The sequence below is a fragment of the Sphaeramia orbicularis genome, chromosome 13 (assembly GCF_902148855.1).
Source record: "Sphaeramia orbicularis chromosome 13, fSphaOr1.1, whole genome shotgun sequence".
NCBI lineage: Eukaryota > Metazoa > Chordata > Actinopteri > Kurtiformes > Apogonidae > Sphaeramia > Sphaeramia orbicularis.
The window spans coordinates 15,346,341-15,418,429 of NC_043969.1; the positions used below are offsets into that span (position 1 = coordinate 15,346,341).

Sequence of the window (72,089 nt, forward strand, 5' to 3'; positions counted from 1 at the left end):
CAGCTGAAGATCTGGATCACATTCATCCCTGCCTTTATTCAATTTGGTCTCATCACAGGGGCGCGTCCCATGCTTTTCTCTCCACATGGCAATAAGTCATACCCTCGCCTTTTGCCCTCGACGTGTTGCCCATCTGTGTCCCCTGGGGGCCGGGGGCTCTGAGGACCACGCAACTCAGAGGGATTCAGACAAGGTCTTGAGAAAATGCAGGCTGCCTGCCACTGAGCCCCTTATGGTACTTCTTCACGCTTCTCACCTTGGACTTGACCCTCCCTCAGCTACACACACACACACACACACACACACACACATACACTTCTTCTTACCCTCCGACTTTAAGATTTACTGTTAAGAGCAGAGGCTGTCAGGAGGGCTGAACCGTGCACTTTCTAATTCAAACAAATGCTGCACTGGGGTCACGGAATTATCATGGAGCCACAAGGTGTTTCAGATGACTCGCAAGTGTTGAGTGTTAAGCTGATAGAGAGAGAGAGCGAGAGAGAGAGAGAGAGAGAAAGAGAGAGACGGACAGGCACACACAGTTCTATGTGCTGTTAGGTAACAATGCGGAAAGCCTGAGAGCTCACAGCATGTAAATAAATAAACAAATAAAGCGATAAATAAGCAAATACACAGATAAACCTTCATACTCTCAGCTAGTTATCACCAGTCTCTATCAGAGCAGGTAGTTGTAGATCTTATGCTGTAGTGGGGGAACTTCTCATTTCGCAGAAGAGTGGTCAACGTTTCTGTCATAGCTTTAATCAGTGTCCCACATGCTTTGGCTTTTTGGTTGGGGTTAAGAGGTAGAAGGTAGGATGATACGATATCCACTGAGGTAAAGTAAATAAATATTCAGGAGCTTCTCAGGTGCATTCTGGCAAGACCTGAGACAAATTGATTTGACGGTGACAGTTCTTTAAACGGTCTGTTTAAGCTTATTTTAATGCCAGATTTCAGAGCTTTACCATCCCTGGAGTAGAAGGAGATATTTAACCCATAAAGACCCAAACATCCACGGCCGACCAAAACCATCTGCTGATGTAAACCGTTTAATACCTGTTGATCCACTAATCCTATCAGTACATGTAAATAATTGGTGTAAAATACAGTTTGTCATCTTTTCATGGTCATTAGATATGGCCCATTTGGATGTTCAGAGGCTCCGTAGTGAACAGGGAAACACCGTCATCTTCTACAACATTGATTCACCAGTAAAACCCATAGAGTTGGATCAATGACAGTGGATGGAAACACTTGATTTGTGTACAGTTAATGATAGATTTGACTGAAAAAGTCACTTTTTATTCAGTTTTCTCTGTTTTTGATATAATAACCCTCAACTTTAATCTAAGCATCTACATGATCAGAAAATTAAATACAGGAAAATATATGATTTGCACGGAAAACAACAAAAAATACAGTGGGTAATATGGAATAAATAGTGATAAATCATATAAGAAAGGAAACTTCATGTGGGAACTGCCATGACAATAGCACTGGGTGGGTCTTTATGGGTTAACAACAAAGTTGGGTTTGATGTAAATGTTTTTTGACATTAGCTGATATCATTATAATCACATCTACACTGTAACAAATTTTCCTGTTAAATAACAGTAAAATACTGGCAGCTATCTCCATCTCCATGTGATATTTGGCCGCTTTTTTTTCTATCATTTGACCCATAAAAGTTGGATAATCAATAACAAATGATCTGCCAATATAGAGAGAATATAAATGCACTGTGAAAAAAAAAAAAAAAATCCTGTTGTTTTTACGGAAAAAAACTGACAGCTGTGGTTGCCAGAACAATACTGTAAAGAACACATCCAACTGTAAACATATTTATGGAGTAACATGTAGATTTAATATTTTAAACATGTAGATTTAACTGGTAAATGGACTGCACTTATTTAACGTATTTTCTACACCTTCATGGTGTCCAAAGCACTTTCCAAAACCACCAGGTCAAACTGGGAGCAATTTAAGGTTCAGTGTCTTCTATGGACACTTTGACATATGGACAGTCAGAGCCAGGATTCGAACCACCAACCCTTTGGTTATTGGACAAGCTGCTGTACCAACTCTACCAACCCATTAATGTATAAATTTAAAATGTTATATTGTTAAATGTTTACTTTTTTTTCTAACTTTTAAGAAAAAAAAAAAAAAAAAAAAAGGAAATATGCCGTTATTTCAACATTATGGTCTTGCAATTTAAACGGCACCACATTGTTTTTCAATTTACAGTTTTATTTTCCAAAAACAATAGAAATACATCATTTCTACATACAAATCTGGTTTTGTTCACAAACTCTTCCTGTAAAAACTACAGCTATATTTACCTCCGCCAAGGAGGTTATGTTTTTGCCAGGGTTTGTTTGTCTGTCCGTTAGTGTGCAACATAACTCAAAAAGTTATGGACAGATTTTGATGAAATTTTCAGGGTTTGTTGGAAATGGGATAAGGAAGAAAGGATTAACTTTTGGGGGTGACCGGGGGTGGGGGGGCCCACGGGGGGGGCCCACTGATGAGCCTTGGCGGAGGTCTGCGCTCTCCGAGTGCTTCTAGTTGATTTAATCGTTAACAGAAAAATGTTTTCAGATAAACAACTTTGCATTGTATTGTCACTTAGTTTTTTTATGTTGCAATTTTACAACTTTCTGGTGTTAATTCTACAGTCATTTTTTACAGTGTGAATTTAAAGGAGTGTGTAAAATGAAATATAAATACTCCTATGCAAAAAAAAAAAAAAAAAAAAAAAAAAAAAAAAGTTTGATAGTTAGTGTCCACTTTCACAGCTTTGCAATATTACAGCCAACAGTATTGCAGGAGCTGTTTGTAAGAATGGAAAAGTACACATGAGTCTATGATGAAAGCAAACCTAAAAGTGTATGAGCACAAGTTTACACCTGCACTGTGGCTACATGTGAACCTCAACTTCTGTCAGAGCTCAAAGACAACATACAGGGGGAAAAGAGGATTTGGAGAGGATTACCGTATGATCGAGGGAGGGACTAAAAGTGTGCATAATATTCCTTCCTCTGTGGGACTCGCTGTGAGCAGGTACAGCATCTGTGCAGTCCACCGCTCAGCTGTCATACTCAGCTGCCCAGCGCTTCCAGTCTGCAGGAAACTTCTCACACACACACGTCGGTAAGTGCAAAGTTTTATTTACTTAAATTAACTGGAAATGAACGCGTAGGGATATATAAGGATGGACCAGAGTGAAATGAAATGCTGACTTGAAAGTTTTTTTTTTTTTTTCGTTAGGAATTCTCTAAGCGCGTTTTTAATTGAGATGCACTACTTTCGATCTCTTTTATCTCCGCTTTTTTTTTTTTTTTTTTCGGGAATGTAACGTAAACTTCCACTTTTCAGGTCGCATTTTTATTTTTCTTTATTTCCCAGCCTTGTAAAAACAAAAAACAAAAAACAAAAAACAAACAAAAAAAAAAAAAAAACTCGTTTCTGCTTTATAGAATTAACATCTAAAACTATATGCTGACTTTAATTTCCTACTTGACGCTTTTTTTCCCCCATATTAAATCAATGACATTTATGTAAAAGTCTAAAGGTTGTGTATGCATTTGAATGATAAAACTGATTTGCGCATTATTCAATTTGTATATGGGTATTTTATGGAGTAAAAAAAGGAGCATCTGAAGCTTTTTGAGCTGCTGAACATCTGCAAGCATTGAACACTGGCACATCTTTTCTCAGCCTGTCAGCAGCTGCCTCAAACTAGATACGCCAAATTGCTTAACATATGAATGTGAGAAAGATGGGACCTGCCACTGCCCATGTACACCATTCCTGGTCTAATGTAATCCTTCAGCTGAGTTTCCACTCTCTTTTGTTGACGCTGTTTCAAGTAAACAATGTTAAGTGATAGGCAGTGTGTAGGAGGGGAGGAAAGAGAGGAAGAGGAAAGAGAAGAGGAGGAGAATGAGGAGGAGGAAGAGGTGAGGCAGATGAGAGGAGGAGGCAATTTTTATTTATTTATATATATTTTTTTTCTAAGATTGGAATAAGAGAAGACGGTGACAGAAAAGTGATGGAAATGCTTAGCTGATGAGCCTCTGAATGGATGTGTTTGATTTAGCTGATTTTTTTTTTTTTAACTACAAAAATCAACATTCCAGAAATTAAGACCTAAGCTGGAATCAGAGACTGAAAATGATGAAGATATTGTCATGATGAGTGTATAAATACTCTCAACCAATCAACTAATCTTTATTACTTTTGTGGAATTTTTCAAAACTTATTATTATTACGTAGAAAATCAAGGTCAATGAAGTTACCATATTTGGTTCCTTACCCAAAAGTGGCAAAGAATAAATAAATTGAAGAAGTAAACATTTAAAAAAAAGTACAAGAAAAACACATTTAAGGTGCTAGGAACATGTAATTTTGAACATTAGACCAACATAAAGCTGATCCAGACACCTTTTTTAAACTACAAAAATCAACATTCCGTAAATTAAGAAATAAAGTGCCCTAAGATGAAATCAGAGACTGAAACTGATGACGACTGTGTCATGATGCGAGTAGAAATACTCTCAACCTAACTAATCTTTATTACTTTTGTGGAATTTTTCAAAACTTATTATTATTACATAGAAAATCAAGGTCAATGAAGTTACCATATTTGGTTCCTTACCCAAAAGTGGCAAAGAATAAATAAATTGAAGAAGTAAACATTTAAAAAAAGTACAAGAAAAACACATTTAAGGTGCTAGGAACATGTAATTTTGAACATTAGACCAACATAAAGCTGATCCAGACACCTTTTTTAAACTACAAAAATCAACATTCCGTAAATTAAGAAATAAAGTGCCCTAAGATGAAATCAGAGACTGAAACTGATGACGATTGTGTCATGATGCGAGTAGAAATACTCTCAACCTAACTGATCTTTATTACTTTTGTGGAATTTTTCAAAAGTTATTATTATTACGTAGAAAATCAAGGTCAATGAAGTTACCATATTTGGTTCCTTACCCATAAGTGGCAAAAAAATAAATAAATTGAAGAAGTAAACATAAAAAAAATACAAGATAAACACATTTAAGTTGCTAGAAACATGTATTTTTGAGCATTAGACCAACATAAAGCTGATCCAGACACCTGTCAACATCCACATTATCCCTTTGAACATCCCTTTTTTTTTTTTTTAGATTGGAATTATAGGAGAAGACAGTGACAGAAAAGTGATGGAAATGTTTAGCTGATGAGCCTCTGAATGGATGTGTTTGATTTAGCTGATTTTTCTACTCCAAAAAAAAAATCAACATTCCAGAAATTAAGAAATAAAGTGCTCTAAGCTGAAATCAGAGACTGAAAATGATGAAGATATTGTCATGATGAGAGTAGAAATACTCTCAACCTAACTAATCTTTATTACTTTTGTGGAATTTTTCAAAACTTATTATTGTTACATAGAAAATCAAGGTCAATGAAGTTACCATATTTGGTTCCTTACCCATAAGTAGCAAAAAAATAAATAAATTGAAGAAGTAAACATAAAAAATACAAGAAAAACACATGTAAGGTGCTAGGAACATGTATTTTTTGAGCATTAGACCAACATAAAGCTGATCCAGGCACCTTTTTTAAACTACAAAAATCAACATTCTGTACATTAAGAGATAAAGTGCTCTAAGGTGAAATTAGAGACTGAAAATGACAAAGATTGTGTCATGATGACTGATGATAACTAGTCTTTATTACTTTTGTGGAATTTTTCAAAACGTATTGTTGTTACGTAGAAAATTAAGGTCAGTGAAGTTACCATATTTGGTTCCTTACCCAAAAGTGGCAAAAAAAAAAAAAAATTGAAGAAGTAAACATAAAAAAAGTACAAGAAAAACACATTTAAGGTGCTAGGAACATGTATTTTTGAACATTAGACCAACATAAAGCTGATCCAGACACCTTTTTTAAACTACAAAAATCAACATTCAATAAATTAAGAAATAAAGTGCTCTAAGGTGGAATCAGAGACCTAAAATGACGAAGATTGTGTCATGATGATTGATGATAACTAGTCTTTATTACTTTTTTGGAATTTTTCAAAACTTATTGTTGTTATGTAGAAAATCAAGGTCAGTGAAGTTACCATATTTGGCTCCTTACCTAAAAAAAAATCAATAAATCAAAGAAGTAAACATAAAAAATACAAGTAAAACACATGTAAGGTGAAAAGAACATGTATTTTTAGAACATTAGACCAACACACACACCTGTCCACATCCACACGATCCCTTTGAACATCATTCCTTACATTAGTACCATTACTTCATGGTACCTAACAAAGCAGGTACACTCACTGTTCATGCACAGGTGGACCTTACAGACCCTGTAGACCACATTGGACCTGAGTTTCATGCCTCACTATGACTGTTGCTATCACTGTTTTGTAATGTATGCAGAAATGACCAAAAATAGTCACTTTGCCGATAAAGGGTTAACTTATTTGTGTTTCAGGTTATTAAAACCTGGCTCAAATATCTTTTCCTCAGCTCTCTTTCTCTCTTTGACCCCCTATCCCTCTCCTCTAGCACAAAACAAAAGCACACACACACATACACCCACCTGCAAACACCATGTACAGCACTTACTATATATGCACACCCACAGCAAAAGTGTAAACAGCGTGTGATAGATAGTGGGTATAGGTCAGTCTACCCTGCCTCGTGTGCTTGTCTGCTGATCCCTTCACCAGGCCCTGCTTCTCCTGTCCACAGCGTCCGTGATGAGTTACTACATGGATCCAGTTTCTTCCTACCCAGCCCTTCACCCCTGTGACCGTCTGGGTGCAATGGTAAGACCTACCCTCATAAATTATCTCCATGTTGAAGCTGCCTCAGCTACCTACCACAGCCGGCCAGGAGTGTGATAGAACCAGTGTATGCATGTGTGTGTGTGTGTGTTAGCTGTTTAGCCACATGGCAGTGCAGGAATGTGTGCAGAAACACTTGTGGGGTGTGTTTTGTGTGTATGTTAGCACCTCTGGATTCCATCACGACACAGGACTGACTTTTTTTTTTGTTTAGGTTTAGTTCACCAGCGTTGCACTAATAACACTGGTCAACAACAAATTTATTGTTGAAGTTTTTTGAGCTGATTTAGGATAATTTTGGTGTGCTGAATCCAAAAATCACATTAATTTTGCTCAATCAGGTCAACTTTCTGAACTATGGATTTTTAACATTTTTGCTTACATTTATGGGCATTTTCACATCATATGATACAAAATTCTTTCATATTTCTTGCAATGAACGAGTTCTGAAGATTTTACTTTTGCCAATTTATTGATTAATATTTTTTTTAATATTACAGGTGAATGACATGGCTTCGACTAGAAGATCTTGCAAAAATAAGCCTGACATATTCTGCTACAGTTTGTAACACTTAATAAATACATCCTGTTAGAAAATGATTTTTTTTTTTCTCTTAAAACCTATTTTGGGTGAGAACTATATAAAAAAATCAACTGATAAAGTCACAAAAATGTAATCAATTTTGTGAGAAGATCAAATTTTTCAAAATCAAACCTGACCTGATTGAGAAAAACAGATGTCATTTTTGGATTTAGCGGTGCAAAATGGTCCTAATTCAGTTGGAAAAACCTAGACAACTTGCAAAAAACCTTTTTTTTGTAACCCAGTGTAACGTCTCTGTACATGCTGTTCCTCATGATTTCGTCAAAGTTAGGAAACAGTGATGAAGACAATTTTCTCCAAGGCTATGAAATCACCCTTATGAACTCCTCTGTGTTACACAACTACTAGGTTTAAAGATGTACTTCCCTTTAGCTAATCACATTGTAAATATTGAGGTCTGTAAGCTTCCAACCTGGCCTCTAACAATCATATTGGATTCAGATCAACACTTTCTCAGACTTGCCACCTGCAACTGTCTGTTTGCAAGAACACCAAGGCTGTTAAAGTCTTCCAAATGAAGCGGTTGAATACAGAGTCAGAGACATTGGTAGCTGGAAACATTGGGATTCCTGTCAGGTGAGCATTTGAAAGGTGAAGGCCAAGGAGCGGCAAAATAAATGCTTCCATTTGTATGCAGAGCACCAGCGCATTAGGATAAGAGACTGAGGTTATATGCAAATGGCAACCCCACCCTGGCCTGATAGAACACATAGAAAGATACAGCTCCCTGGGTCCTAATTGGCTCAGGTGGTGGGGCTTGCCTTAGAAATTGAGACTACTGTGTATCAGGGCAGTCTTGGTCAAAAGGTGAACTTGGGTCACTTGGTAGCTCTATTCTCTAGAATTTACATGAATTATCAGTAAAACGCAGAAGCAGAAGCCTGATGTGTGTTTACGCCTCGGTAATAACCGTCAGTGTCTCTTATAGTGTGTGCTTTGTGAAGGCTGTACCCAGAAAACTGTGGCTAAAAATGAGGTTTTAACCCTTTCATGCACACTGGTCACTACAGTGCACAGCTGTTCAAAAGTGTTCTCTTGTATATTCATGGATTTTGTTGTTTTAGTTCCATATCAGCCAACACAGCGGACGCTTATGCATCATCCCATACACTGACATTCATACCTTTACTGTAACTTTGCTGTTCTAGATAAACCTGATCTGCAGTAAGATGTTTGAGAGTAAAAAAAACTGCTAATTGTTACTAGACTGTAATTAACAGTTTGTTTGTTTTTTTTGCATATTATCTCCATGCAGGTATGTTAAAATGTGAGAAAACATCAGATTAGCAGCATTAAAAATGTTTTTATGTCATAGTTTTCACACAGTATATCAATAAATACATGTTTCTTTGGTTCTAAAACTAAATGCATGGTGTCCAGCTGAGTGGACATTTTTGTAACTCCATAAAAATAGGCTAACAAAAATCAATAGAATTATTATTTTTATGCCTAAAGAGGGATAAAAACATTCAGGAAAAAAATCATGATTAAGGTTCTCATAATTCATGCATGAAAAGGTTAAGAACAACGTGTAGCAATTAAGATAACAACATCAGGAGATACTTCATTGTAAAGACACAGAGTGGTTTTCTCCTACCTCTTATTAAGTGCTATTATTTACACCTCTGCTTTTCCTGTTAACAAACAAGTGAAAATGGATGAGCAGATTAATTAAGAGGGAATTTATAAACATGTTGTCAAGACACAGCTAGAGAATGCATTGTCAATGTTTGCAATTATTCATTTAAAAAAAAAAAAAAAGTCTTTCAGCTGTTCACACATGTGTCCTTTTTGTTCCCATATTGCAAAACATTGTCATGGCACAACATCAGATAGTACTAATAGTACCATATTTACACACTGAAAACCCCTTTCCTCACTTCGGTCAGTCACATGTTTTTAATATGGTCTGGTGAATGTGTATGACTCTTAAACAAGAACATGATCGTTTTGTTTTCTTCATTCTCATTTTGTAGACTTAAGACTGATTGAAATCACATTTTTACACCTTTTTGTTACTGGTGTTTATAACAGTACAATGAACTTTTCTGTATAAAATGCCTGTCTACTGTATGTGCTCTACATATTAAACTAGCTTTAACACTTACTTAACATGGTACATTATATATCAAATATTAACATAAAAAAACATGAGATCTTTTATTTTAATCACAAAGTTACACTCAGTCAGAACAAGAAAAGTGTAATTTTTTGGACATTTTGAAATTTCACGGAAATGCGTATGGAAATGGTAAAATCTGGAAAACAAAAACAAAAACAGCCTCCTTAATTTAGCAGAAAAGCTTGTTTTGCTTGCTTGAGGTTTCTTTTTTTCTGCTAAACATTAAATGCAACGGAAAGGCCTTTTTTTAATAAAATTCTGATCTAGCAAAGATCAGCTGACTGATCATATGTTATACTATGATAAAGTATGAAAATGTATTTTTAGAGCACTTCGTAAGGACTGATGAGGAGATGACGACACCAGATTACAGTCATTTTAGATGACGAGAAACCTCTTCTTCTACTCTGTTTATTAGGGCCATATGTGTGACGTAATATACAGCACCACCTGCTGGTTACACAATATTACACATTATTACCCCTCCCCCCAAAGGGAGGAATTGTTTTGCTAACAATTGTTTTTGTTTGTTTGTTTGTTTGTTTCATTCTTTCTTTCTTTCTTTCTTTGTCAACAATCTAGCAGAAAAATTATTGGATGAATTCATACCAGGTTTCATTTATAGATTGCCAGTGACCAAGAATACATGTGGTTACATTTTAGGAAAAGTAGGTCAAAGTTCAGATTTTTTATGAATTTTTGAAATCTTTTTTTTTTTTTCCACTCACTTACAATGGGTGAAATTTCACATGTCTGTAGCAGCAGAACTATTGGTTGAATTCATACTAAATTGGGTTTATAGATTGCCAGTGACCCAGAATAGTTGTGGTTACATTTTGAGAAAAGTAGGTCAAAGTTCAAATGTTTAATTAATTTTTTAAATCTTCTTTTTCTCCCATTTACTTATAATGGGCAAAATTTCAAATATATATAAAAACACCAATTTTGTTTCAATTTACTTCAAACTTAGCATGTATATAGAGGCAACTGATATGCTGACATCACTGCATATATAGACATGACAACATCAGACAGACTGATGCTGAAATAAGCTACAAAACATGCGAGGGGCGGCGTTTGTCGTGGCTGGCACTATTTGTTTTTATAAATGTTTTTGTGACTTTTCTGTTTTTGCTTTGACATTTAATAGAAATAGTTAATGTCTATTCAAGAACAATATTGTTTTAATATCACTATGATTCACATGTCTATTTGAATGGGGCTCATACACAAGCAACAGTGTATAATGTACTAATATAGTGCAGTATTTATTACTTTGTACAAATTAAAAACCCATACATGTGTCGTAGAGATCTATCCATGATCATTCCACAAACTTTCTCCTTCAAAGCTATTCTTCATTTAAGATTGAATAATATATTTTTGATATTATCTGCACCCTTATCTATATCAGGCTATCATCTGTCAAAATTATAAATCATCCATGTGGCTCCATCTGGGCCTAACTTTCCCCCCTTTGCTGACTTGACTGATAGGAGATAGCAGGGTCTCACGCAACCTCGAAGGAGCCTCGTAAACTGGCCTCCCTGATCCCCTGTCACGTCAGTCATCCATAAAGCTAGCTACTGATAAATGCTGCTGTGTATGGCATTGGCGCACCGCATTTGTGCACGTGGAGAAGAAACGCTTCCTTGTGAGCATGGTTTACTTGGAGATAATGTTCTGTATGCTTGTATTACATGCATGCATGTGTTTATTTATGTATGTTTACATACTCTGTGTATAAGAGGAAACTGATGCCTTAGCTGTGCTTAAACAGAGGCTGCTTATCAGATTCACTATCACTGTCATCTAGTCTGTCAGTTACACATATGACACATCATGTATGACAGCCCATCATCCAGTTTAAGTGAAGGCTATATTGTCAACTGTAGGATTGCTGTCAATGTCTCGTGTGTTAACAGTTACAAAATAACTTGTTTTCCATCAAATATTTGATAGTTGTTTGTAAAATCTGAATGGTATGTTACAAATGTGTGAGATATAACAGCCACAGTTCTGGGGGAGGGAATATATTTAACCCATAAAGACCCAAACAGCCGCTGACGACCAAACTCATCTACTGATATAAAATGTCTAATAACTGTTGATCCACTAATCCTATCAATACGTGTAAATAATTGGTGTAAAATGCAGTTTGTCATCTTTTCATGGTCATCAGATATGACCCATTTGGACGTTCAGAGGCTCCATAGTGAACGTAGAAACACTGTCATCTACAACATTGATTCACTAGTAAAATATAACCCTTAACTTTCATCGAAGCTTTTATGAACATTCACATGATCAGTGAATTAAATATAAGAAAATACCTGATGTTCACTGAAAAAAACAAAAACAAAATACAGAGGATAATGTCATAATAAATGGTCATAAATCACTTAAGAAAAGCTAAATATAGGGGGAAAAATTGTTTAGAACTGCCATAAAAGTAGCACTAGATCTTTATGGGTTAAATACGCCACACACAGATGGTCACTCTGTCCCCTGATTCAACTTTTACATCAAGAAATAGATGTTTCAGAACACACTAAACCAAAAAAGTGCATTGAAATGTGACTAGGTTGTAGTCCAGTCGAGGTTTTTTCCTTCTTTGCTTTTTTAGCTTACCGGCCGACAAGCCGTAAGCTATTGTCGTCATGCGGCGTCTGGCGTTGTCGTCTGTCGTCCATTACAAAACTTTCAATCGTTTTCTTCTCCAAAACTACAATTCCGATTGACTTCAAACTTGGTATACAGCTTCTTTATGATGATGTCAACACAAGGTATTGAAATTATTTGGATCTGGATCTGATTCTGGATTTGGTGCGACTTTGAAAAATTTCCCCATTATAAGAGATAGGAAGTGGATCGATGCAATAACTCAGTAAATATAAATGATATCCAGTGTAAATTTCTACAGTCCAGCCCTGATGGGGAGATGACCAAAACATAATGTCCACATGCTGATCAGGATCTTCTTCTGGATCCGGGAACTTACGGAAAATTTAACATGGGCTCTTATGGGGAAAACATTTCAGTCGTCTTTTTCTCAGAAACTACAGTTCTGATTGACTTCAAACTTGGTATACAGCTTCTGTATGATGATGTCAACACAAAGTATTGACATTATTTCGATCCGGATCTGATTCTGGATTTGGTGCAACTTTGACAAATTTTCCCATTATAAGAGATAGGAAGTGGACTGATACAATGAATCAGTATCAATGATATCAAGTTGGAATTTGAATTTTTTACAGATCTGATTGGAATATGACCAAAACATGGGCTATTTCTGTAATATAATAAATACACATAACTGGGTGATAATAAATGGTATCTGGATACATTTCCCAAGCTTTTAATTTGGCCGGTAAGCTACAGGGCCATTGGTTCTATTTTTAATTAACAGATTTGTTGCCCATTTTTCTCTTCTTTTTCTTTTTTTTGAGACTTTAATAGTCGCCGTTCAACTGTGTTAGGAAAAGTCTCTTTTTCTCCAGTTTTCTCTGTTTCTAATATGATAATCCCCAACTTTAATCTGAACTTTTATGAACATCTATATGATCGGTATATTAAATATTGGAAACTACCTGATTTTCACTGAAAAAACACAAAATACAGAGGAGATAAGTGACTTAGGAAATGTTTAATCTATAGAAAAATTACATTGGGAAGTGATGCAGAAGTAGCACTGGGTCTTTATGGGTTAATATTTAAGAGTCATTCAGAATTACAGGGAAAATTTGGAAAATAATATCTTCAATGTGCAGCTCTCTCCTCTTGGTCCAAATCAAAAGACTACATTTAATGTTGTTTTTTTTTTTTACAAGCTGCTGTGTTGAAACATGGAGTAGAGCAGTAGAGGAATTGAGGAAGTTTTCACAGTAGCTGGTAATTATAGCTGTTAATCACATTATTTATCCACCTACATGTCTGTGATGAAAGTCTGCATCACAGAGTAGTCCAATGAGGTCAGTAGAAACTCATAATTCATCTCCAACCACTTCAACTACAATATACTAAAAGGGGGGAGGGGGGTCTCTCCAGTTTTACGCAATGAACAAATAAATATATTTGTTCACACACCCTTGTGAGAAACATGTAAATCCTGTGTTCACATGGTTACAACAGAAATGCCCAACAATATCCATTGACATTTGTGTTTGTTGCCAAATAGGGGTTTTGATATGCTCTAAATGGTCATGTTGCATTCTTTCTCCCTACTATCTCTTATATCCACATACAATTTCATATCTGTCCTAGCTCCCCCGTCAAGTGCTGACTCTGGACTTCCCCCCCTTGGTGTAACCTCTTATGTGAAAATTTCTACGATAAGCAGGATAAAACAACAGAGCAGAGATAAACTGAACGAGTCAAATTTAGCCCAAAGGGTTATCTGTGCAAGAAAACAAAGAAAAGTTGTTGTTTATGTTTCTTTTTTTTTTTTCTTTTTCTTTTTTTAAATTCAAGGGTATGCTTTTGGACAAAACAACTCAAACATGTTTTTCCAAGATTGTTTTCAGCTTCATATGCCTGTGTGCAATCATGGTGTTTTTTTGTCAGTTAACAGAACCAGGATTAGGGAACTGCACTGTTATATGAAAATACAGACATTTTATTTATTATGTTCAAGTGTAGTTTATATGCAGCAAATCTGACTTGGAATATTCATGGATTTTAATGATCTAGGTGTGGCTGGCTTCCCAACAATAAAGTCGTATCAGTTTTTATGCAGATTTTCTATTGCACACAGTAACTATCACTAAAAGGGAAACCACTTGTTTCCTGTTCTTACTGAATTCTTTCTGTACTTTGACCAAGATGTAGCCTTTGTCATTGTGTCTATTTAATGGATATGGTCAAAGGAAAGCATGTGCATTATCAGAGCTGATGTCTGGGTTAACACAAAGCAGTGTCAAATGCTGAAATGTAGTGTTTGTCTCCAGAGGCAGAGTGGAGGCGTGGCAGCCGGCCCTCAGACACAGCTCCCAGGTGTGGTTCACCCTCAGCAGCAGTACTACCCATCACAGCCCCTTTACCCACAGGACATTCCCCTGCAGGAGGTCCCCAACGGACATGACCTGTCCCCTACAGGTAAGACACATCACATTCAGAGCCGTCATGCGTGGGTACACTATAAATTTTTGCCCTTTTTTTGATTTTTTTTTTTTTTATAACTAGTCCAGAAAACGCCTTTTTAGAAACAGTGACATGTAAGACTATATTTAGTTTACCCAAAAATCCATCAGTAGTATTTGCTCACTATTATAAAATTATCATGACTTGATCAGGAGCAGTTAGTAGGTTTTACTGGTCACGCAAACAGCTGGATGAATGTAAATGTATTCAACATGAGGATAACGTTAGCCTTTCATAACGCTAGCCTACTCACACAGTTGAACTACTGGCAACAACATTTCTTCTCCAAATGTGCAGTCATATGGCCAGTAGTTTAAAACAGTGACTCATCTGGAAACCACCTTAAAACTTACCTCAGAATTATGTATTCCATGAAAGTTGGTTCTCTTCATATGTGTCACTCATTTGAAAGACATTTATTCTGACTGCGCATCTTTCAGTGAGATGTGCAGTGACCTGTCAATCAACTGGGGTGGCACTGGCGCCTGAGGTGTCCAATCAGGTTCCAGAGGCGGCCAGCGCTAGTTAGCAGTATTTTCCTTGGCATGACTCGCCCTACTCTGCCTCTGATTGGCTCATCAGTCCTCATGCCTAAAGTTAACCAATCTAATCAGAGAAGGCAGCGAGTACTAGCCAATTAGAGGCAGAGTAGGGCGGGTCATGGGTTCACCATCCTGGAGGAAAACATGGGCAATTTGGCTCAGATTAGACTGAAAGGTGAGCATTAGGGGGATTTAGAAGTGGGTATATGCAATACTGACTAAAAAATAACTAGTGCCGCATTTCTACTACGTGGTACCTCCTTGACTCGACTGGACTTGACTCGGCTCGGCCTTTTTGCATTTCCGTTACAAAAAAGGACCTGGAATCTGGTACCCGGTACTAGTTTTTTGGTATCACCTCCGCTGAGGTTCCAGGACTGGGGACCAGATACTAAAACGTGACGTGTAAACACTGCAGAACACTGATTGGTAAGAGAGTTGTCTCTGTGACCCGCTGTTTTACAAAAAACAGATGTGGAAGCTGACAGTTAATATAGCGGTAGGTTAATCTACATGATGACAGCCTGCAAAACTACACCATGGTCAGTCGAGGAGGTTCAGACGTAAAAATTGAGCATGAGTTTGACGAGACAACACGCAACGAGCAAGTTTATCAGCAACTCTCTGAGCAGACAACACGGAAGTAACGCACCTCATCACTATGACGTCCAGGTACTGTAAAGTTGGTAGTATCCTGTAATGGAAACGGTCTCCAGGAATAGGACCTGGTAACCGAGTCAAGTCGAGCTGAGCCGAGTCAAGCCGGTTCCACGTAGTGGAAACGCGGCATTGGTATACTCCGTATACCGCCGTATACCCTGGACTACACCGCTGCCGACATGTTACAGGAGATTGATGCTGAACATGAATAGGGGTCATTATTTGGTCACTAATATAGAGCTATATGTTACAGATTTATTATAGTATAATTGAGATTAAAGGCTGCAGCAATTATGATTCATAAATAAACAAACAACACACAGTGGCACTAACCAGAAGGCTAAATGGACAATCAGTCATACTCAGCGCTCATGTCTTCTGTCTTGGCACACACACTTCAGCTCCCTCGTTTAGTTCACTTTCACATTTACACACACACAACCTCAACTTGGCCTGTTATTTTGTGTCTGCTGCACGGGGGATGCTGGCGATGCTGACCCCGAGGGCAATGCCTTTACCAGATCCACCCCCTACTCTCCCTTCTCCCCTCCTGTTTCCCTCCCTCTCTCCTTCTGGGGATGACCAAATGTCCTGCATTTTTGTACTTCCAATCCCCTTAATAGTTTTTCTTTCTCTTTTTTTTTCAAAGAGCATTTTATTTTAGACTGGAACATTCCTTCCAGGGCATTTGCCTGTGTTTGACTCTGGCCTTTTCTCGTCTTCAAAAGTGATTGAATGCTGGTGGACCGGGACGTACGCCACGGGAGTAGGGTAGGGGTGCTAGGGGGCACAAGCTTTCTTCCGTCACCTCCCTGAGCTGGATGCAGGGGGCAAGACAGGGGGCTAAAGGGCAGCCATCTTTTTCCCAAGCCTGTGGTTCGGTCTCTGGAGAGGCGGAGGGGGCCTGAGTGTGCATATGTGTATGTATACGCATGTGTATGAGTGTGTGTGTGTGAGCGGGAGTCAGGATTTGATGGGATTTGCTGATGTTTGTTGCCAGGGACACACTCCTTTGGAGCCTTCACTTCATTGCTCCCAGCACAAAACTGTCGACATAAACATTGCTGAGTGGAAAAAGACGACCGAGCGTTGACCTTTTTTTCTCAGCCTTTTTTTTCTGTACCCTACACTATGTAGATCATAGGTCTAAGAACATTCCAGCCACCTGGAGATGTTGTTAGAGTCATTTAGTTTTTGTTGTTGGTGTCATATAGAGCCGCTGAGGTTTTTCTGCTACCAGCGTTCAGTGTTATGAGTCTGCGCTAACCTCAAATGCATCTAAATAACCTCTGACACCGTCTCCACACCCTGCAGCCGTTGCTTTGACTCATTTCTCTGAAACTGAAACACAACCTCAACATTAATATTTTGCATGTGCTAATTTGGTTTGAAGTAATTTGAATAAAAACTTGATATAGCACTCAGTATTGCTATTGTGTGAAGCTAAGTGTTGTGATTCAGGTGTGAAGACTAAAATCACCTTGCATTGCAGACATTAAAAACCGACATGCAACTGCAAACTCCTTTTCCCCTTTAACTTATGGGAAGTGAATCTTAATTGGCTTTTATTTCAAATAGGTGGCAAAATGGAAATTCATCATTTTACAGTGCAGCTTATAATTCTTTAGTTAACTTTCTCAAAAGCAAACACTTACATCTTGAATATACATTTGTGTTTAACATCTTAACTGGTTACGCTTTGTTTTTTTCACTTCCCCGTTTTCCTCTGAGAATGAATTGAGTGTTTTAAAAATGTAATGTGCTGGTGTGAGAAAGAAAGAGTACAGAGCAGATGTGAGGCGGAGATGTTGGATGTTAAAGGACCATTGCATGTTTGGCCAAGAGCCCAATGTCACACACACTACTTCCTGACAACAGCCATGCCATGGTCATGTTTACACTAACCCAGCTCAACTCTTCACTATCCAACACTCGCACTGTTGGGCCTGTTGTAAACTCCGATTGTAGAAATCCACTGCGTGTGAGAAACACAGTGAGTGTCTGTGTGTAATCCTGCTGAAATCCAGACACCGATATCATACAACTCACACACACAAACACACTCCAACCTCCAGCAAACATCCTGCAGTGATGCACACTCCGCATATTCATTCAGTAAATTCACACCCTGTATTCTGCTGTGTATTGTATTACAGCATCCTCCCATTCACCAAAGCAGGCACACACGCATCGACAAACACACACACACACACACACACATCTTCTCCCAGGCACTCGTGAGTTCACTGTACATTTAAACATGCACTCCCATTTAGTACACACAGACACAGCTGTGATCTGGCACTCAGGGACCATTGGCCTGTGTTTTATTTGATGTGATTTGACAGCTGGACAGTTGGAAGAGGAGGGGAACTGGGTGGAAAGAAAAGGAGAGTGGGCGGACTACAGTTTGAGGAGAGACGATGGATAAGAACAGGGATAAGTCACAGGACTGGGACTGGCTTTGGTGGGAGGAGAAGAGATGAGGGGTGGAGGATCGAAAATGTGGAGCCTTGAAGGGGGAGATAGGGGGCTTCGCCTCTGACGAGGGGCACGTCCTCACGGGCGCAGGCCCATTTTTTATTTCTAAAAGTAAACAGGCAGCCTGCAGGGGTCTGGGGGGTTATGGGAAAGGAGGAAACAGTGATGCTAATCAGGCCAGCGCACACTTCCCCCTCCAACAATAAAACAAAACAAGAGTGGAAACACGGAAAAGCGACAGACAACTGTGGAGGAATGGGCTACACCACCGCCATGGCCCTACAGTTGAACTGCATGGTATGATAATGGTTCTGAGGTACGAGGTGGAAGCCAATAAACAGAGTGAACAGATAATGCCTGTTGTCCATTGTGTGTTTGTAGATTTGAATATATTTTTAGAAGTCTCAGCTGTTTGCGTCAGTTTCCACATTAAACTTGTAGCTTCACTGAAATCAAGTGGATGGAATATGGGCCCCGCTCCTCAGACTACTAATCGGATGAACTGCAAAGAAAATTACTAATGCCTTTTCTAATCTAATTTTCTTGTGATAATCCATTTGATTTAATATTTTTTTAAACGGACATTTTTCCTGACCTAACATGAGTATTTCCATCTAATTGACTCATTGTTTCAAGTATCAGCTCTTACATTCTTATTTAAAGACACTTCCTTTGAAGTACCAGCCAGATACCCCAAATTTAAACTTCTCTTCCCAGCATTTTTAATTCTAGGAAGTACTACTGTGGTAAGTTCCTCTTGATAGTACAGTGACTAATTACAAACCACTTCAGTTGGAGAACATGCAGTTCTGAAACACATGCAATCACTGACGTTGATGATGCAACAGATGCCAGCTCATCAGGAAAGGTGGTGCTATAATGAATCCTATGAGAGACCTCCTATTGTTTTAATGTTTATACCGTAAGCGCAGGAATATTCACAGACTGTTAACTACAATGACTCTACACCAGTAATAGTAACCTCTCACTGTGGCTCATGATATTCATTATTAAATCAAATCCAGCTTATAGAAGGTAAATGTTGTTTTTTTCCTCAATACTCATAATTAAAAGAACACTGATATAGCATTTAACAGAAAATGTACATAAATATGAACATCCATATGCTCAAGTGTTACCATCAATTACAACTGCGTTTCTTTATAGATAAACAAACCAGCATGCTACTGTATTTTTCCTTCAACGGTGGGTACTAGATGAGCTTTATCTTAGAGTGGTAACAGAGAGCAGGGAGGGATAGAGGGAGGGCAAGACGAAGAGAGGGAGGTCTGGGAGGCAAAGTGACTCGGAGGGGGGTGGGGATAATTGAATTATCTGCACAATGGAGTGATGGGGGGCACGTGGTGCTGCTAATGGAGGAAGAGATGTCCTTTTTAGCAAAGCTAATTGTTCAGAAAAGAGCTGAGCCTTTGTTCAGGGAGGCCCTGCTACTTTCCCAGTGCACTTACATGCACACTATTAAGTTGCTCACACACATACAAACACACACACACACACACACACACACACACACACACACATAGAGATGTACTCAGATGTGACTTTGGAATGTTAAGCACAAGGGAAAGATGTATGCAAAACAAACACACTATGCATAATCACATACACTCATCCACACATACACAGGGCTACAGAGCTCTTGTCCCAGCCAACCCTCTGATCTCAGCAGGAGAACATCCAGCCTGTGGCACCTTCAGACACCATCCACCACAGACAGTCAGCAACTAGACATGGGCCACAAGGACCCCACTGTTTTACTGTTTTACTGTCTGCTCTCTCTATCTCTGCGTCTCTGTCTGTGTGTGAGGGTCAGATCACATTCCCTATCTGTGATTTTTTACTTTTCATTCGGTGTACTTGTCTGCTATTTTATGGGGAAATGTGCAGCTGAAACCTGAATACCTACAGCAACCAAAACTCTTCTGTGACTTTCTGCAAGCGCACCAGCTTCAAAGACAAATATCACTTGACAGCTGTAAGGATTGCTCTAAATGGAATAACCTTTCAGTTAACTGTGTGAAAAGTAGCAGGTGCAACGGTTACATCTAAGGATTATAGACAGGCAGACAACACAGATGTGCCAGTGCGAGACAGACAGTGAGCAGGAGAGTGCAGCAAAGAGAGAAAGCTGCTTCAGCTATATTGCAACGTAAATGAGTGAAGCCGACTAACTGTCAACACCATGGCAACAGCATTTGCAAGATGAAGAAAAGAGACACTGAAACCTAGATGTGTTTGATCTGTGACACATGTCCTCAAGTGGTACATAAACTTGCTGGTTGTTTTATTAAAGGGAACGACACTACTGATTTAAGCAGTAGTTGTTTTCTGGTGTTTTGTATTGATTCTGAAATCTCTGTGGGGACAAACAAGCGTTTAGTATTTACCCTTTTTTTTTTCTACCTAAATGACTTTTCAACCCTTTTGTTCATGAAAAGTGTTTCCCTCATGGGGTACAGTACAACAGGCTTGTGCTTTATATGAGATACAGGAACAGAGAGACCCAGTTCGTTTTCAGATTAGTGTTTCTGTGTGGAAAATATTCACTTTGACTTTTGACTTTGAAATAATTTGGGGAAACACCATCTGAACTCTTTGTTGTAGTATCTAAAAGAACTGATGCAAAGACCAGCAGAAGGAAACCCAGGCTGGAAAGGGCTGCAGTGACGCCAGCCCGTTTATTAGTCAGCAACACCATTAAACCCAACGGCTGCCCTTAGGCACAAAAGGACTCAGCTTGTCCTTTAAAGAACAGATACGAGGGAGTTCATTAACAGAAAACAAAAAGGTCCAGTCAAAGAGAGAGCCTGAGATAAAGTGAGAAGTGCTGTTCTCCCTGTCCATTCCTCTCCCCCTTCTGCTTCGCCCCTGGTGAGGCAGCTCCTCTCACCGCAGAACCCACCAGCAGTCTTCCCAGATGAGGCTTCTATCAGGCCAATGAAACCTGATCCAGGACTGCTAATGGAACCGGTGAAGTACCACCGGTTTAAAAATCCATGGGTAATCAATATCCCTGGCTCCCCAGCCTCCTCCAGATTATCTCATTTAGGAGTACATGGTACAATACATGCAAAGTATCAGATTAATGCACATTATAGGGGGTGCTATATGACTCATTTTAATGAGGATGTTTACGATAATGATGGATGGAGGATGACATTTTGAAATGACTGTTTCCTTGTAGAAAACCTTTTATTTTACCGAATCAAAGAAAGACCTTCTGCTCCTTGTTCTGTAGCCTTCATCTTTTTTTTTTTTGCTTTAAAGCTTCTAGTTCCACTGGTACTTTCAGATTACTATTAGAATTACAGTTATTTCTGTTTCCATTGCCATGGGAGGTGCTCTCTAATGGCTGTGGTGGTTTGCTCAGATAGAGTGGAGCCTTACTGTGGCTAAATAGCCCACGCTTTCTCTTGTCTTTGTTCTTTTCCAGTGACAGAACAAATTCTTGATTCAATTTCCAGTAAAGCATGGTCATTGTTCCTGATTATTATAGATAAGAAAGGACAAAACTCTAGAAAAAGTGAAGCGAACCAAGAATTAGAACTGGCAGTTTCCCTTGCTCAAACTGAATTTCCATTGATGGCTTTGGTGACAGTAGGCCCGCTTTGACTGATTCTAATATGTGTATGATAACCCTTTTCTTCAAGCTAAACTCCATATACATTTTTCACAAAGGAAACACAAGTAGGATCGAATCTTACTTAGAATTACTGAGACTTGACGCAGCTGCGCAAAGAAAAGGAATACATCATTTCTTTAAACCATCTATTGATGAGGACAAGGTGAACAGGAAGTACTCTGAGGTGTTTATGAGGGTGAGTTACACGTTATGAGGACGCCTGGACCTGCAGAATATAGGACATAGACTGACCTTACTCTGCTTTTCGCTCACTGTCAGCACTTCTGGAAATTAAACTGCACCTACAAATTTTTTTGGGGTATGTATTTATCAGCTATTTTTATGATCCAAAACATTCTCCCAGGGAACATTGCACAGTTATAGCCCACCCTATTATTGTTTAAACATATTTGAACCATTATTTTTTGGCAAGGAGAATTTTTTTTTTTTTTTTTTTTATAGTAACCCCCCACCTCTGTAGTGTTACTGTACTTCATTCTCAGGCTATTTAGCAGTTTTGACATCTCCAGAGTGTTTCTCATCCCTGTAAAACGCTAGTAATTTGCGGGAACATGCAGACTCTGATGACGCTTGAGGGGTCTTGGTGCAAGTGGGTTTCTCACAGAGACACGGGGGAGTAGTAGTAAAGTGCGCGTGAGGGTGGAGTGGCGTGGGTTGCAATGGTAAGGCGGGGTGGGGGGTGGGGGGGTGTATTGTAATTGAATTGTGAATCAACTGGCAACTCAGCCCCTAACACCGCCCCCTTCAGCTGTCGTCGCACTCCGGCTCTTAATGCAACGCCCATACCCAATGATAGGAGGGAAGGAGTGAGTGAGTGTGTGAGTGAGTAAGAAAGAACGAGGAAAAGAGGGAGTGTGTGTGTGTATATGCGCCGGAGTAATAGAAAGAGAGAAAGATAAGTTAGTTGTAAAAGAACAGAATCGGGGTTGAGGTGCGTGAAAAAAAAAATCGGTCATCTGAATTGACCGGAGCGACGCATAGATAGAGTATTTTCTCCTTAGTGCGTGTGTGCGCGTGCTTTATTATTTTTTTTTTTAGGGAGCGCTTAGAATAAAAAAAGAAAAGGACGCGGCGTCAATAAGTCACACTGATCTGATGGTCATGACGGCAGCTGTCGATATGAAACCGACGTTAACCATTATAAAGGCTGAAAAAATGGACGGTGAGTAACGAAACTCTTCTGTAACTACTTGACAGTTCACATTACTCTTAGTCTTGTCATTGTATGTGAAGTGAATGGAGGCGGATTACGGTGATCCTAAACCATAACACTAAGCAATTGGATGCGCTCAGAGGGACATAGCGTCCTGAACACGTTTTTTTAAGTGTAAATTTACGCTGTTTGGTGGTTGCTCAATATTGGACAATACGCAACACTTAGGAAAAATGAAATCACGCCCGAGGCTGTGTAGTCATGTACTGGGATGGATGGGTCTTATCATTGAATGAATCAGGTTCGTGCCTTCATAACAGACAGTATGTCAGACACTGTATTATATCAAAGTTGAATGAAATGAAGTTATTTTGTGCCAAATTTAACATCAGATCATAGCTGTTGAGGTTATGTGAAGTTAATAGTGGTGTGGATTCTATGACAACACTCATGACATTTGATATGTTTTAAAGATTCATAACACTAATAATGGACTTTCACCACTTTTATATTATATGCTTCCCTATTTGCCAGATTAGTCACAATTTAAGTGTTTTCATGTACAAATGATGTCCCTCCTTGCTTTAGTCCCTGTCTTTATGATGCTACTTACGCCAGTCTATGTCCTGAACATCCATCTCTGACCCATATCAGGCATTAGAGAAAACAGTGTCCCATAACCCTCCTGTCTGCTCTCCATCCTTCTGTCTCTACCCCAGATGACTTTCCAGAGGGAAGGGGAGGCAGGCTGAGGTGATGAATATGCAGTGTCGAGGCTCCCCTCTCTGACCCATACTGCTTGGAAGACTTGGCTAACTCTAGGAGGGAGGGGGGGAAAGGGGGTGAGGTGGGGTGAGGGGAGTGGGTGGGTATCTAGGACAGGGAAGCCCACCACTGTGACCTGTGCTTCTGTTTAAAATCTTTGTGTGGTTTCACTTCCCATTTTGCTGATTATATTTTTAAACAGTGTGGTGGCATGTTTGGATAATTTGCATTAAGCTGTGTTTTACATCTTCCATTCTTAACTAATCCCTTGTGCTTTTGCAGCTCAGGTGGTGTTGTGCCTCTTAGTAAAGTAGAAACCGGCTTTGATGCATCATGGAAATTTGATACTAATTGCCCTGTGTTGACCCACTAAGGAGCTGTGACTCACCACATTAACCACCTTCTTCTCTCTATCAATACCTGCAGAACATAGATTCACACATCCACATCTTAGAAATGCATAAAAAGTGCTGACAACTGCAGTAAGGTTGCCAAAGCATAGCACTATCTTGCAAAAGCATTTCACAATGCTCGCTCCCGCTTACATGCACTTGGGTGCACTTGGGTCAAACTGAGGCTGCCAAGGAGCAGTTCACAGCTTCACACAGCCACATCTTTTCCTCCACCTCCCTCATGCACATACACACTCACACACACAAATGTCTTAGGCTCCTCTTGTTCCTAAAAAGGCACAACAATGATGGCAAGCAAAACAGTGTGACAGGTTGTGTGTCTACAACTTACTGAAAGAGATAAGGATGTAAAACCAGAGTACATTTGCTGATACGTTGGATTCTGACATTGCTGCACAGTACGATGGTATCTTAACTGTAGTTGCTTTGAACACCTGTAACCACATGACGTGCGTACACGTACTCTACTAACATGCTTGAGCACCCATCGCATATTTGTGTTTTAGTTCATACTAGAAGTGCATTAAACGTCAGCTTATGTATAGTGTATATTGCCTGTCTCTCTCCAGTGGAGGGGATTGCTTTAAGTTGTCAAATACAATCAGGGTTAGAAGGGCACAAACTCAGGGTTTCTAAATTTCCTGGAGTGTTAACTTCTCTGTTCAGTGGAATATTACTTTAAACCTTGAACAACATACACACGTCCATAACTCAGAGGCCATGGTACATTAGTACTGAACAACAAAACAATACTCTTAGCTGTATGTAGACATTTAATAAAAATGAGGCAAGTACATTAGTTCTTTTGCTTTACCATCATTGAACAGTTTTTGTAGATATGATGTATTGTTGTTATTATTCTGTGGTTTTCTAATAATACACTTAACAGTCACAAGAACTGTCAATCATTAACGGTATAGAGTTGTCTGTTCTAGGTCTGATTGAGTCGTCCCTCATTTACTTTCTTTTTCTGCTCGTCAGGCCTGAAGGTCAGGGTTCAGTAACTGACAGGAATGTTTGTGAGCATGCCCTGCTGAGTGGCATGCATGGAGGCATAGGCAGAGTGAGGAGGGGAGGGAGGTTGGCTTTTATCTGATCAAAATGCTGATGTTTGTTATAACAAGCACGCCGGATACTTCTACAGAGCCCTTATATGGTGTGTTGTTCCTTGCTCGTCACATATGCAAACAGGCCATGCCGCACGGATGACTTTGTGGATTCAGTGATTTTTCTCTTCTGAGGTGCCTCCCATGTTGGCATGGCGATGGAAGGAATAGTTTCTGTCAGAACAGAGAGTGTTACATAAGCTTCAGGTTTTTGCTTCAGTGTGTTTATGTCAGCACTCCGTCAGTAGCGCAGTGTAATATATGCCAGTGTTTGAGTGTGTGGCTGCCTGGCAGCTGTGCAAACACTGTTTGGGTGATCCAGGCTTCTCTTGATGTGGTCTGTCAATGAATCGGGCCAAACGGAGCAAACAGGTCCATTTTTCATCTGATGTGTGTCATGTCAAATTGAGGACGATATGGTTTTCCAGATCAAAATGTGATTAGTCAGTCCAGTGCTCAGTGCATCACCCATATGTCATTAGGTACTGTTTAACCAGACCATGTCTGTGCCTAGAGGGTAGACGATAGCATCCTCAATGAGCCTCCCTGTGATGGTCGTACTTGTAAACAGACTGATTGGGTACTGGTGAAGTCAGGTTCCCTAATGACCCTGTCTTTCTTTTCCTCTTTCCTGCACTGCTCAGAAATGCCACTGTGTTACATCAAACGGGCTGTCCCCCCATTCAGGCACCGTTTCATTCAGTCCTTGTTCATTCACTCTGTCATCTGCCCATATAAACGCAAAACGATTATACTGTGTGGGTCCTATCCCAACGCTTCCCTGGTGACTACACGCCTTAATCTTTGCTTATAAAACTTAGTCATAAAGGAAGGCGTGTTTGCACCAGATACAGCAGTCTGCTAAATAGTAAGCATATGGTGGAAGAGAGGGAAGGTGGGGGGTTTGAAGGATGGAGAGAAAACGAGAACATCCAAGGTGTGGCCAGTCTGATGCTGCTGAATAGTCCTCACTATGCTGAAAAATAATTAGAGATTAAAATGATTAGAGAGTGCCTCTCCCAGCAATCATTCTGACATCAACTTCTCATTTTACTCAAAGTCCACACACAAAACCAACAACCAATATAAGGGAAATATGTTCCTTGGCTGGGGAAATAAAGCATTAACAAGCTTTTTTGTAACAGACAAGTCTTTTTTGTCATTCACACGCCCACTCAAGTTCTACTCTAGTGTTCCTCCCACCCCTTTCCCTTTCTTCCCCTGTTTCCATTTCTTTCTATTGGCCACATGCTTTTCTCTCACATTACCTTGATGTGGTGTATATTAAGCTCCTAGTGTGTGGACTTTGTCTTATCCACAGTCATTCATTGCCTGCAATCCCTGAGTCACGGCACTAGACGCCTTCTGCCCGGCATGCCACCGGCACTGGTCGGACTCTTTGTCTGTCTGGCGTACTGACTGGTTTTAGCTGTCACAGGCCTCTTACCTCCCAATAGTAGTAGTAGTAGTCAGACTGCAAACTCAAACTGGCCTTACAGTGTCCTGAAATGGTTTTAACAGCCACCCACGCATCTCAGCATTGTCCTAAATACTTTAAAACTTTTTCTTACTCTGTTGCTTTTTTCCCTTCAGTGGTTCCACATTTAGGGTCTGTGTTGCTTATAATGGAATGGAAACTGGGCTAGTATAGAAACATGCCTGCTTTGAGAATCAGTCCACTGTCCTGACAGAGAACGAGTTTATTTCACCGCAGATGTTCAGCTGTCAACAACGAGGCTATATCACTCTTTTTTTTTTTTTTTTTTTAAACAGCGTATATTCCAGATTTCTTTCCCTTGTTTTCTCTTTCATCTGTGTATCTGTGTTTGCTGAACACCACCTGCCTCATTTCATTCTTTTCTGCTTTTGTAATCATGTCAATAAATAGGACACAGCCACAGACTTTATACACATCACAAATATGGCGGCTCTACTGATAAGCTTGTCTGTAAGAGCTAAGAATAATAAAGAAGGGTGTGCTTGTAGTGGCTGGGCCTTGCTGTGTAGGTGCTACTCTGGCACTTATGATTAGTTGGGCCACAGTGACGCAGTTAAATGGGAGGCACATGTGTCTGGCAGCCATGAAGGAGGTCATAGAGTGAGTTAATGCTGTTGCTAGAGTTTAAGCTCAAGCAAATATTCTCATAACAGTATAAAGAGTGTTCAACTCAACTTTTAGGCTAAATACTATGTAGGTCCAAATATCCAGAATATCACAAGAACTGACCCGGCTACTGTTTTTTTTTATTTTTTTTTAGAGAAATGCTGTTGCCGCGGTGAAATATTATCTTTGACCTTATGTAAATACTGATTACAGAGGCATGCATGGCTGCCTAAAATATGTGTGTTTAATACGTAGTAAAAATGTAAAAATGACAAACCTTTGAGTCATTGAGCAGGAATTTTACAAGATATGGTCAGTGCTTTCATCATGAACAGTCACTTTGTCAAATGAAGACGCACGATATCCCCCAAAGTCCAGTCATTCTGTGATGGAGTGACTCATAGGCTTTTCTGTGTACGCTTAACGTGCGTGAGGGAGTGAGCGCTAGACAGAATGCACAGTGAGCGTGAGTTTACACATCTGCAATGATATGCACATGTTTTGGAAATCACTTCCATCTCTGATTACAAAACACTTAGTTGTAACTTTCCAGTTATCAAAAAGTGTGGTTTACATCTTTTAATCAGCCAAGTCAGCCAAAGCTAAGGTGTTTTACATACTTATGAAAAAAAAAAAAAAAGCATATATCTGAAATGAGATAAAGGAAAAGAGGTGTGGCCAGATGCTTTATGCTCTTATTAGCCATGGAGCCGACACTGAGCTTAAAATAGAAGGGTAATTCATCATTTTAAGCTGAAACCATTTCGCCACTTAGACCACAAGTCATTTTTGGTCGCATTAGAGGAAAACAAGAAAGCTGTGAGAAGCACATTAGTGATTGTAAAACAGAGGTGGAATGTGAGGCATGCAACATGAAAACAGTGTGGTCTGGGGGGAATTTATTTATCAAGTATCCATCTGTTGCCCATAGCTTGCCTTCAAACAAGCAAAAAGCTCTTTTACATGTATGATGTGTAATTAGACCCAGCCATTACCACTTTGACGAACATATCGTACAAAAAGACAGTTGAACCTTCAATAATGTCATCAATGCGTTACTCTACGGCATCCCCTACACGTGACACTTCTATGTAAAACCTGGTTATGGAATGTTTTAGTTTGCACTAAAATGGTACAGGAACCATGTTTTGGGGGAAAAAATGCAACAGTGAGAGTAAACTGTTTGTCAGATATGTCGTGTGTTTAGCTTAAGGCCTAAACAGTCCCCCCAGAGCATCAGCTGTCTGTTTACAGCAATGACGGAGGTTGGGAAGGGCAGCGAGGATGCATACAGCTACACTAGCACCACCTGCACTGTCCTGTAGAGTGGATCATGGAAAAGCTTGAAACGTGCAAGATTTATTGCTGTTTTTTGTAGTTTTTAGAATATACTGTGTTCCCTCTTCAGTATTTTTCCCTCTCAAAATAATAGAGAACTTGGAGATTGTGCAATGGGGTGAAAAGTGTATAACTGTTACTCAACCTTTAATACTTCAGGCATTACCAAAAAACAGGGCTTTTAGGCTGTTTTCGTTTGTTCCTCTGGAGCAGAAAGAATGTTTAGCATCTGTTGACGAAGGTGCAAATCATCTCAAACTCAGAGGTAATGTCCTATCACACTCTGATACTTGGGCATAAACAGTAAAGTTAATGCACTTTCACATCATAAGCTAATATGATTTCAGAGATGGAGAGAGTGGAAGAAAGAAAGGCGGCAAGACGGCTATGGGATATTAGACTCACTTATTGTCTGCTTCAGTAGCCGTTGTGTCTGTGGCGGTGATGATCCTGGACAACTCTAGTTTCATGGCCAAAGACAGATGTCAGCAGTACTCGCCTCGTCTTGTAGCCTACAGCTGCTTTACACCACCACAAGCTTGTGCTTCATGAGGGCAGCCAGAAGTCAGTGGTAGAGCCCTAAGAATAAAAGTAGTGTTTCAGCACTGCAGTCCGCATTTGTGGTATGGTCCTGGTTTGTTCTTTGGATCTCTATAAGTTAACACTATCCTGTTTTGGTGAAGGCTTGGACTGGTGTGGATTCTTTAGTTTGGCTTGAGCCAGATCTAAACTTTGATTCCTGGTCTTTGGCATTGAGATGGAAATCTAAACAGTGCAACAGCTGGCTGAACAAGCAGCCCTCTCAAAACCAGACTGCCACCCCGTCCTCCTCTTCCTGCTCCACTGCAGTGCTCAGCCGCCGCTTTATCACCTCATGGTGCTGAATGGGCCTCCTTTATGCTGGTGGGGTTTATGACCCTGCGTTCTCAGACCGGGGGTCCAGATATGGATCTCCATCAAAGGCTCTCTCAGATACCACTGTCACCTCTGCTGGGCTGTGGGCAGACTGGTCTGGCTAAAAGGGCCAATTATAAGTCTTTGGAAAATAGCCAAAACTTCCTTTTCCCTGCTCCTTGGTGTGACCCTTCTAATATGTACCTATATGCATGGAGGAATATTTAGGAACGGCATAAGGCTTTTGTGGTGAATCTGAAGTGTTTGACCCTCACCTGAACCCTCAACTCACCTCACTTTCCTCAGGAAGTGGCAACTTAGCCACAGGAAATTGACTCTTTCGCTACTTAAAAAAGCCCACCATATAGAGGGGGACACAGAAGGAGATGTGATTTGCCGCATACTTTGGCAATGACATAAAAAAACTTACTATTTGACCTAAAAGTTAAATTTTTTTTGATAGCCTGGCTTTGAAACAGCCTTTTAGATGTCATTCCCTTTTTCCACTCACTTTCCTTTTCACCAACACACACCCACTCTCTGGATAAAGTCTATAAAGCTATTTATAGCTCCATCACATGATAGAAGGCATATTGTCCCTTATTTGTTGGGTCTGGTTGCCTGCTCGTCTTGTATCATTGCATCATACTGAGTGGAGGCGGCAGTCCAGTCTTTATGAATGAACTGAGTCTCTGCCAGAGGCTGGGAGATGGCACTGATCCCACTGTGATGTCACTCCAGAGACAAGGAGCTTTATGAGACCTCCCATTCATTTGTCTGTCTCTTTCTCTCTCTGTCAGTGCCCACCCCTGGTTCTCTTGTCCTGTGATGGGTTCATATTACAGTCTGGTGACTCATCCCCCAACTCCATCACCCCTCACCCTCCCATGATCCTCCCTTGCTATCTTCCCTAGCCCGGCCCGGCCCAGCCCCATCGTTCCTACAGACTTTGGCCCTGGCCACAAAAATCCCAATTTCACGCCCACGCTCTGGTGCACAGGCAAAGAACACTGCTAATTTAGTTCACATGTGTGTGTATGTGTGTGTTTATTTGCTTGTAGTCTAACAGCCTCCGATGCCAAACAGAACCTTCATTGAAGGTTGGGTTAGGGTTTGGTCACAGAGGCAGAACTGTGAAGATGCACAGTCTGTCAGCGCAGATCCCTAGGGGAACATGTCTTTGTCGCACTTAGCAGCCTGTCCATTACTTATATGATAGCAAGAAGGGAGTGGCTAATCAATACCTTTTACTGTGCTTCCAGAATAAACATCAGTCTGTCATCATCACTGATTCTTATGGACTTTTTGTTTCCCTTTATATAATTAGGAGAAAATGTTTTCATTTTCATAGTTTTTTCTGCATATGTTCTTTTTGCCCAAGTCCTGTTAGTTATTAGCAAACATCATAACACTGCCTGTGATTTACGCTCACTCCCACATTTCGTGAGCTAAGTGGATGAGTCTCATTTTGTGGACAGACCATTCCTGTCTAATGTGGAAAGTGATGACTTGTGGATGCTCTAACTCTCACTATATACTGACCATTCTCTATCTAATGGAGCTCGCAGGCATTGAAATCCTATCAGGACTTCATCATTTACTAGAGTTTGTCTAGATCCAAGCTCGCCTCTCACACTAATGGATGCACACTGTACATTAGTCCTGCCGCAGATAACTTTCATATGGAATCATTCACCATGGAGACTGCTCTATTACCAATCCACATTTAGGTCCTGTGATAGCTTTTTTATGATGCTTTATCCAGTGCTTCACATTTTTAAAATTATAGTTTGGCTCACAAAAAAAACCATGAACTTAAGGTCCGTACATGGAATATATAGCCATAATTGTACAATGTGTCTTTTCCCATGATTTTAAATGGAAATGAAATGCACTGCCGTCACATTTTTTGTTGTGCTTTAATTGCTGAAAAGCAGTAAACAAAAAGCCCACTTCAAACTAATTTTAAATGAGAGAAACACACAATTAAAAATAAAAACAAAAGGAATTATACAAATTGCAGTTCTCATTTGCTTTGTAATCATAGTTTACATAGTTTCTGTCTTTATTTTTTTTCTCAGTGCTTAATGGTAGTTCTCATGCACTACGGGGTTCGAGTGTCTTTGATGGAGGATTTATTGCAGAAGTGGGTTCAAGTCTGTGTGGGCAAGTACAGGCTGGGACCGGGTTGATAAAAGCAACGGAGAAGGAGGGGTGTAAATGGTTCGAAAGTGCAGACAAACTCCATTCGATCCAGCTTAAATAAACTGCCATATTTCGCTTTTGCCTTCAGATCAAAGTGCAGACTGTCTGAGCCCCAGTCCCATCTCAGTTTGCAGTCGTTTGCAACATGTACGTTCTCTGCGCTAGTAACGCAACTTACAAAAGTGAGCTCAGTAAAAGCCTTGACAACTTTGCAGCGACTTGTTCACAGCTTACTCAGGTCTAATTTTTATCATGTTATTTTGATATGTAAGCTCTGTCTGACAATAGTTGAACAGAGGTCTTGAAACTGGTTATTCTAAGCTCTTCTATCTTGCTCTTGCTTCTGAGTATTGATGAATAACTTTCTGTTTGTTCACTAGTGTAACAGAGAGCAATATATTATTACAGTCCTAATTGAATCACATGAAGAAGCAAGTACCTCTTGTCTGTGCTCTGTCTTGGCTCTGTTGTGAGGTTTCTTTCTTCAGAGAAAAAAAGAGGGAAAAAAAAAAGAGTCAAAGGCAGAAAAAAGAAACTGGGAAACCTAATTTTGCAAACATCCAGACAGACATTGGCTACATGGGTGAAGCTGGGACAGCTGCTGTGCATTCCAGACAAGGTCGAGACGTCAGTGAGTGGTGAAAACAAGCATGAACTGTATGTTGCCCCAGTGTACTGGTGGCAGATAAAACCACCAGCCAGCGTAGATGCCAGAAGATCTGGGTTTGACAAATAGTGGTGCTTTGAGAGTACTGACAGACCCTTTTCCTCATCAATAGTTTGCCTTTAAGTCAAGTCTTTGTGATCTGTTTTTAAACACTTTTATTCAAAGTGCATTTTGACCAGAGACAGACATGCACTCAAAACAGAAACCGGATTTAGACGCTTGAATCTGTGTGCATTTTGACTTGCTTATGCCCTTTTAGTGGTTTGTTGGAGCTTTATGTTGCAAACAAAAGCTGATCGGCCGAGATAATGCCATTTTGTTGTATGGCAGACATGACATAGATAATAATATGTCTGTCTTTGCTGTGTAAATCAGTGTGGGAGCTATGCAGATCAAATGATAAGAAATGACGAAACTGCAACTCTGTAGGTCCTTTTTGTGTCTATTACAAGTCATTTGTTGAGCCTTTGCCTGATTAGTTTTTAGCAGCCTATTCTAGTATTAGTAGCCTGAGGGTCTTTCCCCTTCTACTCTCATCATCTCCCATGCTTTGCCCCCTTATCCCACACTTCTGTAGCCTGGTCAATCTAATTAGATGAGTGCGAGTCATCAGGCGCTGTTTAAAGCGATCAAAGGGAGCTCTGTTCCCCACTGGGTGCCCACTGGCAGTAAGCAAAGAACAGTAAGCCTTGTGTGTGACCGGGACCCTCGAGACAGCCCACCCCCATCTCTCCTAGCCACCCGCCAGCAGCCATGGTGACATCATCACCTCATCCCTTGACCCTTGACCTCTGAGAGTGTTTGACCCCATGCTAGGGCTGGTGACAGTAGACCCACTGTGTCAGGGCAGCGTGGTAGGAGGGCTGAGAGGGGTCACGGTGTCACTGATGGGCACCAGGCGCTGCATTCCCACCCGTGATATGCATGTGGCAGAGAGGTTAATGTTCACAATAGCTGCGGATAAACATGTATTTATTTTAATGTGGAGCACCAGATGTGTGAGATTTACAACACAATGCCAGAAATACCATGAATGATATTTGAAAACCACGTGGATTATAGGGTTACCTGATATTTTCTACTGGAAATGCAGTACTTAGCAAGCGTGTGCATTGATATGTCATAATAAAGCATGTTCAATTTCACCTTTTTGTTTAAACTGTTCAGATCTGATGTCTGACGGAGCCGCTTAAGTAGATCTGGATAGATCTGATGCTGAGACAGTGTCTAGACGGAATGTAATTGTTGTGCCCGGTTGCTGATCACGGTCAGATACGACTGTGTTAAGTTTTGTTTATGTGTTGGTGCATGTGTGTCTGTGTATATATCTAACATTAAGAACACTCTCTTAGCCAATTTCTGTGTGCCTCAGCTTACTTTTCCATTCAGTAAGCCCAATAGCAGGGATGCAGTAAAGAAAGCTTTGCAAAGGCTTGAACTGTCACTAATTATTAATGCAGTGTCTAATGTCATTACAAAAGAAAGAGACGGTGCAGTTGCTAAAAATAACTTGAAAATCATTTGTTTTTTGCAGATCCAGAGTGTGGAGATGTCCCACTGCTAACTCCAGGAAGTAAAGAGATGATGTCCCAGGCTCTGAAAGCCACCTTCAGTGGCTTTACCAAAGAACAACAGCGACTGGGTATTCCTAAAGGTAAGTCTGTCAGCTGCTTGTATTCTCATTAGAGCCTGTTAAGACTGTCACTGGGGAAATTATTTACCAGTGAAGCATGAGTCCTTAAAACAACTTCAACATACACGTTCATCAGATCCTTTCAATGCATAGTCATTCAGTGAAGGCATCTTTTTAAAGGATTAACTGAAGACTAGGAGACACCCACTGATTCCAGAAATGACTTTACATTACATACATTTAAGATCAGGCAGACTGACTGACTGCAGCATCGAAAGAATCCAGACGCAGAGACAGACAGTAAAATAATGAGTTATCTTCCTGTATGGAGGCAGACCACAGAGCCTTTTCAAGCTGTTTGCAAGCAGCAGAATGTTCTGTATATTCTGAGGTACTGCATGTTCAAAGTATAGCTTTGGCTTGTCACTGCTAGTCCTGATTCCTTGTTTGTTTCTGATGGACATGTCATAGGCACGTATGTAGAGGTAAACTGCATTGCACAAGGCTTTACTTTTACCAGTAGTAAGTAGCAGTTCATTATTTGGTTATCCTCCTGAGACCCAGGAAAGTACAAGTTTTGGCTTTTTTGAAATTAAATAATTGCCTATATTGGAAACATCATGACACAACAGATTTTTCAGATGCATTTTTTTAACATTTTAATGGAATGTCTTTTGCGGTGGACATTTTTTTTCTTCTCTTAGAAGGTTAAATCAGTCCCCAGCTCTGATAAAATTCATATTTTTGGTATCTGCAGTGAACACATCAGCGAGCACTACCCCTATATACAGAACTATACATTAAGTTACATAAATAAAAACCAAAATATACATATGAAAATGGTAAATGTGTACAAAATGTACCTTTTACAGATCCCAGACAGTGGACAGAAAACCACGTGGCAGAGTGGCTGACATGGACAGTGAACGAGTTCAGCCTGAAGAATGTTGAATTTGACAAATTTTGCATGAATGGAGCCAACCTGTGTGCGATGGGAAAGGAACGTTTCCTTGATTTAGCGCCTGACTTTGTGGGTGACATCCTTTGGGAACATCTAGAGATGCTTCAGAAAGGTAAGGACAAATTGGTCTGAAATTATTTAAGAAATATTGGACTTATAATGTATTAAATTGTGCATAAATTCATATACAGTCCTCAGTATATGGACATCAGTCTGTGTAACCATTATAAAACATACTTAAATGTTATAATAGACACTCAGAGTATGTGAGATTGGGGGAAAAAAACAGGATGATGTCACTGCTTGCACCATTTTAGGATACTGTTGGCATTTGCTGTAGTAACAGGAGCCAAACAGGAAGACACAATTTAGCTCAGGCCATTAATTTTTGATAATGCTGGATGCAGTTACATGATACATGAAATCAATGACGAGGTCACTGACGCTCAGCCTCTATCTATTTTTTATGAAGAGGATACAAAGCATTACCCCATCAATGGACTGACCTCCAACTTCCAGGAATCCCGTTATACCTCAGACTACTTTGTCAGTAAGTACTCTTTACATGTGTAGTTGTTACTGATGCTGCAACAGGAATTTAGTTTTACTTTACTGCACACCATAAAATGCATTAAATTGCTCTTACCGACTGGATAAAAATTAAACCTTTTTATAGGTATGAGTATATTTTGACCTTTCATCACATTGTTCATGGAAGGTAGAAATCTAATCGATAGTCTTGCCTGAAATTTGCAAGATTTTTCATGCACAGTCAAGTCTGTGTTTTGTTATACGCTTCAAAAAATAACTATTTGGATTTCAGCTCAAATGAAGAGGGATAATGATTCCTCGCTCCTAAAATCAATCATCTTCTTTAGTTTGGCATCTTGCTTTCCTTTTCTGCTTTGTATCCACGCTCATTTCTTTTGTGTCTCCAGGCTATGGTGTTGAGCATGCTCAGTGTGTCCCTCCTTCTGAATACTCAGAGCCCGGCTTCATCACAGAGTCCTACCAGACGCTTCACCCCATCAGCTCAGAGGAATTGCTGACGCTCAAGTATGAGAGTGAATACCCTGCTGTCATCCTGCGGGACACGCCCCTCAATCCCCTGCAGGGGGACTACTTCTCTGTAAAGCAGGAGGTGGTATCCCCTGACAACATGTGTGTGGGACGCCTCAGCAGAGGTGAGGGCTCACACGCTGGACATATAAAGATGAGATTTCATACTTGAGCACTGACTTAATCTCGAAGAGTGATGCACTGTTGCAGATTGCGGCTGAGATGTTTGAACCATATGTCGCACCTAAATGTTCGGTTGGATCCAATGCCTTAAAAAATGAACACATGCGTTTGTGAGTGCACGTAGATGTGAAGTGTTTTCTGTGGGTGTCTCTGTGCGTGTGATTGTGCTGAAGCTACCAGAAACTTGTCATGCCACATCAGTGTGCACGTATTAGAAGAGACGAAAAGCAGGCCCTCTGGTTGGTTTGCGGTTCAAACAAACCCGACTCACACACTCTAGACTGAGTTGGGAAAAAAAGAAAACTCTATTGTTTTTGTCAGAGTGATACACGAACAAAGCCACAGCGTATTCTCTACTTGCCGCCTGCCCTTTATGTAAAACAGTTAAGTGGTGTAACCTTCAAGAATTTTTTTTTTTCTTGTTTCTCTTGGCCTCTTTTCCTTGACTCAACCTAAGTGTTCTGGGTAAGGAGATATAGGTGTCATCAGTTAGCGCGTGTGGGGTTTTCTCATGATGCTGTTTGCTTTTCTGAATGTGCAGGCTTATTTTCTCTCCCAGCGATAGTTTATAGAGGAATTAGCAGCATTGTTTACATTTATAGCCATAAAGCTAGGACTTTATTCTTTCAGATCACCAGCTGTATAAATGAATAACATGTATGCTATACTCATTCAGGCTCATTTGGGTGCATTAAGCATTTGCCTACAAGCTATGAGGTCCAATCCTCATTCCTCACAAATACCAAGCTTGTGAGCGTTGCATTGTGTTGTCCCAGTGTGGGAAAGTATTCTGTAGCGCAACTGATATCCACATGTGGCTTCAATTTTAGCTGTTGAAGATTTCAGCATCAATCGAGGAGCTGTATTATCTGTCATTTGTTAATGACTCACCATTGAAAGACTCCTCTTATCTTTCCAAGGCCAAAAATAGCGAGGCAATTTGTGTGATTTCTTCCATTTAAAATCAAATCCAGTTGTACAAGTGAAATGAGGTGTAAGAAAAAAAGAGATGCTGCGGCGTATAGAACGGTACAAGTAGTTCAGTGCAAGGAAGTGTACTCAAATACTAAAAGGTGCTGTTATTAATGTATTTCATGTTAAATATTAGAGAAAAGTTAACATTTTTCGTAACTGTGCATCCACGTATAACAGTAAAAACATATCTACTTTGTGAATTATCTTTGAACTGTTATCATTTGTATTTTACCATTGCCCCCTCTTTCCTCTCAGGTAAACTCGGTGGTCAGGACTCCTTTGAAAGCATCGAAAGCTTTGAAAGTTGTGACCGACTGACCCAGTCATGGAGCAGCCAGTCTTCATTCAGCAGCCTGCAGCGAGTACCATCTTACGACAGTTTTGACTCAGAAGACTACCCCACGGCTTTGCATGGCCACAAACCCAAGGGTACCTTCAAAGACTATGTGAGGGAGCGTTCAGACCTCAGCAAGGACAAACCCGTCATTCCAGCAGCAGCGCTAGCAGGATACACAGGTAAGATGTCCAGGGGTTAATTAGAGGTGTAAATGTAAAACGGTGGCTATGACTGTTTTTAAATGTCATAATAAAAAAATGCACAGGGTACCTAGATTGCAGGCATCAGAGATTTCTTTATTTGCTAAATAAAACTGGCTTCTTGTAGAAGACTGACACATTTTCTTATTTTTTGCATCTGCTGTTGTGGATCAGATTCATTGTCAGGTCTAACATAAGCAGGTACTGGGCTGATTCTACATTATAGTAAAAGAGCAAAAAGCTTAAGGATTGACTTGTAATTTTTTTTAATTTTTATTTTTTTAATTACTTTGTTTTTATTGTTTGATTTCTGTACATTACAAAACAAACATAAGGGACATTTCGGATACACTGACCATAATAAACCTTTGTGACTAACCATTATTTTTAGTAATGTGAGGTTGAAAGGAAAATTGTCCATTTCTTCCATTTATCATGACACTGTTCTTCTTGAGTCCTCAATCTATGGGTCCGAATCTCCATCTCAAATATTCCATTCACAGTTAGTATCCAGTCGTTAATTGTAGGTGGTTCTAATCAGCCTTTTTACATGCTACTAATTGTATTTTAAACAAATATCTATCATTTTTTCTTACATTATTACCAATAATACATCCAAAATACATCACCAAACATGTTTTAGAAATTGCATAACCCAATATCTTAACAATCGTTGCATGATTGCATTAACTTGTAATTTAACATTTTTTAATCTAACACATCAATGCTCCATTAAGTTGTGAAATTGTAGTGGTGGATGTGTATAATTTTGTAATAGGTGAGAAACCAGTGTGTAGGTTTTGTGTAAGTTTAATATTGACATAAGGAACACATGTAAAAGAGTACAGTTCAATGCAGCCGTAGCACACTTTGTTGAAGTCCTCAGTGGGGGTGCGTTAATGCATCATTTTTAGAACCCAAAAAGAGAAAACACTTTTTTACCCAGGCAACCCAAGTTATGCACATTACAGGAAACAAAATAGATTTGCTTTTACCTTCTCTCTCTCTCTCTCTCTCTCTCTCACTCTTTTGTTCTGTCTTTACTTCTCATCTACCTCCTTGTTATCTGCAGCCCGCATCTCAACCTATTTTTCCAGGTCGCCCTAGCAACACTGGTAAAACACAGAAATTATGCCTGCCTTTGCACATGACAGCAGAGTAAAATTATCTGCTCATCTCATGAGGCTTCTTCTCATTCGAACATATTCAAAGAGTTGGTTTTCGTGTGTTCTTCTAGTTCAAAAAGATGCGGAGATATTTGCAAAATCTTCTAAAACAAACACACTATTTCAGCATCTGTCTTCGCTTTTTTTGGTCTGAAAAGGTACACAGAGGAAAAAAACTAAACATCCCCTGTTACTACTTTTACCAGTTTACCAGGATGTGAATGTTAACGCAGAGCTACACCAAACCTACGCAACTGATATAAATACCTGAGACGTTTCTGGCATCGTGTAAACTGCCCATAATATTAAATACAACATTAACTTTGAGAAATGCAGTAATTTATGGCAAATACTGCAGGGCATAAGAAAATAAACCATGGTTCTGGAACCCTCACGTCATATAGTGCATAGTTGTGGACAAACTAGATAATAAAGAAAGTTTGAACAGTGTAGACATAGAACTGCCTCTTAAAGCAAAAGACTTTGGGACTTTTTCACTCTTGTGTAAATTATAGTCACAAGGCTGCAAGATTGCCAGTGTTGGAAAAAGGGGAAATCCAAGCAGATTTTTTTTCAATGTCACCAACAATGCATACATCAGATCTGAACGGCCTGTCCCAGAGTTGGTCTGCTCCAGTTTAAGTGGTCATATGTACGGTTTTTACTTGAAAAGATACTTACAGAACAGCAGAGCATTCATCCAGACTTAATGATACTGCAAAGTACAACAAATGCAATAAAATAAGAAAGCATGATATACAGGGTGTATCAAAAAAAAAAACAAAAAAAACCTATACATTCTGAAGAATTACCCCCAGTTTTGCATTTGATAATTTTTGGAATTTTCTTTTATGGATGTCGGTAGGTAGGGGATTGGTGGATATTTGTCTAAATTTACAGACTCAGGTTTTCATGCATGAGTGAGCAGGGGCAAATTGCACAATCCAAGTTGATACTCAAGTTAACCCACGTTAAAATCCAAGTAAAACTGGTTTGCGCAAAGTAGCAGTGGGATTTAAATCCAATCAAAGGTCATGCATTAAAACCTGGCTATGTAAATTCGGACAAATATCCACCAATCCCCTACCAACCAACATCCATAAAAGAAAATTCCAAAAATGATCAAATGTGGAACTGAGGGTAATTTTTCACCCTGTATAGGCTGATAAAGTCAAGCGCTAGCAAGATTTGAAATAATGTGCTGTATGTTTGTAACATGTATGAATCTTTTAACTAAAATTAGAATGGCCACCTTGAGGAAATATCCAGCTTTTTCCAGCACGAAAAGCATTTAGCCTCACAAATAGTCCATATGCAGCCCCGACAGGCTTAAATCTTTATTTGTCATGTATCAGTTATTATGACATTACAGACAACTCTAAAGCTCTGGTGTTTGAAAGCGTTTTCAGCCTAATGCGTACTAATGTATCCTCAATGACAGGAATGGGCTTTTGCTGAGATTTTACACAAAAAGAAAAAAGTTAAGGCTATAACACTTTAATTTTTCTGAAGAAGGAAATGTTAGAAGCCTACGGTGGTTCAAGCTGTCATTAAAGGCAGAGTAAAGAGGCTGTACGTGTGCGGGTCTATGTGTATTATTTGATGAACAACAGGAAAAAAAATATTAAGTAAAAAATTTAAAAAAAAAAAATTCCAAATCGATGTTTACGGCAGCTCGACGGCGTACTCTGCTTGGTTTCCTGTCCCAGTCAGGGGGTGACAGGTGACACTTGTAGCGAGGACAGGGAGCTGATAAGGCAGCAGAGAGATAAGTGAGCCTCCAGTTGTCAACTCTGTGGCTTCCTGTGACAATTCTCCATTTACACCTCTGTCTACACTCACACAGAAAACACTCCAATAAGGTTCATTTTCACTCTGTTATCATGACACTTTGCTTTCTCACTCATGCAACGCTCTTATTCTCACAAACATACTAATGCAGTCAGACGTCTATTTATTGTTCGGTGGCATATCCTGAATGAACTGCGAAGGTAGTTGAATTGCAAAAATTAATCAGTTACAAATTAGATTCTTTACTGTCTAAAGGGTTTATTAAGTTACCACCAAGAATTTACTGCCTTCTCCTTACAAAAACATACTTGAAATACCTCTGAGTTTTAATTTATTACTTATACTCCAGTACAGGGGTCTCAAACATGCGGCCCGGGGACCAAACGTGGCCCGCCAAAAGTTCCAATCCGGCCCGTGGGATGAATTTAGCAAATAGCAAAAATTCCACAGTCAAGGCTGTTGAACTCATTTTAGTTCAGGTTCAATATGACCTCAAGTAAAATAATAATAACCTGCAAAAAATAATGACTCCATATTTTTTTCTCTGTTTGATGTGAAAAAAATATTACACTATGCCTGTAAATAATGACAACTTCAAATTTTTGTCTTTGTTTAGTGCAAAAAATAATAGTAAATTATGACAATATTTAAATTTCCAAACTACCCTGTAAAAATAAAATGTGCATAACCTGAACAAATATAAATAACCTGAAAAGTCTAAAGAAAATTCTGCACAGTTTTAACAATTTTCTGCCTGTTACTAAGTGTTTAGTGTCTTTGTAGATCCAATCCATAATGCACATGTTTATGTGATAAGTTGAGGTGTAATATTGTTCAAATTGCACTTATTTTTCTTAAGAAATTTCATTTTTTTCAGGTTATTTACATCTTTTGTGTTTGCATAGTTTATAAAAGTAAGTATTTTCATAATTTAATTTTGGGTTTTTTTGCACTAAAACACAGACAAATCTGGAGTTGTCATTATTTATAGGTTATTATGCTATTATTTTACTGGTCCGGCCCAGTTGAGATCAAATTGGACTGAATGTGGCCCCTGAAAGAAAATGAGTTGTAGACTTCTGCTCTAGTAACTTATAAAACACATTTGACATCATATTAGCTGATCAAAACATCATTGAACATCATCATTAGTCTCAGGCTCAGTCAACACCCAGATGTTTCTGCTATAGCTGCATATGCTCAAGACTCGTATAGCGTGCATGGGTCAGATCCTTAACACTACTATGAACGCAAGCCCCCAATCCCACCCGCCCTTTTGCCACACTGTATGGTTTTTCAATGAGGCCCATTGTGCATGGAGGCTTGTAAAATATTTTTGGAAACTTTTTTTTTTTTTTTTTTTTTTTAAAAAGGGGTCGCCTACATTCTGGCATGAGAGTGCAGCGGGCTGGTAAATGCACACTGTATCACCCTTATGTGGGCTCGCTGTTACAGTAGCAGACATTTGGAATGCACGTCAAAGCTCCTTGTCTGAAAGAGATCCAGTGTTGCAGAGCCATTTATTTTCCAAAGTCGAATTGCCTGTTGTCATGCACCTTCTCCAATCCTGCTAAGAGTAAATAGGGCTCAGAGATGTCGTTTCAAGTGTGCAACCCACACGCTTATTTCCCTGAAAGCTTTTGTTTGTGTTGTATAAGGGTACATTTGGTTTTCTGAGGTACTCGAGAGAAGTGACTTTTGCCGAGCTTCAGTTTTGCTGAGGCGGTGCGCTGCATAGGCAGGTGTGATTTCAACATGCGAGCTTCAAAAGTGGGTGGGTTAGTATGCAGAGAAACCACAAGATCAAAGTGTACTACATTGAATCTAGTTCAGACAAAACCAGGCTTTTAGTTTTCTTTGTTCTGCTTTCCCTCCTTTTTCCACATGATGTAATAACATAAAAGTTTAGTTTTAAGACTCGTATTTATTTCTTCACTCTTGAAAGTTGTAATCTATTATTACTTAGCAACCTCTAACTTTTGCTCTCCCTTAACACACACAGACTGTATTCAAGTCCCAAAAAATGTGCTGCTAAAGTCTGGAGGCAGCCGCTCTTATTTTAAACTAGTGATTTCATCAGTATGGAACTCATACAGACACAGACTCTAGATTCACATAGTGCACAGGGCAACTGGCAGACAAGGGAATACAAGATGAATGTGCCTGTTGTATTTAGTGGGACATTTGGTTCCAGTGCTGTGCTTGAGACTGACCCAGATTAGAAGGTTTACTTTGTCCATCTTCAGCCATAACTGAATAATTAGCATGTGTATTCAATGCTTTCAGACATAGCTTAAGTATACACTTTGAAATATATGTCTACCATTGACCTAAACTGTACTTGTTGAAGTTTTCTAGAATATTTACAGTATATTCTGCACTTCTTCACTGTACAACTGTTAATCTAGCACAAATACACTATAGATGCAGTGCATTTTCGTGTGTATACAAATATTTTGAAACACTCAAGTGTGCATATTCAAGCATGTTCCATATCTTGAGACTGAAATCTGAAGGTAGAACATTTTGCCATAAAAGCAGACTTTGTTTTCATAAAATGCTCATTATTTGCTACACCTTCTGTTCTGCAGGCAGCGGCCCCATCCAGCTGTGGCAGTTTCTTCTGGAGCTGCTGACCGACAAGTCTTGCCAGTCCTTCATCAGCTGGACAGGCGACGGCTGGGAATTCAAGCTCTCCGACCCTGATGAGGTGAGAGGTCACGACCCTACTGGTCACTGGTACACATACTGGGAGGTCCTAAGTAGTTAGCCAGATGAAGATGTCTTCTTATTTTGCAGAAGGGAAAAAAAACAAAAAAAAAAAAAAACCCAAAGAAAATGATTGCTGTTGGGTTGAGTTTTCTGGTTTCATGTCACTATATTGAAAAAAAAAACAAAAAAAAAAACACTGGGGAAAGTTATGCTCAGTTCATTCACTGATTTATAATTTTCAAAATTTTAATTCAATTCATAAATCACTTCCAATTAGATTCAATTATGGCATTTTGAAATTGTTGAATGGGCTAAATTGCTTAAAATATCATAACATTATTATGGTTTCTGATTGCATGACCACATGTTTATTCTCTGTTGTGTTTAGGTTGCTCGAAGGTGGGGAAAGAGGAAAAACAAGCCCAAGATGAACTATGAGAAGCTTAGCCGTGGCTTACGCTATTACTACGACAAGAATATTATCCACAAGACATCGGGAAAACGCTACGTCTACCGTTTTGTCTGTGACTTAAAAAGCCTGCTGGGGTACACCCCGGAGGAGCTGCATGCAATGTTGGACGTAAAGCCAGACACGGATGAGTGAAATCAGAGTTTTAAAAGGAAGTGAAGACAAAAGTTAAGGAGCCACGTGGACTGGGGCTCATAAAGTGGTCTTAACTGTTTGATAAAGTTGTTAAACTGTTTTTTTGGGGACCAAAATGTTTTTAATGACTAACTGTGGTCTTTGTCCTCTTTGAGCTCTTGTCTCTCAGACCTTGTTTTAAAAGAAGGCACAAGCCAAAAGTGTGTATGCATAACCCTGTTGCATTTGAGATGTGTGTACACGTGCGTGTGAGCGAGTGTATGTGTGATATACAGTATACCGGTATTATTTTGCAGCTCAAGGCAGATGGAGCAGTATCGAGTAGAGGTCGGGTTCTGTTTTTGCCTGAGTAGCACAGTGATGAAACATGAGGGTGGAGACAAAAAGTGTAGAAAAGCGCGAGAGAAAATTCAAATAATTCATGTCATTTCATTTAAAGTAGCAGAGAGCAGACGGAAAGTTTCCACTAAGAACGGTTGCCAAAGTGTATAAGTGGGACTGAAGTATAATGTCATATTTGCATACAGTATATGCTCCATTTTTCTGTTTGACAAGGAGAGTGTTTTCAGCTTGGACCAAAAAAAGTGTCTCTTATAATCTGTTGTTCGATGATCATATGCTTGTGCCAGTATCATATTATTGATGTTGAGAACACCCACCTACCAGGCATATATTGGAAAGTGTAATTTAGTTATCGTGCATATGTTGTCAATGAAGGTATCGCAGTGGAACCAAACCCCAGAAGCCAAGTTTAACAGTTCAGGTTCGTCAAAGCCTTTAACTGAAATGTGCTGATTTGTTATCAGACAACACTATAGGCACTGGCCCTGTGCTGGTAGGGTTTGAGGACCGAATGAGATTACTCATAGCAAGAGTGTCTGATAGACAACTGAAAGTAGCCGTTGCGTTTGAAACTGACTTTTTCACCGTCGTGTACATGTTTGTCATCTTGTTAGAGACACGTATTATGACTGAAACTTATGCATTTTTGCATATACCATCAGTATTAGCAAACTGTAGACAATCTATGTGGGGAAATTCAGGAGTCTTTGGTAAAAGTTGTTTAATATGCAGATTAGATGTATAATTTGTCAGTTCACTGTCCATGTTAGTCTTGCTTTTGAAATGTTTAGTCTTTTATCTGTACAATAAAATCACAGGATGAGGAGTGATTAAAGAAATCCTAAGAATGTTGAATATGTATTAAATGCAGTACATTTTTGGTCGTTAAGTGGTTTGCAGTATATTGTGAAGGTACAGTTTATGGAAGAGAGACTGGCAGAGGAAAAATGTTGACTAGAGAGAAGGAGAGGCTGTGAAGGGGAGAGATGGAGCGACTCAAAGAGAGCTGTGGAATGGTGATGAGGTCTGATAAAGAACGACAGAAACGATGCAAGTTGGCATTGCTCGGAAGGTTGGATTGCATGGGTTGTATGCTGAGGATGATCGTCAAAGCGGAATGCGGCTTTCGGCTGAAACATTGTCACAAACATTAGCATTTAATTTTGTCCGTATGTTACTTATCTATGGACAAGACGATATCGACTTCATAGTAAGCAATCCATCTACCATTCCACATCGAGTAGAGTTGTGGAATTTGCTCAGAATACACAGATAAAGATTCACTGGTTAGTATTAAACAAATTGGCAGCAGCATCATCCCAACAGTGGGAATAATGACTGTACACTGGCCTTATGGGAAATGCCAAAGTTGAATATCATCTTAGAATATAATGTTATTGTTTACAGTGGCTGAATGTTACCCATATAGATGAAAATAGCTTTTGAGATGTCTGTTTGTACAGATTGTATTTCATAAAGCTTTATTGAGACCCAGATTACACAAATAAGCAAGACACAAAGCAGGAATAATAACCAAAGCCCATGTGAGGTCTTTGACCAGGGTGCTTTGTGTGTCTTCCACTACGACTGGAAGATAAGGAGCAGACATTTCTCATATGTTTGGAAGAAGTTGACTTTGTGTTTTTAGTTTTGTTCATATTTTGTAAAGCACACAGCGTTAGGATGAGAAAAATGCCTTTGTGTGTCTGGGTTCCCGCTGAAAAGTGATACTGTAACTGTTCAGTGTTTAATTGGTTTCAAGCTTGTACATCATTATCTAGTACTGACTCACAAACTCTCATCCACGTTTCCATCCAAAGCAGAGAATACGATCTTCAACAGATCAGTTAGTATTAAGCCTCACTGTACTTTAATTCTTAAATGTGTGATTCAAGTTTCCAAACACTGTTTTTTTGGGGGTTTTTTTTGGCTTTCTGATGTCAATGTTGTGTGTAAGAAAGAGCTTTACCAATTTTTAAACATACATGTAATGTTATTAATGCCATGGAGGAAAAAAAAGAAAACATTTTCAGCACAAGGTCATGATGTTCTTATGGTTGGCTTCATAAGATTAATGTGTAAGTAAACATTCTGTTACCATAAATGTTATATTTTAAAATAATTTTGTCAGGAAAATAGATTATTGTCAAATGTCACAATTTACAATCTACTGCAGGTTTTATGTATTAATGAGCCTTCGTTAGGCAGGTGTATTGATACCAATAGTTTGTGGCATATGCATATCTCAGAATGGATCCAGAAGGAAAACGTTATTGTTTTAGATGTTGTTTTTTTTGTATATTTTATAGTGTCTCTGTATTTTTGTTATGAGATCATTTTTATTGTATTTAGTTCACAAACATTTGAATATTTTTCAATAATTTATATTTTATAAAAGACGAGATGCAGACAGCTGGTGCTTTCATGGGGATTTAAAGGTAGCGCAGGACAAAGTAATGTAGCGATATTTTTTTGTTGTCGTTTTTTTTTTTTTTGTTTTTTTTAATTCTTTTTTATATAGAAAATAAACCTGTCTGCTAGAGGAAAAAAAAAGGCTGATGCTGGCCCATCAATGATTTCTGCTGGAAAGGTTTTATAAACTGTAGCTTCTATTTCTAAAATGTACTTAATGTACTTCAAATGTTATGAAATATATGTGAACAAAGATTTCATAATTGTGTGTGTTGTTACTGCTTTAATAGATGAAAACATTCTGTTGAATATTATTTCGAACTTTTTTTTTTTTTTGCTTGTCTGCTGAGGCCCTTTTCATGCTGCTATAACACTGCTTTGCTCTAGTGGACTAATATCGCTGCAATACAAGATGACTGATAATACTAGTCGACATTTTTTTTATAAAAATTTTCTGCCTCAGACATAAAATGTGCCAAATTTTATATACTTTAATAAGATGAATTGGAAAACAAATGACAGAAGTGCAGGTTAGCTGATGTTTTCAATGCATATGGTAAAGTGTTATTACATTTATATATCTTGGTTTATGTACATTTATTCAAGAGTTTTATAAATCTTCCACTAGACAGATACTTTTCCATTGATCCTCAATTTGCACGAATATAACTTACACATAAAAATGAGCCTAATGGGAAAAACGACAATTTTGCCAAAACTCTCATTTTTCACTGAAAAGTTTTTGTGCTGGCAAGAGGTGGTTTTTCAGGCATAACAAAATTGGGATATCACGCAAAACTGCAATGGAAAGACCTTTTTCTGCAACTAGTCATGTGAGTTAAAAAAAAAAAAAAAAAAAAAAAAAACGGATGTTGACAGATGCTGCAACAAGCAAAGAAGAGTTTTAAAAGAAACATCGCACAATCTTTCATTCATTTATTTGTTTATTTCAAGCATTTACAGAATCCATGCAAGTCCAAAATTTCAAAAATCATTCATTTACACTCGAAAAGGAGTGGGAAGAAGAAAAACTTATTTAATCCCACCCCCATTCTCATTATCAAATAACTTCATCTAATAACGTTTTAAATACTCACTCCTGTCCTTAGACTTCAAGTCAGAATAATGAACAAAATAGGCCTATACCCAATTAGAATAAACTCATTCGACAGTATTTACATTATATAACCAAAATGTGTGTAAAAAATATAAACAACGTATATTCCTGGTGGTGTTACCACAGGTAACAGTTAACTTATATTATAATTACATACCAACAATGGTAAGAACAGTACCAGAAGATAATAACACATATCAACTATGTATGTGTGGACACACCAGGAAACTCAATCATTTTTTAATTTAGTACAGGATAGAGGGGTAATGTATAATAAAAATGAATATATCTGTAAATCAACATGATATTTATGTTGGTCACCATGTGGAATGACTTCTCATGTCATCTCACGATAATAAATAAATCATCGTATTTGTGATTTAAGGGAAGAACTGACATTACACACTTCTATTTTTGTGACACTTAGCAAATATTGGCAAAGTTTTGCACAGATGTCAAAAGGAAAAGCCACTAGTGTTTTTAAGTCGATCTGGTTGCTCTGAAACAAACCTTCCTTTTTAGTTAAACCTGTTCTCTCATTAATTCTCTAAGTTTCACATTTTGACTCCAGACTGGATCTTGGAAACGACAGCCAACCAGACCAGCAGTTTGACTGGATTTTTCTTTTTTAGTGACTCAAACTGGGTGTAGTTTCACTCCTTTCATTCTGGAGGCGTTTTACTCGTAGACCAGTGTAATGTGACAATTCGGGGGGGATTGCTTTACAATAGGAGACATCTTGATTGATAGACACAGATGTGTTTTTGTGAATTGATGATTCTGCAGTAGTCTTCGATTCCAAGTGGCACGAGCGGCATCAGACCGGTCAAACAAATCTGCCCATTGTTCCACATCACCACACTCTGATCCTTCAAAGTGGCTTTGGTTTCCTTTGAAATACATGCAAACCATGGTGTGTCCCACTTTAACGAGTGTGTCCCATGCACGCTGATGAGGTGACGTCAGAACAGAACCAGCACACTGGGGCCCATTCATGTGCTTGTAACCCCAGGCTCATATAAATTCCACTGTAGATAGAAAACATACAGCACCGTGGCCCGCTGCCCCACACAGCACAGCTGTTTGGCTCCGGTGCACAGGTCTCCTGCATAAAGGAGAAAATACAGGTTCAGTGGACCAGAGTGATTTTAGTTGTTTTTTTTAATGTGTTTTTACATGACAGCCTGTGTGTTAACAGTAACTGCACACATTTTTCTAAACGTGTAACAAGCACATACTATATATAAGCCTTTAGAAATTAATATTAACCCATAAAGACCCAGTGCTACTTTTGTGGCAGTTCCCAAATTATTTTTTCTCTCTATTTAACCTTTACTGAAGTGATTTATCATAATTTATTATAACATTATCCTCTGTATTTTGCAGTTCTCATTGTAAATCATGTATTTTCTTATATTTAATTGCCCATTCTTAATTTAGATGTTCATAAAAACTCAGAATAAATTCAAAGGTTACTACATTTTAACAGAGAAAACTCAAGACAAAGTTACTTTTTCAGCAAAGATATCAATAACTGAATTATAAAAAGTAAAAGATAAATAAAAAGTAGATATTGAAGGGTTTTTTTTGTTGTTTTTTTTTGCCTCATTTAACCCAGTGCTACTTTTATGGCAGTTTCCAAATGATTTTTTCTCTATTTTTAACCTTTCTTAAGAGATTTCTCACCATTTATTATAACAATATCCTCTGTCATTTGCATTTTTTCAGTGAAAATCAGGTATTTTCCTCACATTTAATTTACTGACCATGTAGATGTTTATAAAACCTCAGATTAAAGTTGATTGTTATATCAGAAACAGCTGAAATTGAACAAAAAGTGACTTTTTCAACAAAACATATCATTAATTGAACATAAAACAAGTGTCTCCATCCACTGTCATTGATCCGACTCCATGGGTTTTACTGGTGAAGATGATGGTGTTTCCACATTCACTACAGAGACTCTGAACGTCCAAATGGGTCATATCTGATGACCCTGAAAAGATGACAAACTGTATTTTACACCAATTATTGACATGGATTGATAGAATGAGTGGATCAACAGGTATTAAACAGTTTAGATCAGCAGATGCTTTTGGTCACCAGTAGATGTTTGGATCTTTATGGGTTAATGACAAAAGGTGTAAAGAAGGCTAGTACTTATAGTAAACCTGATATAAAAAAAAAACAAACAAAAAACATACATGCTTTCTATGTCACAGGAAACAAAATGTGCACATTGACTGTTCAGATGCTAACATAGAATGAGCTGTAGAGCTTTAATTAGACTCATTAGAGCCATTCATGGTGTTGGACCTATCGCTGGTGTTCTTTACAGAGGGCAGGCTGAGGTTACCCAGGTGGTTCTTCTCCTGTTCCACCTCCCTCGCTCTAACTGGGTTGATGATCCACACCAGACATGATCTCTGGGCAGGTTTTTAAATACTCGTCCAGACAGTGCAAGTTCCAGCAGACCTGAAACCAAATCCAAACCATTATAATACCACTCATACCTGCTTATTTCACATCCAAACACAGACGCAAAGCGGGCTCGTAAAGACTACCCCCCCTTTGTTTCTCATGTGCCATATACAGTGAGAGCTTTCACTGATTTAAGCTGTGTTTAAATGTAAAAGACAGTAGACCCCGAGGAAAGAGGAAGTGTGTACCTCGAGTGAAAAGTCTCACACCTGGCAGTCACAGAAAGATGTCAGACCATTTCTACCTCTTCCAAACAAAAAGTATCACCTCCTGTCGTCAGCAGCTTACATCTCTCTTGACACTGGAGTGTGGCTCATTTGTCTGATTTCAGAGATAAATATTTATCTAAAGGGTATTACCAAACTACATCTGTCTTCTGCGTGTAGTCTTAACATGACCAGGAAAGACAGGGAGAGAGATTAAACGATGAAGCCTATGTTCAAGGCAGTCGTGTTAGAGCCCCAGTTCAATAGAAATATTAAACTCCTAAAACAGATTTATTATGTAAAAATAAATATAACAGCTCTCTGGATTCATCTTTTCAATCTGCTATAAATATTTGTGTGTGTTTCCAAGAATTTTGTTTTCCATGCTGGGACACAGTGCATTTTAAGAGGAATTCTTCATCACATTAATGATGCTGGGGAGGGTAGATGCTGCTGAAGCTTGGAGGTGATACATCATAGTTAACTGTGTCTCCTTAACAGTTTTCCTTCATTCCTCCAGTATGACTTGCTCCACTAAAAAATTTAAGTCAATTCATACTTTCTATGAGGCCACACTGAGGATCGTGTGTGCAAACTGATAGAGCTCTTAGTAAGAGAGAAAAAAAATTTACCACCAAAATTTAATAATTTCTTCCTTGTGCCAATATCAACATTTACTGAAAATTTCATGAAAATCCGTCCATAATTTTTTGAGTTATCTTGCTTACAAACAAACAAACACGCAAACACACAAAGCAAAGTGATCACAATAACCTCCTGGCAGAGGTAATTAACGCTGAAATCTAAAACACAATAAATACATTCATATAATAGTTTTACTGTCAATCATCTTGTTTAAGCTTTGGTTACATTTTAAGAACATTTCTGTTTTATATTATTCAAAATGAATTTATTTGAGTTGCTAAGTTGCTGAAAAATTAATTATTAATTAATGATCAATTTATTAATTTTTCTTATCAATGAAAGAGGGCAGTTTTCAGTTTATTTTTTGCACACAAAATTTACTTAAATATATATATATATATTTATATTTTTGATACATTACAGATAAATAAATGTTATTTGTTTACAAAGTTTTGAAAATATTAACAGACATCTTTGACAAAGGAACAAATTTTGCCTAATTTGTTTCAATCAATAATGCTGAAGCGAGAATTGGGGGTATTTGGCTAAAAAAGTATACTTCAGGGGGTACTCCACTGTAAAAAGTTTGAGAACCACTGCTCTAATAAATTATCTGGTGGTCTCTGGCTCTGGCTTTGACAGGTCTGTAGGAGTTTTCTCACCTGCTGAGTTACACTTGTGCAGTTTAAGTTTATCAAGTAAAATATTTATATTTCTCAAATTTTTTTTTTTTTTGGCAGCTCGTTTAAAGTTTATAAAACAGTAAGTTAGCATTTAGCATTAGCTAACCTTTGACACCTCAGTGGGTTGAACTTCTGCAGCGCTGCACTTTTTCTCCAGATATGTTCACTTCAGATCCAGTTGCCTGTTGAACAGCAGATAATCACTGCAATAATTATCCTCCAGAAGACTCATACCTGTTTCAGTTCACTTAAATCCAGGTACTTTCTTTAGGCCAGGCTGTATGTAAAGTCTATGGTATTAATCCAGTTTTCATCCTATTTGACTGTGTATCTAATAATTCCCTTGTATGTTCAATACAAAACTATCTATTTTTCTTTTTTTTATCTGTTGTTGAACCTTTTATTAAGATGAGCAGCATTCATGTTTCATGTTTCCAACTCAGTAGCGCAGCATTCTTCTGCACTTGGTTAGTTTTCAGACATGCATAGCATGCTCACTGGATTAAGTCTTAAATAGTGGGATACCATTCAGATGAGATGAAAGTAGCTGAGCTCAAGTACAAAACTAGTTTTCTTTGAGTACTAAATACTAAATTAAAAACATGTGTCAGTGAGCGGCGCAACATTTTGTGGCCATGATAGTAATTTGTCGTGGATTTAGCAAATCTGTCTTTCACCAGTCACTGTGGGTGGTGAAAAGCAGAACTGCACAACATTCATGGTGAAAGTGATGTGCAAATCTACTGTGAATCTCTAAAGAAAACTGGATAATATATTCACATATACAAACTGGATAGTACATATGAAATATACTCTATGCCATCTAGGTGAACTGTAGGTATACTCTGTGGCGCCGCTAGGAATTGTGGGCGCCTGGTAACACATAAAGACTGAAATCTGATTGGACAGAATTTCTTATGTCGACATCCACGAATTGGAAGCAGTGCAGCTGAGAGAAACACTAAGAAATAAAGAGAACAGTCTATTGGAAATAAATTAATACAATTTCATGGAACAAATATTAGAATTTAGGTTGTAAATGTAGGTCAGTGTTTTTGATGGTGTTTGGGCCAGCAGAGAAGGCCTTGCTGGCCCTGACGGCCCACCACTGGTGATATCTAGTAGCAATGCTGCAAGTTGTAAGGAAGTGAAAACTTTTGGTTCACCTTTTTTTCTTCTAAATATGTAGAAAAAGCTATGATGGCTGCAAAAACACAAAAGGTTTTGCTTGGAGTCAGCGTTTTGCTTGTCCACTCTTGACTACTTTCAAACATATTGGTGCAACAACTGTGTGGGAGAGCACCCTCTTTTAAAGGGGTCATATTTTGCTAAACCCACTTTTATTAGTCTTTGGTTCAGCTATCTTTATATTCATTCTGGCAAAAATCAAGTGGATTTCTACTATAACTAGTTACGCCACGACATTTGCACATATAAGGTCTAGACTTCCGACGAACATTTCTCCGAGTACGACATAATTGTTTGTCAGCAGCAGCGGTTGTAGTCCGTACTGAAAATATGTCCGAACTTTGAGCTGATTACCTAAAATGTTCAGTTGTTGGTTGAAGGGGACAGTGCAACACAGCCAACAACCTGGAGGGGGTGGGGTGTGAAGTGGCTCATTTGCATTTAAAGGGCCAGCGCTCAAAACAACCTTTCTGGTGTCATTACTTAGAAATAAGATTGAAGATGGACCTGTGGAGTTGAATTAATGAAGAATTCAGACTCAAGCATAGCATTTACAGTTTATGTAGACCACAGGGAAATGTTTTAAAACGCATAATTTAATTTAAAAAAAGCAAAATATCACTCCTTTAAGGTAAAGTAAACAACAATCTATATTATAAAAGGGAAGTGGACACTGTGTGTCTTGGGCATCACACAAAATCTGGTATGAGCTGACTGATGCAGTTTGATCGACTAATGTATTTTTGGTCAAGGAAGAGACTAATGAAAATGGCAAGTTGATAGGATCAATATTTTGGGATATACTAGTAATCATGGAATACAATGGCCTCCCAATGGCCAATCACATTGCTATGCCCAGAATCATAGAATCATCATTGATGTGGGTTACCTAGCAACAGGTAAACAACAGGGCCATGTTGCCATGGTGTCAAATTTCATGTGCAGAAACAGACATGCCAGCTGAGAGGTTATTCAACTGAAAATGCCAGTGGAATTTACTAAGAAAGTAAAGGAATGAACTGTATCAGAGGATCTAGAACCCATGGTTCCCTACGGGTCAACGCCCTAGTTTTTATTTATAGGTGATTCGAAACTTATGAAAACATAATCATGAATACTCCACCTCTGCAGTTAGATTCCGTTATGTCGCACTCATTGAACTTTTGCTTCAGTCTTGATGCTATAACAGTCCTGGGTCGATAGACCTTCTGCTTCAGTCAGGATGAAACACAACTTAATCTATCATGTTCTAAATTAACATGCTCTTCAAAGAAAGAATATCCTTGTGACGCACAAAAAACCAACTCAGTGGTTCCATTACGCAGAGAAGTTGTGAAATATGACCACTGTGTCCCCAAGGGGATACAGATCCACAGTTGCCTGGGGATGTATAATGGCCCTTTATCCTTTATGGTTCAGTTAACTTTGGCTGGTATGGACAGCAGTTATGTCTAGGGACTAAATACAGTTATATCTATCTTCACTGCAGAGGGACAGACAGAAAATAGACAGACGAATGGACTTGAATTCTGTTTGGATCCATTACCTTAGCCTGGTCATCTGTGTTGTTCTGTGACTTGACATCTAAACTAATTTTCCATGTGAAAACTATTATGTAACAGGCCTGTAGAAACATGTGACAGCAACATGTTTTCATCACTTATCTACACTGGTGATGATCTAAATGTGGTGAAGACTAACTGATTCCCAAGACGCTGTAATATTACTAAATACTACACAGTAAATTTGCCAGTGTAAAACATGCAGTGTCAAAGTATTTTAATTCTTTCAGAGTTATTCCAACAATGGACAGAGTAAAATTTAACATGATAACTTCCAGCGTCGATGAAAATAATTGGACTTTACAGAGGTTTTACACTGTCAGTGTCATATATTCAGTGTTAAAGTAAATTGACTCTCTCAAAGTTAATTCAACACCGATAAGAGCAAGATACCTTTCAGTGTTAAAAAATAATGACTCTGAAAAGCCCCGCCCACCTACCTCCGTGCTCAAACTGAGTGAGAAGTTGGACTCTAGCGTCGCCATCTTCCTCGCATCGAAAAATTGCGTTTGTAAGTTTGTGTAAATAAAGTATTGCTTTTGTTATTTCATCCAAGCAGATTCTGTGTGCAAGAATATAGTTACGTCGTTGTCGTCAATGTTGGGTACGTGTTTTCAAATACCGAATTTCAAATGGAAAACGTGATATCAGGTCGGCAGCTTTCATTTTACATGTCATTTTATGTTTACTTTTAATTGCAATATTTCATTTTTACTTAGAATAAATTGGGTACAGAAATAATTGTATCTTTTTTTCAACACTGCAGATACTGGGACTATAGTACATCACGTGTAACACCGGTAGGAGGCAGTTAGAAATCAACACTCTTTGGAGTAATTTATTTATCAACATGTAGTGTTAAGTAGGTTTAACACTGGAAAAGTTATTTCTTAACACTTAACTCTTCAGTGTTGAATGTGAATAACACTATGGGTGTTACTTCTCACATAGTGTAAAACTTGATTGACACTAATTAGTGTAGTGTAGTGTAAAATATTAACTCTTACTAGAGTAAAGTTGACTCTGGAAATGTAACTCTATGTTCAGTGTAAATTTTACACTTTGTAGATAGGGACCATATGTTCACTGAGGTAATGTTAAAATGAACTCTTTAAGTGTTATATAAACACTGGCGATTATACTGTGTAATATTTTATATATCCTGTAAAATGCATGTCAATATGAAACCTTTAGCCAAATATGATCACTGTTTTCATGTTTGGATCAAGGTTATTATCATTAATGAAAACTAACGAAATGACGAAAACTAGAATTGTAAAAACATTTTCGTTAACTGAAATAAATAAAAACTAGAATTAAAAGAAAAAAATGATAACTAACTGAAACTGTATTATGTGTTTACAAAAGTAACTACAACGGATAAAAATTCTGGATAAAATTCCCTTCGTTTTTATCTTTGTTAATGTCGAATTGATATGAAATCGATTTATTTCCCTCAACCAATTTTAGCTACTGGCACCATATGATATTTAACGGTCCGTCACTTCCCGTCACTTGTCGTTTAGTCATCTTCTCGTCCCCACTCTACCTGGAAACATGGAGACTAAGGTTGGGAGAAAGCAGCAGAATCCTGTCTGGGATTTATTTGAATACGATGGCAAAGAAGATAAAAGATATGAAAAAACTAAAACTAAACGAAAACGAAGCATTTAGAAAAAAACGGAAACTAATAAAAACTCGCAAATCTGCTCTAAAAATTTATTAAAACTGAATTAGAGAAAAAAAGGCCAAAACTAAATAAAACTAAACTATAATGAAAAATCCAAAACTATTAAAACCTTGGTTTGGATTTGGACTTTTGACTATGATACAGTTCTGGAGATGCAAGAATGTGACCTGTTTGATAAATCTAAACTAGTAATATAAAGGTTAAATATAGGACCAGTTACTCTTTGAATCCCTTCTACTTGGGTGATTATGTTGTCATTACAGTTAGTTTGGGTGTTCGTCAATTGGAAAGATATTGCCAGTAAAACAAAAAAAAATCACCTTTATGGAGAAGCAAGGACTAACCCACTCATTTTTTTGACTGTAGATGTTAGCAAAAAGTTAGATCCTTCATTTCTTATGTTGCAAGACAGAGGTGTGCTTCAGTGCTAACTAGTTTCAGTTTTACTCTACCATTTTAACAAGAACACAGTGTTCCTCCAGTCGATCTGAATAAGTCATAATTGCTTCATCAGTTGTGTTTATCAAGGAAACACAAGCAAAAGTGAAACAGACATATTTAACTCAACAACATGTGCACAGTATCTGTTTTGTTCAATCAATAATGATGTTTTTTTAATATATGTATTCTTTGCACACTGGAAAAAATAAAAAAATTACTGAGTGTATTTTTCTCATTTCTAGTCAAAATATCAATATCACACTTAAAAAATAAAACATAATCACCTAAAGAGTTACTTTTCAGTGAAATTTAAGAACTTATTTTTACACAATAGATCTTGAAAATCTTATATTGTTTTTTTTTTTTGCTTAATTCAAGATTTTTTTTGCTTAATTCGAGTAAAAAAAATCTGCCAATGGAACAAGTGAAAATTATCTTGGTAAGATTTCTTGAAATAAGGTTTTCAAGATCTTTTGTCTAAAAACAAGTTCTTTATAACTCACTGAAATGTTGCTATTCAGGTGATTATGTCTTATTATTACGTCCTTACCAAGGAACGGTGGAGGTTATGTTTTCATCGGGGTTTGTTTGTTTGTCTGTTAGCAAGATAACTCAAAAAGTTATGGATGGATTTGGATGAAATTTCCAGGAAATGTTGATACTGGCATAAGGAACAAATGATTACATTTTGGTGGTGATTGGGGGTGGGGTGGGGGGGCACAACTGATCTGCCTTGGCGGAGGTCTGCGTTCTCCGAGTGCTTTTCTAGTTTTAAGTCTAATGAATATTTTGACAAGAAATGAGAAAAATACACTTGGTAAGATTTTGATTTTTTCCAGTGCATGTTAATCAAATGAACTGATAAGTGACGTGCATAGAGCAGTATTAGCATATTTTTGTCATAGCATACTTTCTCAAATTTTAACCCTTTCATGCATAGTGGTCACTACAGTGGACAGTTACTCTACAGCTTTACTCTTGTAAATTCATGGGTTTTGTTGTTTTAGTTCCATATCAACCAACACAGCGGATGCTTATGCATCATCTCATAAACTGCAATTCATACCATTATTGTAACTTTGCTGTTCTTGGTTGGTTCTTGAGTGGAAATCAATTGTTAATATGTATTTTTTGCATATTATCTCCATGAAGTGAGTAATAACTAGTATTAGAATATGTTAAAATGTGAGAAAACATCAGATTAGCTGCATTATACGTGGTTTCATTTCACTGTTTTCATATCACTTTATGATATTGGGTTTTAAATACATGTTTCTTTGCTTCAAGAATAAAATTCATGGTGTAGCTGAGTGGACATTTTTGTAACTCCATGAAAAACAGGTTGATTTTAAAAAAAAACAAAAAAACATTCAATCACATTGTTTTTTTTTCATGCCTAAAGAGGAATAAAAACACTCAGGAAAAAAAAAATTGATTAAGGTTCTCATAATTCATGCATGAAAGGGTTAAACAAACCGAATGCAATGGATGGCTTTGGACAAACTACTAACGACTATATAGAAAGAAAGCAACTTCTCAAGTGGCGGCACATATTCTGCGCCTCCCCTGTAACACTCGTTTGTCTCATTCATTGTATTGTTGTGGCTCAGATGTGTTGAGGCTCCGCTTTTGGCAGGTGTGGTGACTGTATTATCCAGGTTTATGAAGGGCAGATCTGGGCCATCCCCTGCTTTGGCTAGTAATTTGCATTTTTATTGCCGTTGTCGTATCTTCAGTTAATACACCATTGACTCCCAGCGCCACCCCTGGACCTAACCGCATCACCTTGCTATCCCACCTGAAATGAGAGTGCCTGCTGGCTGCCAGATCCACATTGGCTGAAGCTAAGGTACCAGCCGACCTGGCATTCTGGGACGGAAATGGAGTGTCCTCTCATGTTAATGTGGACTTTCCATTAGGAAAGATGATTGATTTGTGCTGTGCTGTTGCTCTGAATAGGCAGTAGACTGGCACAATAAAAGAGCGAAATGGATCTTTGTGTGCAGGTGAAGCTGTATGTGAACTAGAGTGTGACTGAATCAGGCTGCTGATGATAGGGGGAGAAGAGAGGTGAAAGGAGAGGAGAGGGGGTTTGGGAATGAAGAGTGAAAGAAATGAGAGATGGAATGGAAGGTTCAATACAAGAGGGTGAAGGTTACGGGGTGAAACGGAGCAGCGGAGGGTTGAGAGGGATGGAGGCACGAACGGGGCGATGGCAAAGGTTCGGAAGCTCTCGACTGCATTCATTTAAGATGTCCTCTCTAAACTAGATGAATTAAGATGGCAGAAAGGACAGGGCTCCTCAAGTCAACTTTCCTTTCTCACAAAAGATTATCCTTAGATTTGTTTTTGTGTGGCAGTTGAAAGTCTATTTGAAGGGTCATTCAGTCTGAAATTTCCACTTTATTATGCATAGCGGGGACCTTCTGAATGCCGTTGCAGTGTTTGCACCGAGCACTAAGACGGAGAAAGACCCAGAGAGAGAGAGAGAGAGAGAGAGAGAGAGAGAGAGAGAGAGAGAGAGAGAGAGAGAGAGAGAGAGAGAGAGAGAGAGAGAGAGAGAGAGAGAGAGAGAGAGAGAGAGAGAGAGAGAGAGAGAGAGAGAGAGAGCTCAGCCGGAATAAAACTAGTTTTGGTCACTGTCCAGTTGAACAAGCAAATGTTTTTGCTTTTATTTTACTGTGAGTCGACTGGGATTCAGCAACTTTCCCAGGACATCTGCTCCCAACACCCACGTTTGAAATTTCAGCCAGTAGGAACGTTCCTTCCACTCTGAAGACCAGCTTGTCCTGGGCTGCAATTGGCTGCACAGGCCAGGGCCCAGAAAGGGAAGGCTGAGCCCTGAGAATTTTCCGAAACATTTTCTTCCCTGTCTTGACTTCAGCCAACATCTGCTTCCAATCAATGTTAGTGAAAAGACCGCTTCTCTTTCTCCATGCTGTCTGGGTTATACACACACACACACACACACACACACACACATACACACACACATACACACACACTGCATCAGGCAGTTTTTACGCAGCCTACTAGTTGTAACCGTCAAGTGATTTTACATTGTGAATGACATTAAACAGGCATTACGTACATTATCAGACGATGTTTAATCAAGTTCGTATTATTTTTGTGTCTTTTTAAGATGATAAATGTTGTGTGTATAGGGTAACATTTAACAGCAGGGAGTGATGATTCAGATCTGACTGACCTGAATGAAAGCACACACACACACACACACACAGAGTACAAGCACACACTCATTAAATATCTCTGTAAGCGTCAGTATTTTATGTTTCACTTTTCATGAGAAAATAGCACCAAAGGTCAACTTTCTCCTTCTCTTTTTTTTTTTCTCCCTTACATCCTCCCTTGCTTTCTTTCCTTCTTTCTTTCATTCACGCCCAGGCCCTCTTGTGTGGTCATTATTGTTGCTTCTATTGCGTGACTTTCAACTACAACATGTCAACAAACTGGAGAAAACCCTGCTTATTATAGCAGGTACTTTCCACAGATATTCAGAAATAAGCCTGGTGATTCACTGTAGCCGAAGAGAAACACACAGTGTAAGCAGCAGTTAGTCCAGTTCTTAGCAATAGCTCACCATTATCAGGAAGGCTGACTGTGTTGTTTCTGCCAGCAAACTGCTTAATAGGCTTTGGCTCCACAGCTAAACAATCATGGGAGAAATAACTCGGAGGTTATGGGGTTGCTCGAGTGAAATTTAAGAGTTATTACTAACAATTCTGTTCAGCAGCTGGACCAAACTGTAGAGGGTGGCCCCCAACAACCTGACATTTCTCATGAACACAGAAATAAGGAAAAATAAACGGGCAACCAGCACCATGTTCATTTTCTAGTAGTTTTTGTATATCTGTAACTATTACATGATTCATCATTAGAGTCCGAATTATACTGTAAACCTGCGTGAAAAAAAGATAAATATATATATTTTAGTAGCTTCCTGATTTTTGAGCTTCCTCCTTATTGACCTTTGACCCTTTGCACCACCTGGAATACAGAAATAAGGAAAAATAAATGGGCAACCAGTATCGTGTTCATCTTCTAATAAGGATGTAACGATTAGCGGTATAACGATAAACCGCTTTAAAATTGCAGATGGCTAGTATTACTGTTTAAATTCTAATTATCATGATAACCGTGTTTGATTACCACACTTTTAGGGGAAAAAACCCAATGTAAAGATCTACTTTTACGTCAAATATTTGAGTATAATTTTAATTCATTACAATTTTGTTTTTATATACCTAATATTTGGAACCAATATTCACTTTTAAAGTCTTTGAAAAGGTTCGTTAAGCATCTTTGTGTTATTAATGCAATAAATTATATAGATTTTTCAAATGGGATTACATATTTTTTTTGTGTTTTCTGGCCTTTTATGTTGATATAGTAGATTAAAGTGAAAAAATAATTGACAGATGATATAGATGAAGTTGTGCTGAAAAAAAAAAGATACCAAACATGGGTATAGAAAATGTTTGTTTATATAGTATATAAAGGCAAACTCAAAAGTACTGAAAAACGGACAAAATAGGCTCAGACCGCTAAGGGTTAATATTTGAATGGCTCTACCAACAGAAGGTACATTTTGCCTATTATTTTATTTGTTTGTATTTTTTTTGTTTGTTTGTTTGTTTTTATACAACTTGGTTAAATTATTTCAGTGTGTGTATAAGTACTTTTTGAACATTCTGAGCACAATTTCAACAATACTACAATGATGATAACCATGATAATTTTGGTCACAATAACCATGATATGAAATTTTCATATCGTTACATCCCTGTCTTCTAATAGTTTTTGTATAATATCTGTAACTATTACATGATTCATTATTAGAGTCAGCATTATACTGTAAACCTTCATGAAAAAAAGATAAATATATATATTTTAGTAGCTTTCTGATTTTGAGCTTCCTCCTTATTGACCTTTGACCCTTTGCACCACCGGAATACAGAAATAAGGAAAAATAAATGGGCAACCAGTATCGTGTTCATCTTCTAATAAGGATGTAACGATTAGCGGTATAACGATAAACCGCTTTAAAATTGCAGATGGCTAGTATTACTGTTTAAATTCTAATTATCATGATAACCGTGTTTGATTACCACACTTTTAGGGGAAAAAACCCAATGTAAAGATCTACTTTTACGTCAAATATTTGAGTATAATTTTAATTCATTACAATTTTGTTTTTATATACCTAATATTTGGAACCAATATTCACTTTTAAAGTCTTTGAAAAGGTTCGTTAAGCATCTTTGTGTTATTAATGCAATAAATTATATAGATTTTTCAAATGGGATTACATATTTTTTTGTGTTTTCTGGCCTTTTATGTTGATATAGTAGATTAAAGTGAAAAAATAATTGACAGATGATATAGATGAAGTTGTGCTGAAAAAAAAAAGATACCAAACATGGGTATAGAAAACGTTTGTTTATATAGTATATAAAGGCAAACTCAAAAGTACTGAAAAACGGACAAAATAGGCTCAGACCGCTAAGGGTTAATATTTGAATGGCTCTACCAACAGAAGGTACATTTTGCCTATTATTTTATTTGTTTGTATTTTTTTTGTTTGTTTGTTTGTTTTTATACAACTTGGTTAAATTATTTCAGTGTGTGTATAAGTACTTTTTGAACATTCTGAGCACAATTTCAACAATACTACAATGATGATAACCATGATAATTTTGGTCACAATAACCATGATATGAAATTTTCATATCGTTACATCCCTGTCTTCTAATAGTTTTTGTATAATATCTGTAACTATTACATGATTCATTATTAGAGTCAGCATTATACTGTAAACCTGCATGAAAAAAAGATAAATATATATATTTTAGTAGCTTTCTGATTTTGAGCTTCCTCCTTATTGACCTTTGACCCTTTGCACCACCGGAACACAGAAATAAGGAAAAATAAATGGGCAACCAGTATCGTGTTCATCTTCTAATAAGGATGTAACGATTAGCGGTATAACGATAAACCGCTTTAAAATTGCAGATGGCTAGTATTACCGTTTAAATTCTAATTATCATGATAACCGTGTTTGATTACCGCACTTTTAGGGAGAAAAAACCCAATGTAAAGATCTGCTTTTATGTCAAATATTTGAGTATAATTTTAATTCAGTACAATTTTGTTTTTATATACCTAATATTTGGAACCAATAGTCACTTTTAAAGTCTTTGAAAAGGTTCGTTAAGCATTTTTGTGTTATTTATGCAATAAATTATATACATTTTTCAAATCGGATTATATATTTTTTTGTGTTTTCTGGCCTTTTATGTTGATATAGTAGATTAAAGTGAAAAAATAATAGGCAGATGATATAGATTAAGTTGTGCTGAAAAAAAAAAAAAGATACCAAACATGGGTATAGAAAATATTTGTTTATATAGTTTAAAAAGGCAAACTCAAATAGGCTCAGACCACTAAGGGTTAATATTTGAATGTTTCTGCCAACTGAAGGTACATTTTGCCTATTATTTTATTTTATTTTATTTTATTTTATTTTATTTTACTTTATTTTTATTTATTAATTTTTTTAAATACAACTTGGTTAAATTATTTCAGTGTGTGTATAAGTACTTTTTGAACATTTTGAGCACAATTTCAACAATACTGCAATAATGATAACCGTGATAATTTTGGTCACAGTAACCATGATATGAAATTTTCATATTGTTACATCCCTGTCTTCAAATAGTTTTTGTATAATATCTGTAACTATTACATGATTCATTATTAGAGTCTGCATTATACTGTAAACCTGCATGAAAAAAAGATAAATATATATATATTTTAGTAGCTTCCTGATTTTGAGCTTCCTCCTTATTGACCTTTGACCCTTTGCACCACTGGATTTGTGGTCCTGCTCCTGCTGTGCAAGGCTTGATTTACAACACAGTAGTACTGATGGGTCTTCAGAGGTAATCCTGGGTCAGAAAGAGATAATAAATCTATACCATGCCAGTCCTGGAGAGGGTCAGACTCACTCAAGGATTTTTTTAAGTGCTTTTTTCCCTCTTGTGCTTTCTTTTTGGTTTTCTTTTTAGTCATTGTCTGCTTCTAGTTTTGAGAAGATTTCACTATATAAACTGTGTTGTTTGTGTCTGTTTGGAGGATGAAGTTATAGAAACTGTCAGAATGTGAGTTTTATAATTCACACAGCGTGATCAATAATAATATGTACAAAAACAACAATGCATCTGCTTGGAAGGAACGCTGCTCACAGCTAATAGCACGGTTGTATAAGGAGAAATCTCATCTCAGCTGACAGATCTCTCTATAGAATAGGATGTAATCATCACAATTACACATCATATTTTCAGTTGGCCTTCGTAGCTTTTTAGTCTCTCTTGAGTCTGCATCAATTGCAATTATCTTTCTACTTGCCATCCCTTTTTGTGAGAGAATGCAGACAGATTGCAGCGGCTGATGGAAGGGAAAACACTAGCAAAAGGAAGTGGAATGGGTAAAAGAAAGCTTCAAATAAATAAGGCAAGACGGGGGGGGGGGGGGGGGGGGGGGGGGGGGAATCCAATAGGTTAGGAGAAGTCAGCAAACGTGATTAGATTTCCAGTAAATCAACTTTCTGACATTAACCTGTCACTTTACTGTAGAGGGTGTTAAAAAATATATGTTAAGTTAGCTTCATGTTGTACTTTGATTATATAGTTAATTCTTGTGAAATAAAAGACAGAACCTTACATTTAGGATGAAAATTCAAAACATGACCCCTTTATTATTACCCCGTCCCCCAAAAGAGAGGCAAGGGGGATTGTTTTTGGTTTGGTTTGTTTGTTTGTTAACACTCTAGCAGCAAAACTATTGGTTGAATTCATACCAAATTGGGTTTATAGATTGCCAGTGACCCTGAATAGATGTGATTACATTTTGGAAACAGTAGGTCAAAGTTTAAAGTTTTTTTTATGAATTTTTAAAATCTTTTTTTTTCCCCATTTATTTATAATGGGCAAAATTTCAAATGTCTGTAGCAGCAAAACTATTGTCTGAATTCATACCAAATTGGGTTTATAGAATGCCAGTGATGCAGAATAGATGTCATTACATTTTGGGAAATGTAGACCAAAGTTTAAATTTTTTATGAATTTTTAAAAATGTTTTTTCTCCCATTCACTTATAATGGCCATAATTTCAAATGTCTATAAAAACATAAATTTTGTTTCAATTTACTTCAGACTTGGCACATATATAGAGGCAAGTGATATGCTGACATCAGCACATGCATAGACATAATGACATCAGCTGGATCGATGATAAAAAATAAGCTACAAAACATGCGAGGGGCGGGGTTTTTTGTGCCTGGCACCACTTGTTGTTATTATTATTATCATCATTACTACTACTACTACTACTACTACTACTACTACTACTACTATACTACTACTGCTGCTACTAATAACAATAATATAATAATAACAAGAAAAGCACTCGGAGAGCGCAGACTTCTGCCAAGACAGATCTGCCCCCCCACCCCCCGATTACCACCAAAATTTAATCATTTCTTCCTTGTGCCAGTAACAACATTTCCTGAAAATTTCATGAATATCCGTCCATAACTTTTTGAGTTATCTTGCTAACGAACAAACAAACAAACAAACAAACAAACAAACATGCAAACAAACATGCAAACACACAAAGCAAAGTGATCACAATACCTCCAGGCAGAGGTAATAATAATAATAATAATAATAATAATAATAATAATAATAATAATAATAATAATAATAATAATTCAGTCCTAGTGCCCTATTAACTAACATGACAGAAGCGCCAAAAAAAAGCTTTACCAAAAATACATATATATATATATATATATATATATATATATATATATATATATATATATATATATATATATATGAGATGAAGTTAAGCAGCAGGAAGAACACAGTATTAAAGTCTTAGTCTTCCACAGAGCACACACTAGTGAAAGGATAAGTGGAGTGGGAGGGAGTGTAGGTTTAAGCAATGTAGGTTTGGAACAGATCACAGAAGTATAAAAAATATTCAGTGCATTTAGATGAACCACAGAGGAGGAGTCGGTGAAAGTACAAATCTCACCACCTGCTGTCCCACTATCTACAGCGAGTTTTATGAACAGGCTAATGATGTGCTTCTTGACATGGTGCATGCTCTATTTTGGAATACCTGGAGGAGAACATGACTAAGTAACACAGTCAGTACAGTTAAGCTCATACTAAGGCTGTTTCATTTTGAATTTGTTTAATTCCTGATTTTCTTTTCCTCTTTTTCAGCAGCAGCAGTCATAATAATGATAATAGTGATTCTGCTAATACTAATAATCACAATCCTCTCTCATATGAACATTGCAGAGACAGAATTGTACAGATTTGGTCCCTCTAGAGGAATCTAATCCCATCTGCTTGATTAAACCAAGCTGTTTCAACCTCCGGCACTTCAGAGGTTAAAGTTTTGTGGGAAAAGAGAGAAACACTCAAGGTTTGTGTGAAGGCAGCATGTATACAACATGAATGAGCTATTTTTGTAACAATAACAGACCACGTACTTTTATTCTGATGCGAGCCATAAGCTGTAACGGCATGGAGAATGTAGGGAGGAGGTCTATGTGACCAGAGAAGTGCTCAGGTCAAGAGATACTGTACATACTGTACTGCAGAGCACTTTTTAGATTTTTTTTTTATGTTTTTGGCTTCTCTGTCCATACATCTGTTTGTATATTCATATATCTGTCAATCTCATTCTTGTGAACATAGCTGTGGAATGCATTGAGGGGATTTCTTCATATTTGGCTCAAAGTTACACTTGGACTCAATAATGATCTGGTAGTCAACAGTTATGGTTACTGTGACTCAATAAAATGCATTTCAGGCCTTAACTTGCAAACTGACACATTTATTCTGACTGATTGTGTGTTCTTTAACCCCATCTGATGCAGCGAGTAGCTGAGATTTTTTTGATGTTAGCAGAACCAACAGGGTCTGCATTGGTATTTACTGATTTTTTTTATTGTTGATTATAATGCATCTATTTGAAGTTGCCTTCCAATGATCTTGTATTTGCATACTGATTTATGTTTGTCACATTCAGTGGTGCAGTCCAGGATATACAGTGGTATATGGAATATACCTACTTAGTTTTCAGTCAGCATTGGGTATACCCACTTCTAAATCCCCCTAATGTGCACCATTCTGTAGTATCTGAGCCAAACTGCCCCACAAGGAATTTTTCACAAGGAAGGTGAAGCCATGACCCGCCCTACTCTGCCTCTAATCGGCTAGGACTTGGTACCTTCACTGATTAGATTGGTTAACTTTAGGCATGAGGACTGATGAGCCAATCAGAGGCAGAGTAGGGCGGGTCATGCCGAGGAAAATATTGCTAATTTAGCACCAGAGCCAGGGCTCTGCTTAGAACTGGCCACCTCTGGAACCTGATTGGACACCTCAGGTGCCAGTGCCACCCCAGTCGATTGACAGGTCACTGCATGTCTCATTGAAAGATGTGCGATTATTGGAAATCCGAACAAAAAAGGCAGAATAAACATCTACAAATGAGTGACACATATCGAGAGAACCTACTTTCATGGAATACATAATTCTGAGGTAAGTTTTAAGGTGGTTTCCAAATGAGTCACTGTTTTAAACTACTGGTCATATGACTGCACATTTAAAGAAGAGATGCTGTCGCCAATAGTTAAACTGTGTAAGTAGGCTAACCTTATGAAAGGCTAACGTTATCCTATGTTTGCCTCATGTTGAATACATTTACATTCATGCAGCTGCTTGTGTGACCAGTAATACCTACAAACTGCTCTTGATCAAGTCATGATAATTTTATAATAGTAAGCAAACACTACTGATGGCTTTCTGGGTAAAATAAATAGAGTAGTTTTATATATCACTGTTTCTAAAAAGGCGTTTTTCTGGACTACTTTAAAAAAAGGGAAAAAATTGAGAATATACCCACTTCTCCTGGTCATATTGCACTTTTAATGTTTCCTGACATCTGTGGTAAGCTGCAAATTAACTGCATATATGGGATAAATAAAGTTTTCTGAATCTGAATTATTTTTTGAATAGAATAAGCTGTATTGTCACTTTGCTCGTACCAGTCAGACTCAGTTCAGTGTTCTATACAGAGGACCCAAAATATGGAATAATTTGCCAACTCTTTTTACGGAGCTTCCTCAAATTCAGTTTTAAAAAGCTGTGAAAACTCTGCTCCTGAGTGATAGTAATTTTCCACATGGGATACATTTCTAAGCTTGGTATATCATGGAAATGTATTTGTTGAAAATGTACTGTTGTGCAACTTGCAGATATTTTTCAGTATTTTTAATACTGTTGCTGTATTTGTAATACTGCTGAATTCTGTCATATAAGTACCATGCACTAACCGATTGCACCACTGGAGCTTAAATTCCATGAAAATAAAATATAAATAAAACAAAACAAAAAAAAAAAAGAAATATGAGTTTGAAGATTGGGCTGTGTATCAATGGATAAAGATCATGTGGTCTGACGAGTCCAGATTGAGAGGAGGATGAAGTGATTACCCATCATGCCCAGTACCTGTGGGAGCAGTGTTATAATCGGGGGTTGGTTCAGTTGGTCAGGTCTAGGTTCAGCAACATTATATTGTCCATGATATGAGGTCAGCGAAATATATTCAATGATCAGGTTTGGATGTTAAATGGATTTTTAGTTCTGTATTTTGTCACATATTCCAAGATGACAACACTAGGATTCATCAGGCTCAGATTGTGAAATAGTGGTTTAGAGCTCATGAGACATCATTTTCACACATGGACTACACACCCTAGAGTCCAGACCTGAACCCCTTTGAGAAGCTTTGGAAAGTGATGGAGAAAACATTACACAGTGGTCGGACTCTCCCATCATCAATACAAGCTCTAGGCAAAAAAAAAAATAAATAATGCAACTCTGGACAGATATAAATACTGTGACATATACTATGACACTACTTTTTTTTTTGGCCAGACAGTATATTACAGACAGTATATTAACTGTCTGAACATTACATAGAAATGCAATCAAATGTAACTTGAGTTGACTGGCTTGACTATTTTTCCCACAGAGTCGTCATAGCAACAAAACTAGTCATATTCATAATAACAGGCGTGTAATTCTGATCTTCACTCAACTGGGAAATTCTGGTCCTGTCAAGTTTTAACATGACATTTTAGGGCTGCAAAAGTGAAACTATGCCCCTTAATGTAGCTCTTCAACTCCATCTCTGTCAGTTACTTGATATTAGTGAAGAAATGTACGACAAGGGGCTTAAGTGAAGCCTTTTTACCTCCAGTATTAAACAGCTTAAATATTTAACGTCACTTTCTTCATAGTACTTTTACTTGAAAAACAAATACATTTGGTATAATGTTAATAATTCAATCTATTTGTATTTCTAAATTATTTTTATATATTTCATTTGTAGTTAAAATGTTGAGTTTTGTGTGTTTCATAACATGAGTCTTTCAATAATTACACAACATTAAAACAATAATTAAGACATATGTTTATTTTAGAGCTGTCAAAATTAACATGTTAACATGGATTAATCTATCATCATGATTAATCTGATTACAAATTTTAAGAATAGAATATTTATTTGTCACACACATAAACATGCACCACACAAAAAAATTTGCCTTCTGTCTTTAACTTATCACTGGATTACACATCACACACGGTCGCCATGACAGGCGCCCAGGGAACACATGGGGGTGGTTAAGTGCCTTGCCCAAGAGCACATCAGCCAACAACTCTCCACCAGTTCAGGGAATCGAACCAGCAACCCTTCAGTCACAAGCCGACCCTCCAGCCATCTAGGCCGTGGCTGCCCATCTGCAGCAAAGAATGACTCTGAACGTCTCTGCTAACACATTTGGGTCAGTTTGTCCAAGTACAGTTACCGTCTCACATGTACAAATGGTCAGCTGATCCGGCAGTAACAGGCAACAGAACCAACCCATAAAGATGGAAGACACTAAACAGCACGTTGGTCCTCTGGATGGAAATATGAGGACAAAAAAACAAGACAGAAAAGTTGTTTCAAGTTGTTTTGTTGAAACTGTTGAAGGTGTTTAATAAACACGTTACGTGCATATATATTCCCTTCTTACTTGAGTCTGTTTGGTCATGCAAAATGAAATGCAATTAACCCTTTCATGCATACTGGTCACTACAGTGGACAGTTGCTCTACAGCTGTTCTATTGTTTATTCATGGGATTTTGTTGTTTTAGTTGCATATCAGGACTCTTATGCATCATCCAAAACACTGCAATACATACAATTACAGTAACTTTGCTGTTCTTGATAAACCTGATCTGCAGTAACCTGTTTTAGTGTAAATCAGTTGCTAATTCTTATTAGACTGTAATTAACTTTTTTTTTTTTTTTTTTGCATATCCTCCTGAGACCCAGCAATGCATTTTGTCCTCTGTAGGGGACAAAAATTTGACAGTTTTACTTTAAAAATGCTGTCCATTGCAAAGGACATTCCATTAAAAAAATCAATAAATAAAAATACTTTTAAAAATGTATCTGAAAAAACTGTTGCATGATGCAGTTTCCAATCAAGACAATTTTTTAATGTAAAAAAGCTAAAACTGTCCATTTCCTGGGTCTCAGGAGGATTTTATCTCCATGAAATGAGTAATACGTAATATTAGAGTATGATAAAATGTGAGAAAACAGTAGCAATTTAGCAATTAGCAGCATTAAAAATGTTTTTATTTCATAGTTTTCACACAGTATATCACTTTCTGATGATGATTTTTAAATAAATGTTTCTTTGCTTCAAAACTTAAATGCATGGTGTCCAGCTGAATGGACATTTTTGTAACTCCATGAAAAATACGTTCATAAAAAAAAAAAAAAAAAAAAAAAAAAAGAAAAAGAAAAAATCAATTGCATTGTTTTTTTCATGCCTAAAGCGGAACAAAAACGCTCAAGAAAAAAAGACTGACTAAGGTTCTCATAATTCATGCATGAAAGGGTTAATATAGATTAAAAATGAATGATATTTAATCATGATTAATCAAAATTAATTCACAGCAACCCTGGGATTAATCTGACTAAAAAATTTAATTGTTTGACAGCACTACTTGAAATACAAACATATTTGGTAAAATATTAATATTTTTCCTCTGTTTGCATTAAGTAAATATTATATACGAGGGGGGGCTGAAAAATTCATAGCCTGACTTAGAAGGAGTTATTCCACAGCAATGAAACTTGGCATTAAATTCAACCTCTCCTGATACTAATTGCATGGTTTCCTTCCAGATAAACCCACGTTGGATAAATAATTTAGGACTTTGAAAAGTAGTACCAGAGACCTTTCGTGAACTATCCATGGCACTGTGGTCTTATCAAATGTCTGCAGAAAAAGGGGTTAGCCCCCAAGGACATTCATGCTGACATGGTTGCTATAAGGGATGATGCTCCAGCTTTATCAGCTGTGCAAAACTGGGAAGCTGAATTCAAGAGGGGTAGGAAGAATGAGGGAGGGCTGAAAAGCAAGCATTTTCATGAAATGTCTGTAGTTGTACTTTTCAAAGTCCTAAATTATTTATCCATTGTGGGTTTATCTGGATGGAAACAATGCAGTTAGTATCAGGAAAGGTTGAATTTAATGTATGCCAAGTTTCATTGCTGTGGAATAACTCCTTCTTAGTCAGGCTATGAACTTTTCAGCCACCCCCGGTATTTTATCTGTGGTTAAATTTTAGAGTTTTGTTAATGTTTTAATAATCACACAATATTAAAAGAATAATTCAGACAACATACATTTATTTACCTGCTATTTTTATGTGTTATTTTAATGTAATGTATCAGTATCAGCAAAATATTTCTGTCCCAGCCGTAACCACAGAACAACTTCCCCACTATATTTTAGAACAAGCAGCAAATATCCTGGAAACCCACAGA

At 37.9% G+C, this 72,089-nt stretch overlaps 1 protein-coding gene across 3 annotated transcripts; it reads left to right on the forward strand.

Annotated features, from left to right (window-relative positions):
* Positions 1-3,008: 3,008 nt before the first annotated feature.
* On the forward strand, positions 3,009-47,339 carry ets1 (v-ets avian erythroblastosis virus E26 oncogene homolog 1). 3 transcript variants are annotated; one of them, XM_030152633.1, is made up of 10 exons: positions 3,009-3,156; positions 6,750-6,826; positions 14,520-14,667; positions 34,239-34,358; positions 35,210-35,410; positions 35,771-35,848; positions 36,285-36,482; positions 37,771-38,031; positions 43,601-43,719; positions 44,110-47,339. In XM_030152633.1, the coding sequence occupies exons 2-10, from the start codon at positions 6,758-6,760 to the stop codon at positions 44,323-44,325; spliced, it is 1,410 nt and encodes a 469-aa protein (XP_030008493.1). In that variant the 5' UTR covers positions 3,009-3,156; positions 6,750-6,757; the 3' UTR covers positions 44,326-47,339. The 3 variants fall into 3 exon arrangements, with proteins under 3 accessions (XP_030008493.1, XP_030008492.1, XP_030008494.1); XM_030152632.1 differs by having other exon boundaries at positions 3,010-3,156; positions 36,237-36,482; XM_030152634.1 differs by lacking the exons at positions 3,009-3,156; positions 6,750-6,826; positions 14,520-14,667 and adding an exon at positions 22,868-23,221 and having other exon boundaries at positions 36,237-36,482.
* Positions 47,340-72,089: the final 24,750 nt, after the last annotated feature.

What these genes read in the sequence shown, in the direction of transcription:
- ets1 (XM_030152632.1), top strand. Translation starts at nt 6,758, where the DNA reads ATGAGTTACTACATGGATCCAGTTTCTTCCTACCCAGCCCTTCACCCC. An exon ending in TGTGGGACGCCTCAGCAGAG is followed by an intron (nt 36,483 to 37,770) that starts GTGAGGGCTCAC and finishes CTTTCCTCTCAG; the next exon opens with GTAAACTCGGTGGTCAGGAC. An exon ending in AGCTCTCCGACCCTGATGAG is followed by an intron (nt 43,720 to 44,109) that starts GTGAGAGGTCAC and finishes TGTTGTGTTTAG; the next exon opens with GTTGCTCGAAGGTGGGGAAA.